The sequence below is a fragment of the Pseudochaenichthys georgianus genome, unplaced genomic scaffold, assembly GCF_902827115.2.
Source record: "Pseudochaenichthys georgianus unplaced genomic scaffold, fPseGeo1.2 scaffold_1021_arrow_ctg1, whole genome shotgun sequence".
NCBI lineage: Eukaryota > Metazoa > Chordata > Actinopteri > Perciformes > Channichthyidae > Pseudochaenichthys > Pseudochaenichthys georgianus.
Window position 1 is genome coordinate 1 of NW_027261995.1, and position 50,769 is coordinate 50,769.

At 41.5% G+C, this 50,769-nt stretch overlaps 1 protein-coding gene and 1 non-coding gene across 2 annotated transcripts; both read left to right on the forward strand.

Moving 5' to 3' along the window:
- Positions 1–19,672: 19,672 nt before the first annotated feature.
- Positions 19,673–34,510, forward strand: LOC117440522 (ELKS/Rab6-interacting/CAST family member 1-like; the record flags this gene model as incomplete). The annotated part of the gene is made up of 3 exons (XM_034076760.1): positions 19,673–19,820; positions 27,908–28,015; positions 34,327–34,510. Coding segments are annotated over 3 exons (397 nt in total), but the record flags the coding sequence as incomplete, so codon positions are not given.
- Positions 29,900–29,972, forward strand: trnak-cuu (transfer RNA lysine (anticodon CUU)). Its single transcript has one exon. It is a non-coding gene; the product is annotated as a tRNA-Lys (tRNA).
- Positions 34,511–50,769: the final 16,259 nt, after the last annotated feature.

Below are 50,769 nucleotides of genomic sequence, written 5' to 3' on the forward strand. Positions count from 1 at the left end.
TCCGACTGGAAGTAAACAGAGCTAGCTCAGGCTAAGAAGCTAAGCGAACATGAAATACATGCATACCAAGTTACTGCTAACAGTGTAGTTCTCCTATATAAACGTTACATTCATAATCAAATGAGACAATCTGCAAGAGAATTAGCTATATTTTGTTATTCTTAATGCTTGTCATTCACACGTTAAGAAAAGAAGTACCGATACATAGCAGAACAATTGTGGCGATGTTCAGGCTTAATAAGCCTTGTTCAACATAATTTATTTAGCTAATACTACAGCAGGCGAACCAAGTCTGCGTTTCGCTGCATTCCTTGATCTCCAGTTATAACGACGGACTCCCACCGCCCGGACCTAACGGAGCCGCAGGGGGCTAGCTCCGGGATGCCGGCTGGAGCTAGCCCCCTGCGGCTCCGTTAGGTCCGCTGGGATAATTGGGTCCCCTTTTAACATTTGCTCCCGTTTAGCATTATGGGCGTCATAGCCATAGACTATAAAAGTCTTACCCAAGGCTGAATCATAAACTAAAATGTATATGTATGTATAAAGGGTTACGTCCTTAGCTGGCTAATAAGTAGCAAGCTAAGCTACCAAGCACACAAACACCTGCGAACGGGGTTAACAAGTATAATATTATCATTTTAGACTTCTTGGAAGTTCTGTTAGTACATTCAAGCGCACAGCACGACATTTTAATTGTCTGGTATTTGTAACAATATTCCCTAAAAGGCACAATCACCACGAACACGGCTAAAGCTAAAGGGTCAAGTACAGTACTATGACTAACTAACGTCGTAGCCTCTATGGTTGTAGCCTAGCAGAGTGGACAAGTTGCTGTTAGCTGACAGTGAGGCACGTACGTGTCCATCAAAGTGACCACGCCCTAATTTATGCAAACACTTTAAGACCTAATATAAATAAAAGGGTCGTGTTAGAAAATCATGAAGGTGGAATCTATCTCGATAATAATATTTATTGCATCCATGGGTAGAAACATGTTTTTTTCTTCTGTAAAGTTGGGCATTTTAACATGGGGGTCTATGGAAAACTGCTCCTTTCTGCAAGCCAGTCCCTAGCGGCCCATGTATGAACTGCAGTGTGTGGCACTTTCGTATTGGCGTCCCGGCTGTTAGAGAGCTGTTAAGGAGCAGAATAGGGCCCCTTTAAGATCAAGACTCACCCTTTAACACTTCCCCTGAGTTTAGCAGCCCTTATGATATCTCCAGTAGTTTCCCATGTTGCCTCAGTGTTCCAAGAAGGTGGGCACTGGTCACCCTGACTTGATCATCACCTGACACCTCGTCAACTCCCGCTTTCCTCTTCCTGTCCTTACCTCTCCCTCTCCTTTCTACTTTTATCTCCCCCCTCTTTCGCTCAGCACTTTAAAGCCATAGAAGTAAGAAGTGTGTTAATGGAATAACCATGTACCGCTGTCCAGCTCTTCATATGATTGATTTCCTCCACAGACACCCACCCGCACACACTCATGCATATGCTGTAACTCAGCTGCAGTCGAATGTGATTTTAATGGATGGGTTTGCATTTTAAGTGCAGCCAAGAGGAGTCCAGCAGTCCGATGACTCCCTGTATTTTCTATTTTTCTGCCGTTTCACATCCTCACTGAGACCTTACAACGAGGCCTAATTTAGTGGAACTCTGTTTCGGGCAGAAATGAAAGCATATCCCGCCTGTTTATACGCGCTGTGGGACTATCTTTTACTGTGGCATGAAAATGAAGGCATGGGCTCTGATTTAGTTTTCCTGCACTCTGCCGTTTTCTACCGTATGTAGCAACTTCTTTGTTTTGAGGGAGAGACAGAGAGTGTGTGTGTGTCCAGCGGCATGTCCATTCACAGGCCAGGTGAGCAAGTTATTGGCCATTTTATCACCGTGGTAACAAACCCGTGCAATTACTATAAGCATCAGCGCTTTAGAATGCGCAGCCTTGTTTTGGTACGTGCACTGGCATGTGTGAGTGTGCACGTGTGCAAGCAGGCTATGATTGATTTATTGCCCATTTCCAAAAATACAGGCCCAATGATGAACAGGCATCATGTACATATAAACACAAATGCAATAGCAACATACTAACACACACACTGACACACATGCATGACTACATTTAACAGATTCCAGTGGGATGTTTAAATCTAGCTATATTTACTTCTCTACTTTGCTCATGTATACTTCCATAGTGGTTACCATCATCAGTCAGACACCCCTTTGTCCTAACTCTGAACTGTGAGGTGAAAAACATAATACCTATTGTCCACTGACCAAATATGTACTTAGGCACTTTTGACGTGGCTCGATGAAATAGGAAAGGCCGTTTTGATACTTATGTATCTACGCAAGTCAGCGTTTCAAGGCACGTTTTGCCCCTTTGATGTTATTCTAATTTGGGTGTGTTGGTGCCTTTCGGGGCAGGTTATAATTACCTGTGAAATAATACATTTGTATCACATAATGGTTTATTAGTTACGTAAACACATTGTCCTCCTTCAGTTTGAATCATAAAGTCAGTTAGTTGGTCTCACCAATATTGATTGTTTTTTAAGATATTATTTATTTATTGTTGCCCAGCAGTTTGTTTGTGTTTTGAGTCCTACCAACACTTCCACACCACTTACTTTTTCTTAAGTTTCAATCTGCGTAGGGGCTGTTTTCTGATCAAAAGTAGCTCCAGCTCTCACCCCGAACACATTAGATATTCTTCTTTACAGTAAAGCCTCCGTGTCTGCAGATGCTTATGAGAATGGTTGCATGCGTATGTGATTATTTGACAACGCACTGGAAGGAACACAGCCCCTTTCATGCTCTGCCTTTGCATAATACATGATCTTTCCCAGTCTGCAGTAATATATTCTCCTCACATATTTGGGATACTGTGTAGTTTTGGGTCAGGTAGCTGCACGATGTCTTGCTGTGAGTTATGCACGTGATGCCACCGCTCGTATTTTTCACAAGACATAAGCGTTTGGTCAGCAAATACGTCATTTGCTTCTGGCTTCCTCCCACATGTAAAACACGAGATGTTTGAGGTGGCTGCGTCCTGTGCGTCCATATATCTCTGTGTAGCGCACATCAAACTGTCTCTGCACACACACACTGCCGTAACTCTTCGGGGTTTGATGTCAGACCCGCTGCCCAGGTTTCACATTGGTGTAAGGTTTAATGTTTCAGAGCTCTGTTGGACAGGCATGGAATATAATAACACACACTCTCACTCCCATGCAGACATATATACCAAACACAGCTGGAATACGACACTCTTTTTGCCTTCTCTGTTTCCTCCGTTTAGTTCTCCTATTGCTTTGCACACACACATGCACTTTTTCTACTCCAACATTATGCTAACCTTCAGTCCCATATGTGTATTGTTAATGTGTGCGTGTGTGTGTGTGTTTGTTAGCCAGCCAAGGGAGAACACATTATAGTGTTTATATATAATAAAGAATAAACATTCCCACGTTAAATATCTACATAAAACCACATGCAACATCCACAAGACCGCAAATACAAACTAATAACATTTAACACTCACACACACACACACACACCATGTATACATCACTTCAGGGGACATTACATTGACTTGCATGCATTTCCTGGAGACTTATCCTAACCTTAACCATAACCAACACATGCCTAACCCTAACCCTTAACCTTAATGATTCCCCTCATGGGGACCTCCATTCTGTCCCCATAAGGGAGGCGAGTCCCCACACGTGACTATGTAAACAGATTTAGGTCCCCACAAGTATTGTAATGCTAGGCCACACACACACGCATGCACACACACCAAATCCCATTAAATGGAGACACAGGGATTACACAAACAGAGCTACACACCTCTGCCCTGCAGGGCTCCATCATGCATCTTTCCCACTGATAAATCATCTGCAGCGACCTTCACACACACTCGTAAAACACACAGGGAGACATATTTTCTTCGTGATATACATTAAATATGCACATGCTCATTCTCTTAGCAGCCTCATGTGTGCTTGTGGTCATGTGTGTTGTCATGTGTTTGGAGTATGCTGGTGTGTGTGTGTGTGTGTGTGTGTGTGTGGTGTGTGTGGTGTGTGTGTGTGTGTGTGTGTGTGTGTGTGTGTGTGTGTGCGTGCGTGCGTGCGTGCGCTGCGTGCGTGCGCGCGCGCAGCGCGCGCGGTGCGTGCGTGCGTGCGTGCCGTGTGTGTGGTGTGTGGTGTGTGTGTGTGTGTGTGTGTGTGTGTGTGCAGCAGCCAGCTGGAGGAATGTGCTGACAGTGTGTGTGTAACAGCGGGGGCGTCACGTCTGAAATCCCAATCTGGGTGAATTAAAGCCCGTTTTACTCTGCGCTGTTCTGCTCTGCTGAATACTGAACACACATTACTTCTTCACTTTGCTGCTCCACAGTTTTTAACATCCAACGCAATACTCCATAAACCAGAGGTGGAGGAAGTACTCAGGAAGTACTCAGATCTTGTACTTGATTAAAGTACCAGAATGTAGGAATACTCTGCTACAAGTAAAGTCCTACATTCAAGTAAAGGTAGAAAAGTATTCTCATCAAATATAGTTAAAGACAGTAAAAGTAGTCGTTGTGCAGATTGGTCCCTTTCAGAATAATATATATGATATGTTTTATAATGATTGATCATTAAAGTGTTCTCAAAGCTGGTGAAGGTGCAGCTAGTTTGAATGGCTTTGTAGACTGCAGGGTAGCTTGTGGATTTACTCCAGGTGGAACTAAAGTCTGATTTAACACTTGATTATATTTCATATCATTCATCCACATCTGTAAAGTAACTAAAGGGATTAAATACATGTAGTGGAGGAAAAGTACACCATTTACCTCTGAAATTGTTTGGGGTAGAAGTACAAAGTAGCAAAACATTGAAATACTCAGGTAAAGTCCCTCAAAACCGTACTTAAGTATAGTACTTGAGTAAATGTACTTAGTTACTTTACACCACTGTCTAAAAACAGACTTCATCACACACATACAGAAGATTTAGTTTGGCTTTTGAATAGTGTTGCTACGATTGATTAAAATGCTTCAGAACCTATATCTCTGAACATGTATTGTAAGTATTACAAACAATAATGATTCCATTAGCTTTTGCAGTTTGCAACATTGTAATGCAGCTTTTCCTTAAAAACTAAAGATCCCTTTAGTTTCCAAAATATTCTGCAAAGGTCCATTCTGATACCATAACAATGTGCTGAGAGGAGAGGAGGTGCAGGAGGAAGGATGGGCAGGAAGACACCAAACAAGAAGTGAAGAGTGCAAAACAAGGAGAAGAAAGGAGAGTGGAAAGGTCAGGGCGAGAGGTGTAAATCTGTTTTTCGGCAAGGTGGGGGCAGGAGGCAGGATAATAAAATGAAAGAAAAGAAGCAGAAATGTTTTAATGGCGGGGAAAGCAAAGAGGAGAAGAGGAGAAAGACAGCTGTCCAACAACAACAACTGAGCCAGGCCAACGAAACTGTGATATCCAGAAAAATGATATTACCTCCTCTCCGTCTGCCTCGCTGCTTCCGCTCATCCATCAATCCTTCAGACTACAGTGTGTATTAAATCTATAACCACTTATGGTATGTCCAACTCCCCTGCTTCACCCAGCGGTCTTCTTATGCATTGATTCACTAGAGAAGAACAATGCATATAAGGTTTTATATGAGCCTTACACTCAGAATTCAGTTGTTGCATAAAACAGCGTGGAGATCTAGTTAATGGTGCTTAAAAAGTCTTATTATTACAAAAGAAAACCCCAAAGCATCACAATGAAAAGACCCTGCTGTTGATAATTCTTTTAGCAATTCAAATGGTCAAAGCTCACAGCAACTGGCTACCCAGCGATCCCTTTACTTCTGTTTGCTTCAGGGAAACTAAATATGCAGTTTGGGTTGTTTTCCCTGTGAGGGGGAGGCTGCCTGCGGCTGTGACAAGTCAGCAGTTCATTTCAAATCACAAAATGTATTTGGATTTACTGTGACAGGATCTTCTGTTTGCCTTAAAGAATATGAAAAGGAAGCTTTTAGTGTTTTTAGCATCTACAATAAGCAGAATTTGAGTGTGTGTACACACAAACGCTGCTGTGTGCACCACATGTACAATTAGACTGTAAAGAGTCTGCTGAAGCTCCAGGTTTCTTCAGCCTCCTGCAGAGAGCTCAGCTGATGCCTCAAGGTGAACACTATAAATTCAATGTATCTCTCCTTTGCTGCTCTGTTCTGTGTTTTATCTCTCACCAGCCTCCCTATATCCCTCTTCCTCCATCCCTTCTCCCCTCTCTACTTCAACCCCTCTTCTTCTCTCTCTTATTTTTTACATCCTTGCTGCCTCTCTCCATCTCTCCTCTCTGAGCCTACATCTATCTGGAATCATCATTACCGTGAAAACAGAAAAAAGAGAATGTCGAAAAGCTGAACGCAGGTGGCGAAAAACAAATCTCCAGGTTCACTTTGACATTTATAAAAAGAGACTTGGCCTTTATAATTTGGAATTGAAAAACGCACGACAATCGTTCTTCTCTGACATCATTACCAAAAAACAACGCACGTGCCTTGTTTGCTACCATCGACAGACTAACTAACCCCCCAGTGTCAGTAGCCTCTGAATTTCTATCCTCCAGGGCGTGCAATGATTTTGCCTCCTTCTTCACTGACAACATTCAGAAAATCAGACAAGCAGTCAGTGCCTCTGCATCAGGAACAGCAAATGTGTTGTCTCTGTGTCCACTTAACATCAATTCAGACATCATGACACAATTCCATCAGATTAATGATAAAAACCTAGAGGACATTATACAACTTCTGAAATCCTCCTCCTGCTGCCTTGATATTATTCCAACAGGATTGTTCAAAGATGTTTTGCCTTGCATGGCCTCAGATCTACTTCATATAGTAAACAAATCTCTTCACTCAGGTATTTTTCCACAGGCCCTGAAAACTGCAGTCATTAAACCGCTCTTAAAAAAGAATAATTTAGATGCTTCAGAAATGAACAATTACAGGCCCATATCAAACCTCCCATTTCTAGGTAAAATCATTGAAAAAGTTGTTTTTCAACAGTTGAGTAATTTCTTGCATTTAAATAACTGTTTCGATGTGTTCCAGTCAGGCTTTCGTCCAAACCACCGCACTGAGACTGCTCTTGTAAAGGTCTTTAATGACATCCACTTAAACACAGACAGTGGCAGAACTTCAGTGTTAGTATTATTAGATCTCAGTGCTGCGTTTGACACTGTTGACCACAGCATATTACTAGACCGACTGGAAAACTGGGTGGGACTTTCGGAAACAGTTCTAAATTGGTTTGAATCCTACTTAAAGGACAGAAACAACTTTGTTTCTATAGGTAAATACACATCTGAGTTGACAAATATGACATGTGGGGTTCCTCAAGGCTCCATCTTGGGGCCTCTTCTCTTTAACATCTACATGCGCCTGGCTCAGATAATGAAGAACAACAAAATAAGTTACCATTTACGTAACAATTTCACCAGGAGACTATGCTCCAATTCAAACACTGAGTAAGTGCATTGAACAAATCAATGACTGGATGTGTTAGAACTTTCTCCAATTAAACAAAGATAAAACTGAGGTAATGGTTTTTGGAGCCAAGGCAGAACGTATAAAAGTTAGCGCTGAGCTTCAGTCTGCAATGTTCAAACCAACAGATACAGCCAGAAATCTAGGTGTAGTCATGGACTCTGACCTGAGTTTCAACAGTCACATTAAAACAGCTACTAAATCAGCCTACTATCACCTAAAGAATATATCTAGGATTGAAGACTTTATCTTCAGTAGACTCGACTACTGCAATGGTGTCTTCACAGGTCTCACTAAAAAATCTATTAGAAAGCTGCAGCTGATTCAGAACGCCGCTGCTCGAGTCCTCACTAACACTAAGAAAGTGGATCACATCACTCCAGTTCTGAAGTCTTTACACTGGCTTCCTGTGTGTCAAAGAATAGATTTCTAAATAATGTTGCTGTTGGTTTATAAAGCACTGAATGGTTTAGGCCCAAAATACATTACTGACCTGCTAAATGATGAACCATCCAGATCTCTCAGGTCTTCAGGGACTGGTCAGCTTTCTGTCCCCAGAGTCAGAACTAAACATGGAGAAGCAGCGTTCAGTTATTATGCTCCAAATATCTGGAACAAACTCCCAGATACCTGCAGGTCCGCTGCAACTTGTCGCTGCTTTTAATTGAACTATTCACATCTTACACTGCACTGTAACTTTTATCCATGTATTTTTCCTTTTAATGTTTATTTTATTAGCTTTTCTTTTTTAATGTTTAATGTCTTTCATTTTTTGTAAAGCACTTTGAATTGCCTTGTGTTGAAAAGTGCTATATAAATAAACTTGCCTTGCCATGCCTTGCCTGATTTCAGTCCGGCAGCCCGGACTGACACACACACACATACACACACACACACACACACACACACACACACACACACACACACACACACACACACACACACACACACACACACATGCGCACGGACACACGCTGGACAAACTGTATTAGGTTAGTTGACAGCAATAATATTAAAATATTAAGGTGAACCTAATATTTTGTACTTTAACTTAATATTTGTGCTTTCAACTAACCTAATACAGTTATGTGAAATCTGTTGACATATACATAATACATTAAGTTAAAGTAAACGTTTCAGTTGATTCAGTGCACAGCACACACAGACACACAATAACACTAATGTAAGAACTGCATGATGCCTTCGGATATAAAACACACACACATTCACACAGAGTCCCTTATAAACCATATAAGACAGCATGACTGCTTAGCTTTAACTCTGAGAGGAACGCTTGGAGGTACACACAAACACACACACAAAAACACACATGCTTGCATGAAAATAAATCCTCCTACACAAATGCATGTACTCATTCTTATGGCAGCACACCAAACAGGTGCCGGAGACAGGCTCTTTGATCCCCCAGCAATGACATTAATCCACAATGTGTCAAAGTCTATGTGTGTGTTTTTGTGTGTGTGACAGAAATGTTGAGGGCTTAGCATGACAACAAGGGGCACGCCGTTTGACACTTAGTCTTACAAGCTCCAAATCAGGGCGCCTCGCTCCCCGGCGTGTTTTTTTCTTCTTGCGCTCTCTGTACTTGACTTTTTTCCCCTTTTCTCTCAGAGTCTGGCTGTCCTCCTCTTTCCTTTTAGATGTGTCCTTCTCCCTTGAGAGAGACTGAGGGAGAGATTGAATCGGGGGAAATTGAAGCAATAAAAGCCGTGCTCCGGTTAGAAGTCGTATTCAAATACCAGCTGAATATAAGATAAAGTCTCCTTCTTATTGTCCTGACTCTACTCTTACTGCCATTTGCAACCCTCACACCAATGAAGCACTCTGAATTCAGCTGAATAAAAAGAGGGGATTTAAAACAAGCACAAAGAGCCTAGAACAAGAGAGGACATGTTCTGAAGGATGAAAGAGAACCAAACACATCAGAACAAAAGGAAACAAGTGGAGAGAAAGAGCAGATAAAGGAGAAAATGATGCGGCAAACCTCAACTGGCCAGTTTTCCTCAGACGATTACAGGTTGCGAGTGCCAGGCCGGGAACACATCGTTTAACAGCAATTAAAGAGGGAAACTAATAGTCGGAAACAAAACATGTTTTTCTTTTCTCCAAAGCTTCTGATTGTACATTATAGGTGCCAAACAATGACATTATGTATTCTGGAAGTAATACACTTAAGTAAACAGACAGGAGGACATGCTACTGACAGACTGGCTTGTTTAACATACTCTGAAGAGAAAGTAAGACATTAGCTGGAGAGAGAAATAAACAGATTTAAACCTGACGCTCTGACATCAACAGTATAATCATGGTTATAAATGACTGCACAACTATAACTGTTTCCATTTGAAAACTTTCCTGGCTCACAGTGAGGCATTTAAGTATTGAAAATAAGTGATGAACAAAGAAACTCAGCACATAAACGTACCAGATGAAATGAATCACAGTGGATTTTGTCGCAGTAAAACTATGATAGTGAAGTCATTAATTTGAATTATATTAAGCTCTTAAAATTACAAAAAGATAATGCAAATCATTGTCACCAGTAGGTTACTTTTCAATTTAGAGACTTCCCAAAACACTTTTAAACCTGATGTAGGAAAGTATTTATTGATAAAGTCAAAATGCATAAAATGAAATTGTTACTTGTGTAACCCAGTGACATCACTACATCACTTCTATTAGCTAGCGCTTCAAAACATTGTACGTGATAGTCCGGTTGACCAATCACAGCAGAGCCGGCCAGCTAACCAATCAGCAGACTGGGCTCTGGTTTCAGACAGAGGGTGAAAAGAGGTGCTGCAGCACAGGCAGTATGAGAACAATAAAGCATGGAGACATGTCCCAGTAGAGACACTACGTACTGATATGGACCTGAATATGAGCATGATAGGACCCCATTGTGTCTCCATTCACTCTTCAGAGCAGCATCACGCAGTGGAAGATAGCCGTAACACAGGTAGCCTCTCTAAATACAGCACATTGACAGAAACACGTTTGTCACTCTCACATTGTCAAATAAAGCAAAACTGGTTTCAGAAATCCTCTCCCAAAGACATGTGGGCGTCGCAGGTGTCCCATCCTGTGACGGGAGTGATTGTTAGCAGATGTCTTTCTGCAGACATTGATTTACTGTAAAGAACCACAGTGAAGAGAAAATCTGCATCTTTAGTCACACTTCTCCGTGTGTGTGGTCCGATGGAAAGAGCAAACCCTGTCGACCATGGATAATGCATTTGTACACCTTTCTTATTAGTCACAGTGTGTGTTTTAAATGTGTGTGAGACAGAGAAAGAGAGACAGAGTGTGTGTGTGTCAAGAACAGATCCTCATGCTGTCATGCAGTCCCACCTGCCCTCCTCTCTTTCTCCCCCCTCTGTCTCTCTGCCTCCCCATCCCGCTACTCTTTCTCCCCCTTCATGTCTCTTTGATTTGTTTTCCCTCCAAATCCTCCAGTTATTTTATTCCCTTCCCTGTCAGTGCTGTTTCTTTCTGTGTGTGTGTGTAAGCTCTCTCGCTGTCTTTCTTTAAGCCTCTCTGATGTACAACAGCTCCTTGAGGGGAGCTTTTCTCTCCCTTTCTCACACACACACACACACACACACGCACGCACACACTTATCCTATGCACCAGCTTTAACCTATTTTCCTAACACTCTCTCACATTTTCCCATTCTCTCTGATGCTCTCTCATCCCGTCTTCTCCTTTCACACTAAATCATTCATATCCAGTGTGTCTGACCCACTTCCACTATAGTTTAAGACACACACACACACACACACACACACACACACACACACACACACACACACACGCTCACACACAGCTTTCAAAAAAGATCTCCAAAAATCCTGCTGTTCTCAGTGTGTTTTCGTACATTATACAGTATACTACTTTAATCGAAGTAGTCAAAGAGTTTAAAAAAACAAACAGTTTCTATCACATCAGGACCTGGCTGCTGTCCTGACAATATGATGATCACTTTCAGTCTTAATAGTACAAGAATTCTTTCCAAACAAAGTTTGATTTTTGGATAAAAGCCTCATCTTGACTGTAATTCCCAAAAATCATTTTATCATTATTCTGCATGTTCACCCTGCTATCATCCCTTTCATGTGTCTGGCTTAATGTAGCCGTGGAGAGCAGTTTCAAACTTAACGACTGCGGTAGGTGTCGATCATTCTCTCTAATGACTTCTGTTATGATCTAGTAATGTGGAACTTTGTGTTGGTGCTTTTGCAGCAGAGAGGGAGGGAGCAGCAGAACATGCTCTACTATAAACCAAGGCTTTATTGGCTGTCTCTGCTTTGATGCTGTGTGTGTGTGTGTGTGTGTGTGTGTGTGTGTGTGTGTGTGTGTGTGTGTGTGTGTGTGTGTGTGTGTGTGTGTGTGTGTGTGTGTGTGTGTGTGTGTGTGTGTGTGTGTGTGTGTGTGTGTGTGTGTGTGTGTGTGTGTGTGTGTGTGTGTGTGTGTGTGTGTGTGTGTGTGTGTGTCCTCGCATATCTTCCTCTCCTTTTCTTTTAGACTTTCAGAACAGTAAGTCTTCAGGCCTACCGTTTTTCATATCAGTTAGAATAAAATAAAATCAAACTTTATTTAGCACTTCATACACAGAAGGTAACACAAAGTGCTTCACAAACCAAATAGAAAACCCCCCACTTCCCAGCTTATACGTAAATAACAAGAAACACATCACTTTAAAAAAAGGAATTCACTTAAAGGTTAATATACACATAAAACAAGAATACAAAAATAATTACAATTTCATGCATACAGTTCTATTTAAAGTCAAATGTAAAAGGAGGGTCTTCAGAATGAATGCTCTCTGCTGCCCCTCAGGTCCTCTGGGAGGCTGTTGCACAATTGTGGGCCGTGATGATAACATGACGCCTCACGTGGTTCTTTGCTTTCCCTTGAATACAAGCTTCCAGAAGACTTGATGGTTCCACAGTGTGCATTGGTTTAAAGCAAATCTGATACAACCTTTAAGAGGAACCTGTGACCCAAGATGTTCATTGCACAACTACACTGCAGCTGAAGAATAAAACCTTTGAACCTTTGAAAAAACAAATACATTATTTGAAAATCAATTGTGAGGCTCAAAGATAGCCAGTGCAGAGACTTTGATATGGGGAGATGTGAGGTTCTGTGAAGTAGAACATGTGGAGGGAAACGTCCTTACACAGAGATGAGGTGGAGTTTGACACACAGCATGTCCTCCAGTTCTAAAGAGAAAACGGTGAGTCTACACGCAGCCTCCTGTGCACCAGAGCAGACTGTCACGGAGACAACGAGAGCTGCTTTGTTCACTCGGAAACACAGAGCAGAGAGAGGGGATTATTTCTAAAATAGCTCTGTGTTTGTCTTAGACAGGGACTGGCCTATGTCATACTGGACTGAATCTACTTCACACACACAGGGACACACACACTCTTCACTCTTACACATACATGCACTGTGGATGACTTTCAATACACACAGACAACTTGTTAACATTCACACACACCGAAATACATACGGTACATCCTTATGAGCACATGGACAAACAGAAGGACATGCTGTCATAAACACAGACATGCATCTGTCACACACACACACACACTGTAGATTGCAGTAGATGGTGACAGCATGAAAGAGATAATGCAACATACACAGGAAGCTGTTTGGAGTGTGTGTTTGAGTATGTGTATGTGTGTGTAGAAATATGTGAGTGATCTAAGACCAGGCATTAGTGTTTCTGATAATGTGAGGGGCCTTAAGTGGTTTTAGGAAGGAGAGAGCCCCCATGTATGCGTGTGTGTGTGTGTGTGTGTGGTGTGTGTGTGTGTGTGTGTGTGTGTGTGTGTGTGTGTGTGTGTGTGTGTGTGTGTGTGGTGTGTGTGTGTGTGTGTGTGTGTGTGTGTGTGTGTGTGTGTGTGTGTCTTAGTGTTGGGGTTGGGGTCAGGTGCCTGGTGCGTCTGCATGTATCTGCTTACTGTCTGCCTTGTCGCCGCGGTGATGACATCATGGCACACGACCGCCGAACGACGGAAAGAATGCCTCTCCTTAACAGACGGAGGAGGTGAGGAGATAAAGGAGGACGGGAGGAGAGGTGAAGAGAAAGAGATATGGGGGTGGGGGGCTAGGATAGAGAATATGTGAGAGAGTCTAAAAGGAAGTGGGAAGTGAATATAACCTAAATGGAAACTAGACTACCTTTAGTTTATCAAAAAGTATTTGCAATTGTTGTAGATGCGTCTTTTACAAACACATAGGAAAGTCACAGTTTCCGGGTACCCTTATAAGGCATTTTATATCTTCAAAACCAGTAAAGGAGGTTTGTTTGAAAGACTTCCCGGGAATTATTGGAATGTTTTGCACACATGCACCTCGTAATTAAAGTCCAACGCCAATGTTTAGTGAGAGCTAAAGTAAGGGTTGGAGTGGCTGAAATGTGCATCTCCTACCACAAGTACAATAACACTTACCAATTTGTTTTGTTCCCTAACTTTAACCATATCTCAACAACTGTATTTCCGTCATAACCGCGATCTGACTGACCTAAAGCATACTGTAGCTGTCATGCACAGATATTGTGGAATTTATCTTTATTTAAATGAGTGTATTGAATGTGATTAGGGTATTTTTCTCAATTGTTCAGTATTAAAGTTCTCCTTCTCATCTTGAGCCACCTTTATATTTTCCCGCGCACAATCCAGTACTTTTTTTTATTGAGCCTAGCTGAAAGCAGATCTGAACAGTGAAAGAATAAAGTGACGGGTCACAAACAATTGACAAATCTCTAGAGTGTCTAGTGCAGGGGTCTGCAACCTTTTTGACCAAAAGAGCCATTTTGCTCCTTTTTCCAAAACATTTTTTTGTCTGGAGCCGCAAAACATATTTCATAGTTTTTTATTGTTATATCAGACAAAAACTACAGTTTTTTTGCATTTATTAGGCTATGTATTACATGATATAAAACTGTTAACCGCTAATAAGAAACAAAGAACTCTTATAAGGAGAATTAAAAATAATACACAGGCCTACTTTAAAATAAATTAAACACAGCACTTGGGGAGTCCTCTGCACATTTGAAGGGAAAAAAAACATTATTAAAATGGGCCCACTTTGAAATAAATAAAACATATAGCTGCACCCTAAAAAGAGTTAAAGGTAGGGTAGGTAAGAATGGAGAAACCAGCTCGAGTGCGCTAGAATTTGAAAATACACAACCGGAAAAAATATGCCTCTTCCTTCAGACTTTCTTACAGAGTCCCTCCTCCAACACACACGAATGCGCACATGACCAATGAGGGCACGAGATAAGTTTGTGCCCAGATGGAAGGCTGACAGGCAGGTAGGCCATCCAGTTATTTTAGCCGGGCCGGCTCAGATGATTGGTCGTGCTTTTTACAGCGCTACGGCTTCCAGAGATTAATTTCTGTATGTATTTATTGTCAAAGCATTTAATATATTCATTGCTATCGGGACGTTAAGAGCATTCCATGGAATATAACAAAAAGTGTTTTCTGAAATAAATTATTTTAGTTTGACCTAATTAAAACCGTTTTGTTTTTTATTTATGTGTCACAGTATCACCTCAAAATTCAAGATACGAAACATTTTCAACCATGCAACAAATTATAAATAGTCCTACAAATACTTTTATTTTATTTCCTTCTTATTTTTGTCTAAGCTCAAGAGAGCCAGAGCAGAGGGCTTAAAGGGCTGCATGGGTTGCCGACCCCTGGTCTAGTGCAACAAAGTGCGAAGAATACCAAAGTTGTTGTCAAAATATGAAACCATGAAGCTATAACATATTTTTAACTAGAGAATGCAACTCCTGGAGAAATTGCTAGTGGGAATGCTTTATGCTGAAAAGCTGACGCTAAACTGCTATGCTGAAATGTAATGTGTAAGAAGAAAGTGAAGAATTTAGATTGAAATGATACATGAACACTGGGGGCTTGAATGTGTGATGAGAGAAGAAAAGAACGTAAAAAGGCTTGGAAAAGCAGCAGAATATTTGAACTGCAAACTCTTGAACTAACTTGATGGTGAATGATCTGTCGCCATGCCAACGGCATTTAATGACATCCCAAAATACGCTTAGATGCGTTGATGGCTGCATCCTTACCAAACCTGTGAAGTTTTGGGCCATTGGAGCATTTTCACTGAAGTTATGAGAAAACCGTGTTTCATGGCGGGCATTGTGTTGCCATGGCAACGGCATGTCCCGTACATGTTAATTTGAATCAGATGTACTGATAATATCCGCAATATAAATCTTTAAACTTCTTCTTACCTTTAAAAGTCCGTCACGAACGGTCTATTATGCTGCAACTCTACAGCTCTGCCAGCCTTGGCGCTAACTTCCGGGGAACGATTGAGAGGCTCCACGATCCGCCATTGCTGTAAAAAAGTGGTCCATTGGAGTGAACGGAGATGTCGTAACTCTTCTATTATATGGCTCTGGGGTTGGGTACCGAGAACCGGTTCCGGTTCGGAACCGGTTCCAACATTTCGATTCCAACGGCATCATTTAGAAATGTGAATTTCGGTTCCGCTTTTCGATGCCTGAGGAAATGTAGCGTTGTACCTACACTTCCTACCGCGTAACCTGAGACCAGGGCTGTAGTCGAATAGTCCAAAGATCAGCTCCTAAGTTCTAACCCTATCGTCTATTCCTTGACCTCTGAGTGAAACGTCACGGGGTTAAGGGATAGTGGACAGGAGAATTCAAAAGGACTTTACTTTTCAAACGATACCCAACCCTAGTTATGACTTCATCGTGTTCTATGACACAGGTGTTTCTATTTGAACTAACGACGTGTCCAGAGATCAAAGGTTTACATGGTGATCAAATAAATGTGGCAAAGGCTCAAATTTGTTGAACAACACATTTGTAACAGGTTTGTTAATTGACCAAAAAATATGAACAGTTGGAAGATTGAAAATGGGATTATTATTAGGATTATTTGTAATCATTTAGAAAGATGTGAACATTGACGTTTCTATTTTAGAAAAGCTGACACTGTAGTGCATCGCTGGTTTTAAAAGTGATTTATAAGAGTCATGTTTAAAGATGTGCAATACTTAAAACATTTATAAAGGTCCTCTGAGTGTGTGTCATTAGTTAGCTGATAAAATGTTAGGGACATATTGACTACAAGAGCTTGAATCAAACAAGCAACCTTGTATTTGAAAGATTAACTCACATAGTTATCATCGTGTTCCATGACACAGGTGTTTGTATTTGAGCTAACAACGTGTCCAGAGATCAAAGGTTTCCATGGTGATCAGTGAGAGGAAAGCATTTTCATTGTTCTGAATGAGAGATAAACCTCTTACTTGTGAACGTTTTGTTGAAGAACCGTAACAGATATCGGCGAAATTTCAAAGCGTGAAGCATGTCAAGGAACTTGAGCATCTGAAGTGTACTTTTTGTGTACTTTCGGGTTAATAATGTGGCCTTTTTGGCAGATTAACTAAAGGTTAAAGGCTGCTGTGGTGGGGGAAAATGAGGCTGAACTTACAATGGAGTTTAATGGAGACATGTTGAAAGTTTTTGTCACTTCATGCCCTCAAAAGGCATTTTGTTTCATTATTTTTGCTTAATTATTTGTTATCTTTCAAGCTACGAGATGTTTTCCTACGTTTGTCATGAAAAAGTATGTCTCAGGGATATAGGGTTTGGGAATTATGGCAGGTTTAAAAGAAAATATGAAAGCAAAATTAAATCTGTCCTCCACTAGCAGTGACATCACACACTCTAAAATCTGAAGAAGGCCTCTTTACCAAGGTCTGAACAATGTTTAATATCTCTAAATGTAAGAATCAGATTTAAAAGTTGTGTTACACAAATAATGTCAGAAAGATGTGTAACATTTTAAAGTTGGAAGTATGAAGGAGCAGTTAGCAGTTGAAGGAGCAGTTAGCAATTGAAGTTGCATGAAGATTGTTGAAGTCTGAAGAGTTTCTCCATTGACTTCCATGTTAAAAATGTGATGAATTATGAGATGTATCTCTGGAATTATGAAAGATATAAATGATAAAAGTAATAGCCATCGATTCCCGACCGAGCTGAACGTTTTGATGTTTGAACAGAGTTTCTGCGATGTTCAATGTGGGAGGAGAAGAGGCGCAAAATAACCCGGCGGAATAATAAAGAATTTCGTGCGTAGCATAACAGATAGTGGGAATGCTGTGTCAGCATTCCCACTAAATAAGCTTTTACTTTGAAGACCTTCCTTTATCCTACTGTGCCCTCCATAAAGTAAAGTAACAGATCTGAGGCTGTGTGTCCGCTGGGAGCCTTTCCTCTGCACACTGCTGGCTGCATTGTCTTTGTTATTTTCAGTTAAGAAAGGGTACGGACACATTGCCAGCCGACTGAGAGCATACTGTGTTTTTAAGTGCCCTCTGACGGCAGAATTATATAAAGATTTGGCAAAAGAGAGCTACACTTGAAACAGATTTTAATGTTTATATCGTAACAGCAGTAGCCACAACTAGCACTTGTCATAAGCATGTGTTTAGCTCTGGCCAAGCAGAGATTATTTTAAGTGCGTGTGTGTGTTGAAGAGATGTAGGGAGAGCCCTAGAGAGGCCCAGAATGAGACGAGTGCATCTGGAATAAATATCATTTTATCACCGGGGTTTATAAGCACTGTGTGCTGGCAGGTTACTCTCAGATATGATATAAAACTAGACGCACTGTTAGCTTTACAAGACTAATGTTCCATTAGCCTTCCTGTGTTTGGGTGTGTACGTGTGTGTGTGAACCAATGACAGTTTGTGTGCAAAAAGAAAGGGAAAATCTGTGAAAGTGTTTCAGGGTTTCAGAATCTGTAAGAAAGAAAATGATTCCCGGATTATATTTAGTCCGAGCGCTAGTTCAAAGTGTTTCATTTTTCAACACTGTAATGAAGAGAAGGAGCATTTTGGATGACTATGGGCGTGTTGAAACATAATATTATAAATTCATAAACATATTGGTAAAAAATATCTCAAAACTGTGCTTCCATATTCACATGTCCGAAAAGTATTTTAGCAGACTGGCCCGGGAAATCACTCTACCCAGTCTCCACTCCCTCAGCCTCGGCTCCTGACAGGAATGCTGTGTCCAGATGCATGATGGGACATTTGTACACTGACAGTTTGGTCAGTGAAGTTGACCAAAGAATCTGTGGGTCTTCACAGAGTCCAAACGTGCAATCTGTCTTGATTTAGACGCTCTCATCACTGCATTCCTCTCTGCATCGCTGTATCTGTTCGTGTGACAGGCCGAAAGAGAAACCGTGTATTTGTCTGCAATGCCAGACCATTGACATGCACAGAAACCCATATAACACATATAACATATAACATATAACACACTACAGCAAAGGGAAATCCCCAAAAAGCTCAATAAACATATTTTTAAATCACTCCAGGATCGTGCTCTAGAAACAGCAGCTTGATATTTTCTAAAGACAGACAAGGACGAGAGAGTAATACCTGTATGCAAACAGAGTGAGAGACATTTATATGTGTGTATAAAACTGTTGTAAAATGAATCAGTTAAAGACAATATGAAGGAGGGTTTATCATGAGGATCTATATGGCATATAGACAATGTGGAAACATCTTGATTGCATCGTACTTGACCACAGGGAGCTCCATATTTTTGTAACCATGTTATCGTTCTAAATCACAAAGTAGCGCCCAATAAAGAGGATATTGCTCCACTTGTTGACACACCATGGGTTCACCATGACATTAAAGTATACCCAAATTAGTATTGGTTTTCTTTTGTCCGGATTTAGACACATCTATCTCCGGGATTCCTTTCTCCACGCCAATACCAGTGAAGTGATTGGAATTGTGCTCATAAAGTTTCCATTTAGAAATGTAATGGGAACACCCTCTGGATAACTTACACAAAACAGATTTGGAAAAAAAGGTGTCTTGTAATTTTCGGCAATATATTTTTGCGAAAAATGTCTAAAACGGCATTGAAACCATAATGTGTGTCCTATTGCAACTATTTCATATTGCAATTATTGCTCAACGTGTGCATTATCACCACGTGTGGCTTTAATTAAATAAAATAAAAAGGTGTGTAGTCTTGCTAACCAAACGATTGTTCTCTGTGCAGGCAAGAGGCGCTGCTGGCAGCCATCAGTGAGAAAGACGCCAACATCGCCCTGCTGGAGCTCTCCTCCTCCAAGAAGAAGAAAACCCAGGACGAGGTGGCAGCTCTGAAGCGGGAGAAGGATGGTCTGGTTCATCAGCTCAAACAGCAGGTAGGATTACTATGCGCACACACACACACACACACACACACACACACACACACACACACACACACACACACACACACACACACACACACACACTCCAACATCTAAGTGGACACCAGGAAAGATTTTCGTCAGTTATTTTAGAGGAAGAGGGGCAGAGATGGAGGGGGAAAAGTGTGAGAGGGGTAAAAGGGAACAGGTGAAGTGGCACTGGTGAGGGGAGCAAAAGAAAACAGGAGAAACTGAGTCCAGATGTGACCACAGTCCTCCCACCACCACGGCTACATTTAGGATTAGCCTACCCCTCCCACACACACCGCACACAAACACACACCAGGTTCAAATGTTCCATAAAATCTAGGGTCACAACACTTTCATGTAATGAGTTTTTATTGAAATGTTCTGTCCTCCGATACGCACACTGAATCCTAGCAACACTTCCCTGGTATGGCTACACCTTCACGAGCACAGACATACCGATGTGTACACACTCACCCAGGCCAAAAACAAGGATATAAACATGACCAACTGCCTCTGTGGTTCCACACAGAGGTCTATTCACACACTCAGAGACACGCTCACACACAGTTAAAGTTCTCGTGGGTCTAGTGAATTAACCAACCCCTGAGTGGACGAGCCTGCTGGGAGTTTGGTGGATTTCTTCTTCGCTGGTCTCCTGTTTGTACTCACTTTCTGTCCACATCTGTCACTCCTTGTTTTTGACTTGGTGTTTTTATTTGATGCACAAATTCACTAAAGTTGTGCAACAGTACACAAATTATAAATAATTTGATGCAGAATAAGAAGGTCAAAAGTCAGAGCTTCAGTGCTTATCGTCCCTTCTGCTGGCTGTAGTGTACACCAATGATATTTATCACATTCATTACATTTATAACGTTACCATAGCCGCTTCAACATGATCTTACAGGATGGTTGGGCTACACACATTTTCTGCAAACATGGGACCAGTCAATAGTGGAAGAAGTACTCGGATGATGTACTTAAGTAAAAGTATCATACTAAATTGTAAAAATACAAAAAAAAAGTCCTGCATTCAAAATCTTACTCAAGTCAAAGTATCCAAAAGTATTGGCCTCACATTAAGTACCAAAAGTAAAAGTATTTGTTAAATGTAAACATTTCAGAATTATATACAGTACATTTTATATATTAAATCACTGGAATATAATGAATGATGCATTAATGTATTCATCACAGCTGGTAAAGGTGAAGCTACTTTTAATGACGTTATATACTGCTGCCTGATATCATATCCTATAATTATATGTCAATGTTTATTTATTAGGTCATTTAAATGGTTACTAATGTAGTGGAGTGAAAAGTACAAGTCAAAGTCAACTTTATTGTCAATCTCAAAATATGTTTGTACCATAGACGGTTTGTCCACACAGAAAGATCGAAATACTGTTTCCCACAGTCCCGAGGTATAAAAAACCCACATTAAAGTACAAGAACACTCAATAATTACAAAACAACACAAAATAACTGTTTACTACAAGTGAATCAATATTGCCTTCTAAAATGTAGTAGATTAGAAGTATAAAGAATCAAAAAAGGAAAGTACTTTTTTAAAGTACCTCAAAATTGTTCGTAAATGTACTTCATTACATTCCACCACTACCAACAGTCACTTAGTCATCGCACCAACTACCAGACACACAGACACAATAATGGCAAATAATATATATATATATCAAACATCACTGAGATTTAAGAGCTTTGTGTTTACTTGTATGTACTAGGGATGGGAATTTGAAAGCAAATGTATATTCGACCCCCCAAAAAACGGTTAACCGGTTAACCGAAATATACATATCCTATAAAAAAAAATTTGGGTAAACATTTTTTTTTTACAAATGTTGGTAAAACAAAATTTCTGAATTTTTTTTACCCAATTTTTTTTCAAGAATTTTTGGAAATGCATACATGTTCAAATAAGTGTAGAAACCAAGTTGAACAGCTTGACAGCATAGGCCTACAACTTTCATGTGCGGAGGTGATTCACAATCAGCAGCTGTAGAGAAGACCCTCTCAGCTGGAACGGAGGTTGCGGGTATAGCAAAGTATAGCATGTATATATAAATGTATCTCTTCTTAGAGTGTAAATAATTACCGGACTATGACTGGTAAAATATGTTGAATACCGGCAAAACTAAATCTCTCCAGTCAAAATGTCTAGTACTTTGCCGCCACACACGGTTGCCAAGCAGTGCTTACGGAGCGTCCACACTACGGACCGGTGAGCGGAGCAAAACACACCTTTAGACGTGAGCGGAGCAAAACACACCTTTAGACGTCACCTAACATAGTTAGCTATGGCACTGTCGTATATATATATACACATTGAATTATTCAATTTGATAATCAACTTACACTCCCAAAAAAAAAAAAAAGATTATAAAAATATTCATAACTCATATTCGAATACATGAATAATTATTCGAATACCTGAATCATTTCGAATATTCGAATATTCGAATATTCGATTAATCGTTCCCATCCCTAGTATGTACCTTGATTCACAAAATGTGAAATATAATACTTACTGAGATGTGACCATCAAAATAGATAAGTTAATCATGTATTTTAATTTATTTGCATAATGTTCGCATTATTGGACATTGCCAAATATTCACTTAATGGATTGAATGAGTTCTAACGGATCTAATAAGATGGATGCACAAGAGAGAGGAAAGTTGTGTGTAAAAGAGTGTTTGAATTGGTGTTTAAGAGAAGTGTTGGAGAGTGGCTGTGTCAAATGAAGTCATTATAACATACATCGCTCTCCTCTCTCTTCCTCCCTCATCTCTCCGTCCTTTTTGAAGTCGTTCATGACACCTCAGGGTCTCCGAGGAGGGTACTGACAACACAGAGACTCTACTGTCTGGGTGTCAAGGGTGTGGGCTTTTTTTTCTCCCCTCATGCTGTGTGTCTCTCTCTTTCTTTCTATCTGTGGTGTCATAATGTTCCGTCCCTCAATGATGGATCGCAGCCGAGACTTCCTCAATATTCCCGCGTGTGTGTTCACGGGTGGTTGTGTTTGCAGTACAACCATCAAGTGAGTTAGCTGAGGATAGTATTTTTAGCTCGCTCCCATCAGAGTGACATACGCACACACGTTGCTACTGATAACCTGCCTGACAGCCGGGCAGGCAGAGTTGCGGTATGGAATTGTATGTGATTATAAATCAGAGAGCTTTGGTTGCCATGAGGCAGGTGTAAACAGAAAGCAGTGTTTAGCTCCGTAAAGTCAAACTAAGTGGTTCACTTGTGTGATGGATGATCCCCATGCTATTTTTTACAGTTTCTACAGAGTGTTTTTTGACGGCCATCACTCTTCAGTAGATCATAGGTCAGAGTGTTTTAGTAGCGCGTAAACGCCGCTGACATCTCACGTCTGGTCTGAGTTTGTGTTTGAAACACTGCTTCACCTGTGTTTCCTTGGAGCAGGTTACATTTACAGAATCAGATCAATGTTTGAAATCAGCAACTTCAAAATATTTGAATGAACAGACAAAGTTCTGTATGGCTGCTTGCAACGAGCTGTAGCAGCAACACAACATGAAGATGTGCTTTGCTGACTTTGTCTTTTTTTATAATTATCTGAGATTAACAAAATATTTGTTTTTTTAAACTTTATTGAAAGACTTCAATGTATGCAGCGAAAAATGGTGTTAAAGAGGACATATTCTGCTGATGTTCAGGTGTATATCAGTATGTAGTGTCTCTACTGGGACATGTCTCCATGCTTTAATGTTCAAAAAGCTCTTTATTGTTCTCATACTGCCTGTGCTGCAGCACCTCTTTTCACCCTCTGTCTGAAACCAGAGCCCAGTCTGCGCTGATTTGTTCGCTGGCCGGCTCTTTTCTGATTGGTTAACCAATTAGAGATGTCCCGCGCCTTAGCCTATCTTGTTCAATGTGTTTGAATACTAGCCAATAGAAGTGCCAGTGGTACGTAGTGATCTCACTATGCTCTCTAAGTAATCAAAGGCAGTAATCAATGGCAGCGTTTCAGGCAGGGGGGGGGGGGGGGGGGAGTGTGTGAGTGTCCCTCTGGAGTTAACACAGGGAGTTGAGCCTTTGAAGACCATTGACATGCACAAAAACCTACATAACACATCATAGGAAAGGGAACACCCCAACAAGCACAATAGGAATCTTTATTATAAAATGTATGCTAAATGTTCACTTACACTCACATTCATACAACACATCTGTGTGTGTTTAAGAATATACAGTGTGTGTGTGTGTGTGTGTGTGTGTGTGTGTGTGTGTGTGTGTGTGTGTGTGTGTGTGTGTGTGTGTGTGTGTGTGTGTGTGTGTGTGTGTGTGTGTGTGTGTGTGTGTGTGTGTGTGTGTGTGTGTGTGTGTGTGTGTGTGTGTGTGTGTGTGTGTGTGTGTGTGTGTGTGTGTGTGTGTGTGTGTGTCTTCCCCTTTGACCCCCAGCTGCATTATAGACAGGCGGCTGTAGATCAAGGCGATCTCAGCTATCTTCACTCTTCTTCTCCTCAAATCTTTCTCACAGACTCTTTCCTCTTCATTTATTTTATGAGTTTTTTTTTTTCTTCAGCAAAAACCATGACACGATGAGAGAGAGGGGAATGTTTCTCGGAAGATTATGTGAAAGACGAGTGTAGAAGGAGTGGGTGAAGTATTTTATGGAATGAAACAAGAGGAAGAAATGGGGGAGGTGAGCAGTATCCCACCATCTGCCCCTGCAAGAGACACACGTAGTTAACATGTACAGGCGGTCTATGTGCGGCTGTGGCCTTCACCATTGTTCTGCACCTGTGTGGCTAAAGCTTGGCTCTACAATTGTATTTTCTTAAGTTCCTGGTTGTGTCACCTCATTTACAATGGTGTTAAATGATATTGCAGTTACACATAAAATCCATGGAACCCTAAGCTTGTGGGAAATCACAGATCAAAAACAATTCTTTAAACAATAAAATATAATCAGAATTTGTGAAGACTACAACTTCGGACACTTTAAACCTCTGAAATTGTAATCCCGTAAACCAGGGGTGGGGAACCTTTTTCCTCTCAAGGGCCATTTCAATGTTTTCAACATCCTCCGAGGGCCGTACAAATGATTGACCTCTGCTTAAAAATACTAAAATCACAGCCCATTCATTTGGCCTTTCTTTCATGCTGTGCAAAGAAAAAGCAACCTCTTAATCCAGATATCTCACCATGACTCGCGCATGCATGCACGTGCACGGTTGTGGCATGACCACCCAAACAGAAAGATAGGGACACAAGATGTGTGCAAATGTATTTAGTTTCATATCCATGTGAACATGATTTAGTCGGGGGGGGGGTCAAAGATTATTTTTTTAAAATGTTGAAGTTAAAAGCATCAATCTGGTGCACTTTGAGAGCAACATTAAGAGATCTGGATACATCTCTCAACACCCAGATGAAACAGAACTGTAAGCAGATTTTCTTTTTCTTTATGGATATTTTAAAAATCACTCTCCTTTCAAACTGTATTCTTGTTTATTAATAACAACTCTTTTTCACTGTCATATAGTATGTTATACCGGTTTACTTTATTCTCTTGTTTTTTTATAACTATAATGATCATATAAAGATGTGCCTTTACCTCACTGGTTGTAGAAAAAGCTTCTTATATTCGTTAGCATAGCTAGCTAACCAGATGCTAATAACAACAAAGTTATTGACTGTATGATCTGTATGACAGATGAACAGATCGCCACTGGGCTTTCAACTAAAGACACAGCCACGCAGAAACTGCGGCATGTGTACGGCTCCTTATGGGTACTGCAATTTGTGAAGTAGCAATGTGCTGGTGCTCTCCGTCAGAACTGGGTCAGACGAGACATATACCACGTGATGACACGTTAGGCTCGTGTTGTGTTCAAGGACCCTGACTCGTGTCAGGAAAAAGAGGCACTCGCTTGTTTAATTTTGCGGTCTAGATTTCTTGTGTTCAAATCCCACTCTTGACATAGTGTTTTACCTGGGCTTTAGCCCCCCCGTTGGGCGGTCGCATTTTAGGGTGTATTAATCCTAGATCATTCAGACCAGTTGTTTCAAAACCTAGAACCTTTCACCTCCAGGTTGGGTTTGTTGGGTCAATTTGTACACGGCAGAACTAGGGCAAAATGAGAATGGTGTTTTGGATTGCCCTTCAATCAAACTCTGTAGCCCTTTTTTTTCAATCGGAATGCAATCGGGCCGATTGAATTTCCATCTGAAATTCAAAATGTTGGCCTATTTTAGCATTGTTGCTAGCCCGGCTAGCTCAGTCGGTAGAGCATGAGACTCTTAATCTCAGTGTCGTGGGTTTGGGTTTTAGTCCGGATGCTGCGGTACCGCCTACCAGACGGCAGCAGATAGAACAGTTTGTGGCTGTAGTGATGGGGGTCTTTTATAATCCTGATGGCTCTCTTCCTGAGCTGCTGGGTGTAGAGGTCCTCCATGGATGGCAGCTCTGTCTTCTTGATGTGCTGTGCAGTTTTCACCACCCTCTGTAGAGTTTTACGTTTGAGGGCAAAGAGTGACTCCTTCCTGAGTAAAAGGGCTTTCTGGTCTTCAAATAGAGGCATGGGTTCAAATCCCACTCCTGACCAGAGTGTTTTATCTGCTGGTGACATCTATGTTGTTAAGCGATACAGCTACCCCTTCTTTTGTTTATGTGCGTAACATGTCTTTGTTTGATGTTGAAAATCACCTGTTGACACCAAGCAGAGTGCTGCAGCTTTTCTGTGTTGAAATGCTGTAATCCGGACATATTTTAAAAGCATTTTCAAAAGTACTTACTTACTTTAATTACCGTATTTTAGTACTTTATTTTTGTGTATGTTGTGTAATTTGTTGTTTTTGTTAATCAATTGTTCTAAATTGATTGATTGGAATCAATCAACACATCAAATGGTGGCAGATTATATCCTTGAGAACATTGTGGAGAGGCAAACATAGATAGAGACAAATAAAGGTCACTCCACAGCTGTGTGTGTGTGTGTGTGTGTGTGTGTGTGTGTGTGTGTGTGTGTGTGTGTGTGTGTGTGTGTGTGTGTGTGTGTGTGTGTGTGTGTGTGTGTGTGTGTGTGTGTGTGTGTGTGTGTGTGTGTGTGTGTGTGTGTGTACACATACAGCAGTGACTCTAGATTATGTACTATTTCCAAGATGAACTTTTCATGTTTGTTTTAAATGCATGTCTGTGTTTATTTTAAAGTTGTCTTTAGAAAAAGAGGAAATTAATAATGTGTTTGGGGAGGCTTTCTTCAACTTGACCTAAGTACATAGAAACAAACACACACACACACACACACACACACACACACACACACACACACTTGTATGGTGTATGGTCCTCACAGACACACACAGCACCCCTTATTAACTCTTTCTCTTGCCCACACACACACTCTTAAAAATCCTGTCTTTGAGGCAAATACAAATGAAAGTTGTCATTCACATGTGTATGTCAGTCTTATTCACACACACACACACACACACACACACACACACACACACACACGCACGCACGCACACACACAACCTCAGTCTGGCCTGCTTAAACCCCTGGGGCTTGCAGGGGTCAGTTAAAAGCTAAAGGGATTTAGATTGTACAAGACTGACAGATTAAGACGCCCTCTTTCTTTCTCTTTTACTCCATAGCTATTTCCAGACATACTGTAAAGCTTAAAGTATAGCTGTAACATGTGAAACAGAACAAGGATACAAACTTGACAGATGTGTAGTTGGGATCAAAACAAAGGCAGAGTCTGAAGAGGACTGTAGTCTAACTAAGGTTGCCCAAAACAGAGGCAAGATTTGACGTCGCAATTGGTGTGATTCCACCATAAGATGGTCTCTCGTTCTCTTTAAATCCAAGCTGAACCCACCATCCCATTTGAAACTCAATCCCCATCAAACATCTCTTTCTCTTTGTCTCTGTGTGTTAGAAAAGTAACATGTTACCAACATTCTCCTCTCTGCAAATGAACCCCGAGATGGCTACCCTCGTATCACACTCATACACTGCTTTTTGTTTTCTCTAGAGATCTAATTGTTTGAAACTTTCTCTCTCTCTGTAGACTCAAAACCGGATGAAGCTTATGTCTGACAATTATGAAGATGAGCACCTGAAAGTCTCCTCTCCAAGCTCAGAGCAGCCCAACAATCACAAGCCCTCCCCAGATCAGGTAAGATTTCTCCAAAGGATATTGAGCTCTAAATATTGTTTCCTGCCACACCAGAGGCATCATTGACACTGGGGATGCTGGGTATTTGTCCCCAACCACTTTGTAAATGGACTATTTTGTCTCCACTACTCTGCATTAAGATAATTTGTAAAAATGTTTCTGACATTAGCGTGCACAATGAATTGTACACTTTATATTCACCAGAGAACAATCTTGAGGACTGTTCACACTGTTTGGGTGTATTTCTGGTTAGCAAGTGGTGCAATTTGGAACTGCAACATATTTGATATAAGTGATAATTTAATAGAGAATTGTAAAGCAATTGTTTCACACGCTTTGCCACAGCGTAGCAAAGTTACAGCACTAGTTGTCAAAAAAGTTATTGTAAGCATATGTATGTCTTGTTTAAGGGGGGGAGGGCGCTTAATGCAGTCGTGTATTTTAAATCTGAAAAAGTGTCCCCACCACTTATTTTTAACAAAGTGCCCAACACTTGAAAGCATGCTCTCAAGTAATATTTCTAAATATTCCTATTAACGATAACTCTTCTTAACTTCAAAAGACAGACTATCATATGTGTGAACTTTGAACCTTTACATTAACTTCTTCTTCTTCTTCACTTATCCACACTAACTTTGTTATTCTACAGTTTCCTGCTTCAGCAAACTAACTTACTGCTCTCTCCACACTCACGCTGCGTTGGGCCAAACTAACCAATAGGACGATGAGGAAGGCATTTGGGCCTAGCGAATCACATGCCTTCTTTCTCTCTCTCGGTCTGCCAATTTGTACAGAAGGGTGAGCGTCTTCTTTGTCTGGATCCGATCACGTGTGCTCATCGTTCGTCTTCCGTCTTTTCTTTTCTTTCACCTTTGACTTTGTGATCAGGTGTTGGTGTTGTGATTATTGTCCTTTCACCCCTTTTGTCATAATTATCCATTCGTCATGTTGATTTTTTATTTCATCAATTCCTTTCATTTACTCCACTATTGACACTTTTTGTTTCATTGAGATGTTCCTCTTCTCTTAGTCATTCGGGTTGAATATAGAAATGTCAAATGTTCTCATGTGTTTGATGATTTCTCTGGACATGTGGTGTTTCTTTTACGAGATCTCCCTTCCTGTAATATGCTCCATGTACCTCTTTGTTACTTATTCTCCAGTTCTATGGCCGTATGCATTATGTGTTAGTCTTGTTTTTATGGCGAGTCATCTCTCAGCTGAACCTACGCTTTGTGTGGGATCTAGTAGAAGGTTTAAGGAAGCTGTTGCTTTTGCCAAAATATACAGTAAAACGTTTTTTTAGGAATGTTGAAAGGAAAATGTCTCCGTTGACCCCTGTGCTATTATTTAATTACTCAATTGGGGTTAGTAGTGTTTTTGGAGCCCGAAGGTCATTAATCGTACATGCATGAGAGCCTTCACATAAACCAAGAACAAAAACACCACCTAACACATCTAACGTACCCTGGCTTAAGTCTTTCTTAAGCCATTTTCTAATCCAAATCATGGATCATAGTTTTTCAGATTTATTTGAGTGGGTTTGAGCCCCTAGTTTGCCAAAAGTCTTTTGGCCTGCAAGATCTGTCCACTCATCAAATTATTATTTTTCTGGACTGGATGAACACAATCAAGCTCAATACACTATGTCCACCGTCACATAAACCAACAGCTTGTGTGGTTGTTACTGCATCCCAGCATCAGCCAGTACAGTTGGACACACATCAGCAGATCCACTATGTTGTTAGTAGAGGGCATACATAGTCGTGTAGTTGTGTGGGGTTTGAGGAAAGTGGACCCCAACATTCCACACACCACCCCGAAGTACCCAGCCCTTAGGGTTAAGGCAGCACTGAAATCTGATCCATTTGCGTGGCATATGTAGCCCGGCTAGCTCAGTCGGTAGAGCATGAGACTCTTAATCTCAGGGTCGTGGGTTCGAGCCCCACGTTGGGCGCAGATATTTTGAATTGTAGACTTAGAGGACGGCAGCGACTTAAGAATGACCAGGAAGCATTATATATAGACTTGCGTGAAAGGTGTCCACTCATCAAAAAAATGTCACTTGCATGTCTAATACACACACACAGAGTGTATGTTCTCTATGCAGTGTCTTCTCTATATATGAACCAAGGACTGTGTTTATTGTAGTGTACGCAACAAAATAAATCTTTAAGTTGCCTGAAACGCCCTCCATTGGACGCCTTTGTTTACTTCAGGAACATAGAACTGTTGTGTTCATCATCTACATCCTCCCAATTGGACCAATCCTCCGTCGACACCAACTCCAGTTCCACTGTTACGCTGATGACACACAGCTCTCCCTCTCAACACACACTCCCAGCTCAGCGCCTGCCTCACTGACGTTAACATTTGGATGCAAAACAATTTTCTAAAACGTAACTGTGACAAATCGGAACTTATAATCATTGGCCCAAACTCACTTACCCGCTCAACCCAAGATGTTTCTCTTACTATCGATGGCTCCATTGTCACCCCCTCCACTCACATCCGTAACCTTGGCATCATCCTCGACCCCACCCTCACTTTCCTCCCTCACGTCAACCAGGTCACACAAAACGCTTTCTTCCATTTATAGGACATTGCCCGCAACAGACCCTCCCTCTCATCGCCCGCTGCTGGAACTCTGACCCGTGCCTTTATAACATCCGACTGGATTACTGCAACAGCATACCTTTTGGATCACCTGCATTCACACTAACACAACTTCAATATGTCCAAAGATCAGCTGCCTGCCTGCTCACCTCCACCCGACGCTCCGACCACATCACCCCTATCCTCCAGGACCCCCACTGGCTCCCCATCAAACACCGCATTGACTTTTCACTTTCAAAGCCCTCAACAACCTTGCCCCCCCCCCCCTACCTCTGTGACCTCATCCAACGACACACCCCCACCCGTCGCATCAGGTCTGCTGAAGCTAATCTACTGCAGCCCATCAGGACAAAGCTCCGGACCTGGGGTGACAGGGCCTTCGCAGCCCCCCCCCCCCCCCCACACTCTGGAGCTCCCTCCCCAGCCACGTCAGATCCGCCAACACTCTCACATCATTCAAACAACCCCTCAAAACTCACCTTTACTCACCTTTACACACCTTCAACTCATAATCAACTAACCCCTTGCCCTGATTCCACCTAGCTTAGCACTTTTTACTTTTGTTGTTATTTAGTTTTACTTGCTTGTAAGTGCTTTGAGCACCAGGAAAAGCACTTTATAAATGTAATGTATTATTATTATTATAGTGACATCACTATGAAACACTCTTCTATTGGCTAGCGCTCCATTTCTAAGCGGTTGACCAATCAGTACAGAGCCGGCCAGCTAACCAATCAGAGCAGACTGGGCTCTGGTCTCAGACAGAGAGTGAAAAGAGGTGCTGCAGCACAGGCAGCATGAGAACAATAAAGAGCTGTTTGAACACTAAAGCATGGAGACGTGTCCCAGGAGAGACACTACATACTGATATACACCTGAAAATGAACAGATGATGTCCTCTTTAAGTTTGGTCTCACTTTATTCAAAGAGTAGTATTCGGTCTGATGTACTGACAGGCCAGTGAAGGCAACACCACATGAGTAGCACATGCTGCTTTTAGCACAGCTCAGTCCCTTTGGGGGGCTTAGAGCCCACAGGTTCACCAGCGGGTCTAACTTTGACCCTGGTTATTAATTAGCGGTAGCACCTCGCTGCTGAGACGGGCAGACCAGCCTCTCTTTTTCTTCATGGGTAGTTGTACACACACATACAGCGCAGACACACTTTCCCTTGGTGTGTAAGGCGGGTCAGTTGCCAAAGCGCATTACAACAGAACAGTGAGTGGTTGTGTCTTGTTCAATGAGGGAATTCTGTGCTACAGCTAAAGAAAGAAATGCTTCACGCACAACCGGAACACAGGAGAGCACTCCTAAAACACGCTAAGCATTGTTCATGGTATTCGCCGTGGTTAATGGTCTGCAGTGGTATTCGATGCACCAGTGACAAAAGACAGGGAAGAGGTGTGAATGTTTCTCAATGAGGAATTCTGTGTTTTGGAACGACACGTTTTTCAATATTTTAGAAAGATGATTAATGACCCTGTGTGTGTGTGTGTGTGTGTGTGTGTGTGTGTGTGTGTGTGTGTGTGTGTGTGTGTGTGTGTGTGTGTGTGTGTGTGTGTGTGTGTGTGTGTGTGTGTGTGTGTGTGTGTGTGTGTGTGTGTGTGTGTGTGTGTGTGTGTGTCTTTTGAGTTGTTTCATAGCTCAGTAACAGACTGGTAGGCAAGTATGGGAGGCTTATTAAGACTGAGGCCTTAGTACAGTAAGAGATTTTAAAACACTGCATACGTTGACCATTGCTGGTTGTGTAATACATAAAAACATGTAGGAGCATAGATACTGTACAGTGTCCACCTTAAAAGAAGACTTTTATATTTCACTTTGTTGTTATTACTGGAGTAAATTCAGGCTTCTCTGTTAGTCATTACATATTTCTTGAAACAGGGAAAGAGAACTATTTATTTATGTCTCTTTAAACGCTATCCTTATATTGCCATTCCTTCCATTCTTTCTGTCTGTTTCTCATCTGTCGTGTTTCTGATCCACAGAGCTTTGCTGCGGGTCTGAAAAGTGTGGCGCAATTTTTTGTAAAGCTTTTTTACAGCATAGTCAGGATTAGAAAGTGTTAGAGAACAGCTGGTGCACATGTGTTGAGAGTGTTTTTAAAGCATTAAAGCCAGATTCCTTTTCTAGAGGGGTTCACATATTGGCATATAACGTGACTGAGCGAGTGCGTCCTTGTTGCATAAAGCCGTCAGCATACATCATAGCAGACAGCAGTGTTATGAAATGCAGAGGGTGTAGCAACCCTGCAGCCTTAGTTTAACTCCATCACTTCCCCTCTGCCTCCTTTGCTTCTCCCTCTGGAAGAAAATGTTCAGTAATGCAGATTTCGTAATGGACTGGAACCTACTAGCAGGTCCTCACCGGAAGAAACCTGTACTTGAGCCATTGACTTCCTTAAAAACGACCCTTTATGACTGTTTGTGTAGAGGCGTGTGTTGTGTGTGCAGTAAATAAGGACTCAGAAGTGACAGTTACTTTGAATTACCGTCAGCTTTCATTGTTGTAGCGAAGAGTGAGCGATATTTGTAAAGCGATTTGAGCACCTGTAAAAGCGCTCTAATAAAATGTTGTACTGCATTATTATTATTAATATGATTTTATTTCTCCAACAATAACTACCCACATCTATTTCCATCATGCATCTGCAAGGATGTTCAAACATATGAAGTTACTGAGTGATATATTGGTTTATATGTTGAGATATATCTTCTTCTTTTTTTGCTTTGTTATATCGGTAAATTATCAACCAGCTTTGTGTTTTTTCACAGGTTTAGAAAAACATGATAAAGTTGTGTGTCTGGGATAGATGCTTTAGTAGGAACTATATAGGAACTCCAGTGACTGTTTAACAGGTATACTGGCGATGGATTTCAGCCAATCATAAATAAAGAGAAGCAGGTGTTCTGCATTAGGCTTGATTAGTGGAACGTCTATGAAACTGAGTGTTGTTTGACTCTCTCTGCAGTGAAGACCTGTGATCATAAGGCCATAGTGTGCACAGATTTACAAATCATAGGCAGTATTGACCTTTCATCATTATATTTTGTGCGCAGTCAAATGAATCCATCAGGGGGGTATACTACGAAGCAGGATGTTCGCTTAGCCGGCTAACTTCAGGGAAAACTCGGGGTTTCCGGTCCTACGACGCTGGTTCTCTTTTTAGCAGGCTAGATCTCCATGGTAACTTATGCTGTGCAGGCTAAGAGATCAACTCAGTGAAAGCACCGCCTGCTGACCAATCAGAGCTCAGTGTGCGGAGTTTAAAGCGATCAAGTCATATTACAGGAGAAAATAAATACAGAAAAGCTGACGTCGCAGGAAAGACGGTCGGCAAAAAATCACCGACTGTGTGAACGTGAACATGAATAGAATATCACCTCCATCTTCAGAGCAATCTGACTATTATAACATTAGCGTTAAGAAAGCTTACTTAAAAATCTGCCACAACATAAGTAACCGGATCAGAGTACATTAAGTACAGTCCGCGGCATATCACTTCATAATGTATCATATATCTCCTTATCTGAGTCAGCTGAGCCGTATCTGGCCGTGCAACACTCACAGTGTCACAGACTGTATGCAGAAGTATTATTATAAGCAACACATTAAGTTGACGAAACACTCGAGACAAATGTAATTAAAGTCAGCTTCGTAGTACAGGCCTCTGACGTTTGTCCCTTCCTCCTTCAGATTCTCTCTCCTCTCCTGGATCTCAATCAGAATCGCAGCAAGCTGAAGCTGTACATCAGTCACCTGACCTCGCTGTGTCAGGAGCGAGACCCCAATCATACTGCAGGACTTCGCCCCGCCCCCCGCCTATCACCGCTCTGACTCCGCCTCCTGGCATACGCAGCTGCAAAGCATGACGCGGGAGCAGGTGAGTTTGTGTGTGTGTACCAGTCTATGGTGTGTACTGAAAGACAAGGAGGACAACAATACAAATAGTCATTTATCTGTGTGTGTGTGTGGTGTGTGTGTGTGTGTGTGTGTGTGTGTGTGTGTGTGTGTGTGTTGTGTGTGTGTGTGTGTGTGTGTGTGTGTGTGTGTGTGTGTGTTTGTGTGTGTGTGTGTGGTGTGTGTGTGTGTGTGTGTGTGTGTGTGTGTGTGTGTGAAAGAGAGGGTGAATATGGAATACATCTTGGTCACTCCCATTTGCTCATTCCCTATCAGCTTCTGATTGTGTGTCTGTGTGCTTTCCTCGTTAGATCTGATGCCGGTCTGAGTGTGGGTTATTGTTCTCGCAGTGTGTGTGTCTCTGTAACTGTGCGGATGTGTGTGTAGGAGTAGGGCACACACTTGCAGATTGGTTGGCGCTGCCTTTGACATTATTGAAAAGATTTATCCAGCAGGGCACCTGTCGACACGCTGCTGGCTGACGAAACCACAATACTGTGTCCAGACGTTTTATTTACAAGGAGTAAACTCTGCTCCGAGCTCTTGGCAGCAGCAGCAGCAGGAGGGTTAGTTCATAAGATATTTATTATTTAACTGTCGAAAGAGTTGTCATATGAGAGAGGGAGGGGAGTGAAGAAAAGGGAAATGAGGATGCAGAAAGGTGAGGCTTAGGGAAAGTTATAGAGAGCTTTGGCTTGCCCGTTCGCCTCAATGTAGTCATAGTTACCAGTTGTATTTTTAGATACTGATTATACACAGCATATTATTGAGTTTGAAATGTTGAGACTGTCTATGGTTTCCCCATGTCTCTCTTTCGGTCTTGTCTTTTTCCTCCATGTTGAAAACGTATCAGACGATACACGGTTGCTACATGTGGTATACATTGAAAAATCATAACTCAAGCCACACACACACACACACACACACACACACACACACACACACACACACACGCAAAGCAAGGTGACAGAGTGTGTGGTGGTTGGGGTACAGAAGAACTCGTTTCCTCCAGTCCTCATGAAAGCCCTATTGTGTGTCTTAATGTTGGGAAATGTCTCTGTTTAGTACGAGTGCTTCAGATATGGCACGGCCTGGTTTGGTGTCACTTTAAATGATGTACTGAATGTAGTTGTTGTTTAATCACGTGTACATTTAAAGGACAGGAAATACGGTATGGGGTGACTTTAATAGACAGATAATTACTGTATGGATTTGTCATCCTCCGGCTGAACGCAGACAGTCATTTGTGGTCCGGAGCCAGGTCCCATATTTCTAAAGAAAACGTGCTCTGTATTAAAAGTAATCGTGTGGGCTGCTGTGAAAGCTTATCTAACAAGATTGAATGCTTTTAGACAGCCAACCGACTACCCTCAGCTATTTCATTCCTACCTCATATTTATCAAGATATTTTAGACTTAGACAAAAGTGTCCTTGTGACCACATCCATGCCAACTTTGAGGTAAACTAAAGAAACTGTTATTTTAAAAGCGCATTCTAACCAACTTACCACACATGAACAGGTCTTTGAGAAAGAGAAAACTGTTGCAAACATCTTCCCTGATGAACATCACAGCTTGATTGAGTCCTTTCTTTAATGGAATGTGTGCTTTAAAGTGACTCATACTCATACGCAATATATTGCAATCTATGGTTAAGGGCTGTTGGAGTTCTACTTGTTGAGATGATGGAATTTGAACTGAATAATATATATCAATCAATATATTTATTATATATCATTATATACAAATAAAAAGTGTGCTTGAAAGGGAGTGAGAAGTAGAGAGAAGACATTACACATTAGAATGTAAATGTTGCTACTTTGATTGTTACTGCCCTTTTGATTAACTTCAATGTCTTTTAAAGGTATCTCACTTACTGCATGCCTGTCGCTGTGAGAGACAGTTATTCAGTCATTTCAAGTAGTTCTTTTTTTCCTCCCTGTTTTGGGAGATATTACCCTTGAAGAGGCCCTATTATGGTTTTTCAAAGTTTCCTTTTCTTCACCCCTCTCCCCCATCCTTTGTTTACTTCTGGAACATAGTGACATCACTATCTTACACTTCAGTGTTAATTTTGGCAGCTATTTTGATTTAGCCTTAGTCTTAGTCTTTAGACGAAATGATTATTAGTTTTAGTCACATTTTAGTCCTCTTTTATCCTTCATAGTTTTAGTCTAGTTTTAGTCGACGAAAACTCAAAACGTTTTAGTCCAGTTTTAGCCGATGAAAAATCATTACATTTTAGTCCACTTTGAGTCAAAATGCTTTCTCTCTTTAACCTAATTCAGTTAGGCAAATACAACTGAAAGTGGAATCAATGTGACGGCATCAAGTGTTGACATTCGTAAAGCAACATTTCACTCTCTTAACACTTCACTTGTGTACTATCTAGGGATGGGTATCGTTAAGGCTTTTAACTGTACTACTACTCTTATCAATACTGCTTATCGATCCGGTACTTTAACGGTATTCTTAAAGGTACTTTTAGTTATTTTTTAAAGGGAAAAACTAAACAAATTGTTAACCGAGTTAACATTGCTTTATTTAAATATGAAATAAATCATATATAATTATGTTATTATATTGTACTGTACTTGAGTAAAATGTTGAGGTACTTGTACTTTACTGGAGTATTTAAATGTTTTGCTACTTAGTACTTCTACTCCATTACAGTTCAGAGGTAAATGATGTACTTTTACTCCACTACGTTTATTGAATACCTTTAGGTACTTTATAGATCTGGATTAATGATGTGACAAATAATCAACTCTTAAATCAGACTTTAGTTCCACCTGGAGTAAATCCACAAGCTACCCTGCAGTCTACAAAGAGATTAAAACTAGCTGCACCTTCACCAGCTTTGATAACACTTTAATATGGAAGCCTGTTTGCGCCACAGGAAAAAAAAAAATCCTGTAAGTCAATATATTGACTTACTATCTCAATATATTGACTTACTATCTCAATATATTGACTTACTATCTCAATATATTGACTTGCTATCTCAATATATTGACTTGCTATCTCAATATATTGACTTGCTATCTCAATATATTGACTTGCTATCTCAATATATTGACTTGCTATCTCAATATATTGACTTGCTAATTTTGAGTTATTTAGACATATTGAGGAGAGCATTCCAAAAGTCTCTGCAGGAACTGAATTGTGATGAATTGTGATTGAAGCTTTGGGAGTTACACCATGGATGTATAATAAGAACTGGAGACAGCGTGGGAGGCGGGGCCTCGTTCTTTCCTATGAGAGCTGCTCATTGGCGCAGGAAGTCAAAATGGCCCAACTTTTGAGAGAGCGAAACTTCACAGATTACCCATCATGCCTGGCTGTCAGAGCAGAAGAACCTGTATGTGCGCTCACAGAGCATGCGCGCCTTAAGCCCGCCCCCCGAGCTCCCACTCTCGGCTCACTAGAATGAATGGAGACAGAAAATAAATCCAGATTCGGCTTTTAGTGCATTTTACAACTTTAAGGACCTAATGATTCTAATAAGGGCTATACAATAGTTCATACTGGGTAGTTTATTTAGTTTTTTTAAAAATATCCACCGATTTATAGACGTCTCTTTCCCGATGTTAGTCAATGGGAAAAAGTTGTTTTGGGCCGGGTGACGTCACGGACTGATACGGAAGTTGCAGTACCGCCGTTTGGACACAACGAATGTTGGACACAGAGTCTGGCGCACTTCCTGGGGGCTTGAGTTACACACGCCTCTGCTCTGTAGAGTTGCTCAGGACTGACTGAGGAAGATGCTCTGAGGCTGGCCTTTTATATGTCCACATTACCATGACACATGGGAATCGCTTGAGCTACTCAAATGTGGCTGTCTTCGCCGACACCGTGGTCCCATCTCGATGTCATCATACTATAATACGATGGCTACACGACGGCATTGCGAGGGCTTCATGTAGTCGTGTTGCCTTCCTAAAATAATCCCGCAGCTTCTTGTTTCCTTCGCGAGGCGAAAAATGCCCGATGGCACCGGTGATCACACGAAGTAAAGACGAAGGTGACACGATTTGACAATATGCCCTCACGAAGGGCAAAATAGACACAAATTAAACACGAAAATGAACCTTCGCATGGTCTTTCGTCAATTTTTTGGCATGCCAAAGATTTTGCCACGAAGTTGCTGCCGGAGCCTGAGAAACTCTACCGGCGGTCATACGATGGCTTAAGATGCCCTCACCAATGGCCCGATGTTGCTACGATCAGAGACGAATTTGAACATTTCCTTTATCGTGTGTCCATCTGGTGTCAATTTCGGGACAGTGTGACGCGGCTTATACACTGATATGAACCTGAATATGAACATTATATGTCTCTTTGAACAACATCGCAGTTTGAATGGTTTTGCCTCTCTGTCCAAACCCAGCGTACCCGGGCAGTGCCACACGGCGCCATGTGTCTGCTTCAGACCCCAAACCTGCCTACACACAATCGCAGACAGACACTGCCTGTCTTTCATTCAGGGCCCGCGTTTCTCCTTTTCCTTCATCATGTGTCACCATCACCCTGGCTGACCCTCTTAATGCACACACACACACTCACACACACACACACTCCAGACTGCCATGTTCCACCAAGCCAGCCTCTCTCCTCTGTCTTGTGGTGAGTGTGTGTGTTTCACAAGCCTCTCCCTGGCTCTTATAAAATGCCTGGCACTGTAAAGCCATTAGAATCATACTAACAGAGCATGTAACACACACATGGACAGACACACACACACACACACATGGAAACGTACACATCCCATGCCCACATGTGCCCGGTCCTCAGCAGTGAATTCAGGCTGCATAGTGGATTGTCTGAATTAACTGATCAGCTGCTGTGGGTTTAACATCCCTGTCAAACTTGTTTTAGTTTTTAACAAACAAAATGAAGAATAGACCGAAATGTATCCACATTCTATATTGTTAAGGATGAAATGTAAGTGGTTTCATCCACTGACATACTTTGAACACAGCCACAGTAAGAAATAAGTAGCTGTAAATTATTTGACATGTTTCGTGATATAATATGCAGACAATGAAATGAACAACCCAAGCAGTAACAGTCAGTTGTCGTGGCAACAATATAAGATATAATGGCAGCACAATAATCACAGCACAGCATCGGTCAGCAGATTTTTAACAAAAGGCATGTTTGAATCTGTCATGTGATCTAAATCAAGAGCATTGTATTGAACAATGCAACATCTTGTTACGATCCTCCTCAGTTGGTGCAGATTGTTGTTGATTTAAACTTATGATCTGGGTTTAACTTTGGATTGGCATGTTGTGGTTTGGTTTTTCATTTCTTCACCCCTCCTATGTCACTGAAATATTTTGGTAGCTACTTTCTTTAAACAGAGCTGATGAACGACTTATTAGTGAAGATAAAGTGTGTCTCTTTTGACCGCAGTGAGGCGGCTCTGCTCTGTCAGAGCATCAGGCTATTCAGATGTAAATGTAATCTACTGACGTTTGCTTAAACTAGACGAATGCAGCGGGTCCTTCGACGGCACGCCTTTGATCACAACTAAAGCACCAAAGAAAAGTATAGAGTGGTATGCTTTCAAATGATGGATTTGCTGACAATATTTTTTAGGCCGCCTGTTCTTTTGTATTTGTTTCCATGTCTCTCTTTAACCTCAGATGAACTACAGAAGTCAAACCCATTCCAAAAGTGAGGTTTTGGTAAAATAGCTGTTTTGTGTGCCATAGTCATAATAATAAGCTTTTGGCTGAATGACGCAGCATCATATTCCACACACACACACACACACACACACACAGGAAGTCTTCCTCTCTCCCTTTGTTGCCCGTATTAAGGTGATTAAGCTATAACAAAATGCCTGTTAGTGTGTGTATGTGAAAAGCCATCAAAACAGCCGTAGACATTGTGCGTTAGTATGCATGAACATATGTGACTGAGTCTATACACAAAGACATCTGCGTGCGTTAGGTATTGTAGAAAGCATATAAGTGTTATTGGCTGAGTGGGACGTTATATCGCTGCTCTTATGAATCCAGTTGTGTCGAGCCATGTCCCTCTCTCTGCTCACTTTCTGGGACGAGGCAAGCCGGAGAAACCTCAGTGAAGACGTGGGACATGTATGTCCAACTCATGATGGAAAATGCCAAACCATTACATTTTGTATAACAAACCTCTGATGCAGGAGTGCAACACCACTACGCTGCTGCTGCTGCTGCAGTGACTTTGAGCTCTGCTCTGGGAACCCTTGCTAATATCAAAACCCGATGGAACAGATTCAACGTCATAAATATCTCAGAGCAATTATTAATTATTATTTTAGTTTGAAGAGAAAACCAGTGCAGACTGTGAGGACGTTGTGTGGGACATGCAGAGACACTGAAACAGAGATAATACTGGTTATTTGCACGGGGACATGTAACTAAATATTTGACATAATGACAAAGTGAAAACTACAAACATGTCTGTGTTGTATAAATAAAGCTCGCCCTGCGTATAATACAAAAGAACACAATCAGTGTTGTTTCAGCTCTGCAGCCTGATGCCCTCTGCACAGACTGGCAGACTGCAGAGGATCTGTGTGTGTGTGTGTGTGTGTGTGTGTGTGTGTGTGTGTGTGTGTGTGTGTGTGTGTGTGTGTGTGTGTGTGTGTGTGTGTGTGTGTGTGTGTGTGTGTGTGTGTGTGTGTGTGTGTGTGCGTGTGCGTGTGTGTGTGTGGGTAGGTGGGTGTGTGGTGACCCTTCACAGCTTCAAGGTCACTGATTGGTACATTTTGAGTGACAGAAGATACAAAAACAGGAAGGGGTGGAGCTGGAATTTCAACATACAGCTGATAGTGAGAGGGCGACTACAGTACTACAACTCTGTGTGTGTGTGTGTGTGTGTGTGTGTGTGTGTGTGTGTGTGTGTGTGTGTGTGTGTGTGTGTGTGTGTGTGTGTGTGTGTGTGTGTGTGTGGTGTGTGTGTGTGTGTGTGTGTGTGTGTGTGTGTGTGTGTGTGTGTGTGTGTGTGTGTGTGTGTGTGTGTGTGTGTGTGTGTGTGAACATGGTAGTGGGGGGGGGGGGGGATCATAGTGGGGTTTTTATGCAGATGTATTGAATCCAGGTTTAATGGCTTTACTAGTGGAACTTGTTTTACATGCATTTGTCTTTCTTCCCTGGTCTCTCCCTCTGTCTCAGGTTATCACCCCCCTCCCCTTCTTGGTCTCTCCCTCTGTCTCAGGTTATCACCCCCCTCCCCTTCTTGGTCTCTCCCTCTCTCTCAGGTTATCACCCCCCCTCCCCTTCTTGGTCTCTCCCTCTGTCTCAGGTTATCACCCCCCTCCCCTTCTTGGTCTCTCCCTCTCTCTCAGGTTATCACCCCCCTCCCCTTCTTGGTCTCTCCCTCTGTCTCAGGTTATCACCCCCCTCCCCTTCTTGGTCTCTCCCTCTGTCTCAGGTTATCACCCCCCTCCCCTTCTTGATTTCTCTCCTCTTTCACTCATCTCTGTTCCCTTTCTCTTTCTTATAAATCTTTCTGTCTGTCCCCCTCTCCACCTCCTCGTAGCTGTTGTCACTCACTCTTGATCATTGTGCTTCCACTTCCTCTCCGACTGTCTGTCACACTCTCTGTCGCCCCCCCCCTCCCCCTGTTGTCTGTAATGGAAAGACAAGCTGCTGAGGGTGACAGGTGAAGGCCATAGCTTTAAGTGAACTCACAGAGGAGAAGCCCGCAGAAGACTGCTCCCCACTCTCACACGTCGCTGCTCTGAATCTGCAGTCTGTAAATCGTTGTTCACTGTGGCAGCCATTGTGGAAGTCCAGCTTTACATGTCTCTCCCTCGATATAGCTGCAGAGGTTTCCCTTGACTAGTTTAAGTTCCTTGTACTGGAAGGCCGTTCATTTATTATAGATGTTACAACCAGAAGCAGAGAGAAACTCCCACAGGGGTATTAGCCTTTGTAGACCAGCTTGCAAAACACTACAGGGAAGGAAAACGCACGATAGCCTCTTTAAATGCGTCCTCTTGTTTATTGTGTCTACTATTCCATAGTAATGTGTTCAAAGATGAGGTTTGATGACCATGTTGGAGACTTTAACACTGAATCAGTTTCTCTACTGACTGGGAGGTTCCCCTCTACACGGAGCATGCTGCAGTCTGTCTGCAGTCATCAGTGTGTGAGTCCAGCCTCGTGTGGGTTTTAAGGTTTAAGTCTTTTTCAAACGCTGTATAATCCTCTGTTCTCTGTGAAGGTGTTCCACTATAGTGACTACACTTACATTTAACAGCCCACCTCTATCTGGAGCTTACATTTAATCAATATGTGCTAAAGTGAATGTTAGTGAATTAAACTATTAGATTGAACATCCTAGACTTTTATCAAATGCTGACGGACGAGCTACACATCTCCCCATTCTCAATAATTACATGTTCTCTGTTCCTACAGTCAATTTGGCTGAATGACCTGTTATAATAAAATGGTCATTTGCCCGTGCACGACACACACTTCCCTTGTGTGTTTCTTCTTAGTGCTAAAGCAGAGCAGTGTTTTTCAGTCCTCCAGGAGCAGTTTGATTCCTCAGACTTTATTCCCACTGCAGCTCGTTAGCGAGCATTTTGCCTGGACTACCACTTTGCATGACCGCGACAGAGCACACACACATTCATTCACACACATTCGGTCACAGGGCTCAGGCACTTTTGGACTTGGTGCAGTACAGGCGGCCAACTTATAAAGCAGTCTACATACGCTGTAAGCCTGTATAAGAACCTAATGGTTTAAATAGAGACAGGAAGAGAGACAGGGATTATGAAAGCCAATATAGGCCTATTATACTTTATCCCTTTGCTCTTACCCATAATGCTGTTTCTATGGCAGCGCTCCGGGCTGCTGTCGAGGAGTCTGGAGCCTTTTTAAACCTCCTGATCGTATCTTTACTCATGGTGTGCTGTTACTGAGGAATATTAGGTCAAGCTTTGCCCTCCAGACTTGTTCTGTGTTCAGACCCTATGTCTTCCTGCTGCTTTTGTTTAAATAAGAGTCTGTCTTAACGGTTTTTCTTTTTTCAGAAACATTCAACTTGTTCACCTTAGACTTTAATTGTTGTACCCTCCACATTGTTCACGAGGCACTGCTGCTTGCACTCTGTTCTTTAAGCTTCTACGTGCTTATTTTCCGTCAGTCATTGGAAAACTGTTAGGACTATGTGAAAGGCTAGTGAACACTTTTTATTCTCAGACAAATATTTGATGTACCAAAGTTGTTTAAGAGTGGATGACAGTTGTTGACATATTTAGTTTAATGCACCCTCTGGATAGGATAGGAATGGAGGGGGGAAAAGTGCTTCTTTGATTCATTGTCCATGACGTAAAGCGTATTTCTTTAAAAAATAAATGCTCACATGGTGGCTCTTACTAAAGCCAACATTATTCCTTGCTCCATGAGCTAATTTTTCAATATATGAAATAGTTTTGTCATATTAAAGTAAAAAGGTGAATGTCAACCATTTCATCCAATTATAACATTTATGATCCAACTCTCTTTTGGCTCTCAAACGTATGTGTTTCATAATTGGCATTCCATACTTTAATACCCCATATTAATCATCAGTATTTTTCTCACAGTTACCTGTTTTCTGTCCAAGTAAAACAACATCAGAATCTGGAGTGAGTGCATTATGTGTGCATCTGTTGAGAAATGGGCCTGACCTCATGAGTCACAGAACATCATTCCCCGTAAACCAATCAATACCAAGTGAAGTTAACTATTTAAAATGCACATCCATAAAGTGAACAGAGACAGTTGTCTGATAAAAAGAGACCTCTGGCCTCAGAACAATCTGTAAATGGAGAAGCTGTAAATAACAGTGTGAGATGTGTGTGTGTGTGTGTGTGTGTGTGTGTGTGTGTGTGTGTGTGTGTGTGTGTGTGTGTGTGTGTGTGTGTGTGTGTGTGTGTGTGTGTGTGTGTGTGTGTGTGTGTGTGTGTGTGTGTGTGTGTGTGTGTGTGTGTGTGTGTGTGTGTGTGTGTGTGTGTGTGCACCCGGCAGTTGACTTTCACGAGAGCAGGATAATGCACCTCGGTTAAATCATGTATTTATACTCTGGTACCCCGGCACTGTACCACCACCTCCACCCGGCTGCCCCCCCTCTCTGGTAATCTGTGCGCCTCTATCTCTCTCTACTAACTTATGGTTTCTTTAGAAAACATTAGCATTCCTCTGCAAAGAGGGTCAGCGTGTACACACACACACACACACACACACACACACACACATTAACCTCATCCTCATTCTGAAGCTGATAACCTGTGTGTGCATGTACATGTGTGTGTGTGTGTGTGTGTGTGTGTGTGTGTGTGTGTGTGTGTGTGTGTGTGTGTGTGTGTCGTGTGTGTGTGTGTGTGTGTGTGTGTGGTGTGTGTGTGTGTGTGTGTGTGTGTGTGTGTGTGTGTGTGTGTGTGTGGTGTGTGTGTGTGTGTGTGTGTGTGTGTGTGTGTGTGTGTGTGTGTGTGTGTGTGTGTGTGTGTGTGTGTGTCCAGGCTCCTGATACGGCAGATAATGATCCATCACGATAATGGAGCTTTAATGGCTGCAGTAAAAATCATCTTCTACAAACCCTCTCTTACTCTGACAAACAAACACACACAAACACACACACACACACACACACACACACACACACACACACACACACACACACACACATGTTATCCATTCCCTCTGTCTATCTCTCCGTTTCCCACGATCCTCTCTGTCACTCACTAAATCAGAACTTGAGTTTGCAACATACTCTTTAGCGCCAGGACGTGCACTCACACACACTTGTCATACACCCAAACCACTGTATCACACACACACACACACACACACACACACACACACACACGCACACACACACACACATTCGCCACACAAATACTACCAATCAAATATACACACTTTTACAGAAGTCCTGAATCTGGCAATGCTAATCCCACATTTCTCTACGCCCACCCACACTGTGAATAAATGAGACATGCTCCATTGGAACCATCCAAACGTATACCTCATAACTGGGAACTGGATAATGCAACATTGTTTATATTTCATTTCTTCAGGCCATAAATGAGCCGTGAAGTGAGTGTAGCGAGAGGGGGAGTTTATTGCCCAGCAACGTGGGGACGGAGGATTAAATTATGATTACTTTCTCAGGAAAATCAGGTCTTATTCTTCTTGTTTTGGCTATAATTCATATCAGTTATGAGATCGTGTTTCCCTCCAGGTTAATTGTAGTGATTTACGGATGTAGCGACTCTGTTCGACACAGCTTCGCAATAAAGTCCATTAGCGTAAGCAGTCGGCCAAGTGTTTAACATGTCCTCACTTTAACTACATGATCTGAAAGAAAACAACCTTTCCAGAGCTTTGTGCAGGACTGCTCTGTGGTCCAGGCCAGGGGCATGTTCAGTGGGGTGGCCAGGGTGGAACCAGTGATCATGTTGGGGTGGCATTGAAATCAATATTATATGAACATAAAAAGACTTCTCATTAGACAATAAGGGGTTATTTAAGGCACCTACAACACAACTCTACATTATTTGGGATTAAGCTAGTGGTGGAATAGATCAAATAATATCCAGTATATATAACTATTTGTTTCGTATTCCCACAAAGTATCAACGAAGCTTACATGATACAAAGGTAGTGCAATATACAGACTGTTTGGCTTCTGGTGATCAGCAGCCCTATGAGCTCATTCTCTCAGTGTATCATCAGGAATACAGACACACACACACATCATTTAAATAAGAGTTTTTAAATTCAATTATTGGTTAAGAATAAACATCTTAAAGTAAATAACAATAAAACAATAGCCCTTAACCCTGTAAGGCCCCCGGTTGTAGTTTTACAACATTACTTTAAGCTATCCAAAAAAGTCAGTAAATGTTTTGTTTTTTTAAAAGACTACATTTACATCGTCAAAAGGTCTTTTTGTTCAGCCTCACAATGCTATTGGGTAGTAAATGTGTTTATAGGTCCTGACCTCTGGAGCACACACTCACACAACCAGGGGTCGCCGCCATTTTGGGCCCCATGAAAAGATATCACATTGGGCCCCACCACCAGGCCCAGGCCACGCCAACCAAGCACAATGCTGTAACCACACCTGCAGAACCCAACCCACTCATTGATGCTTTAAATAACTACCTGTACAGGCTTGCATCCATCTTGTAGTCCAATACTAACCGCACAATATGTACTGACACTGAGCGGTGAACATATAACACTGTGCAGACGTGCAACAATCTGCTGCAGTAGAATTCACTATTTGATATAAGACTAACATTCCTGACAATAAATCTCAATAGCCATCTTTTATGGTGTAAACGCCTTTTTAATAATAACGTTTTTGAATGGAACATTCTCAACATGAATGCATGAATCCAAATAAATATAACTTAAATATGTGGAAAAATACTGTGTTTGAAAAGTATAATTGAAATTAGATGTTAGCTTTTTGTTTTGATATATATATATATATTTTTTTTTTGTATTCCAGTCTCCCTTCGTTAAGTGGCATGTCATTCAACACAATGCTGCTCACCTCCTTCAGTTGGGAGAAAAGCTGGTTCAGGTTCAGCATTATGGGGGGACAGGGCTGCTGAGCCTAGAGATGGATCTGTTGGTCCTGGCACCAGGGGGAGGGGCAACTGATTTAGTACGAATAGCTGCTAAAAATGTACCTGCATTTGTTAAATGTCAGCTAAAAGAGCAGTGAAATTAAAAACCTCTGCATTTTCTTTATAGATATTAACAGTACTTAATGTCAGCTTAGTAAAAAAAAACACAACAATTATTATTTAAAATGGACTACGTTTAGCTAACAGACTAATTTCCACCACTCATGGACCACACCCACCTTTTCTTTGAAAAACTGGGTGACATACTGTCGCCCTTTAGTCCCTCTCTCTTGTCTTTCTCTCCTTTCTCTTCTCTTTTGAAAGCCTGACTTTGTGAGTCGTTGAGACAACATGGTTCACACGTAAGTACTAGCATCCCTGCTCCTCACATGCTCTCACTCTCTGCTGGAAAGTGCCATTTGGAGGCGGAGGCGGGACCAAACCATTACATGTAAATAGAAGGGGGTGTACAGAGGCCTGCACAAACACTTTTGTAACCCTTCATTAAATCATTAGGGTTTAAAAGTTGTAAAATGTGCTAAAATCCACAGTTTTTTTCACTTAATTCATCTGACTGAGCGGGAGATTGGAGGTGGGGCTTAAGGAAAACTAAAGTGTGCATGCTCTATGGCAGGGGTGTCAAACTCAAGGCCCGTGGGCCAAATCTGGCCCGCGACCTCATTTCATGTGGCCCGCAAGAGCTTGCAAAGAATATTATATACAATATGTGTAATTGTTGAATATTTGCTTTAAATTATTTGCCCTAGACTTTTGCTTTCAGACATACTTAATTATGAAGTTATTACAGGAACTGTTAGTAATCCAATGCAGAGCCAATAATGTAATATATAATACATTATTTAATATATGTATATTTATATAGAGGCGAAGTCCCGCCCTTCTACTTCCGCCCCATGGGACCTTATTTTGGAAAAATAATGTATTGAAGTCAATGGGGAGAGAAAGATTATCTTTCGATCCCGTTTGAATTGTGCCATGAATTACACATATGATGTTTGTCAATCTTAAAAAATAGTTTCCATGTCAAAAAAGTCACAGTTTGTCGTAAAACTGTTGAAATATAAGACTATGAAAAATACGCAACTAGAAAGACTACAAATCCCAGTGATGTCACAATTGTTTTCCTCCACTAAGAGATAGCTAAGATCATATAGATATAATCTATCTATATGGCGCTGGCTAAGATAAGATAACTTTAACAAGATGCCTGTGGGCTTAGTACCAGGTTGTTATCATACCAGCAATGGGTCTTGCTCGTTCTTTCGCTTCCCGTCTGATGAAAGGACCAGGAGTGGCTGGATCAAGTTAGCTACCTAGCTAGTAGCTAGCACGTTAGTTAGCATTACAGCAGGGGTGGGGAACCTTTTTCCTCTCAAGGGCCATTTCAATTTTTCCAACATCCTCCGAGGGCCGTACAAATGATTGACCTCTGCTTAAAAATACTAAAATCACAGCCCATTCATTTGGCCTTTCTTTCATGCTGTGCAAAGAAAAAGCAACCTCTTAATCCAGATATCTCACCATGACTCGTGCATGCAATGCACGGTTGTGGCATGACCACCAAAACAGAAAGATAGGGACACAAGATGTGTACAAATGTATTTAGTTTCCTATCCATGTGAACTAGATTTAAGTGTGGGGGGGGGGCTAACCTCCTCTAGGGGGGTGTTCTCCCCCGGGAAGATTATTTTTTAAATGTTGAAGTTAAAAGCATCGATCTGGTGCACTCTGAGAGCAACATTAAGAGATCTAAGGATACATCTCTCAACACCCAGATGAAACAGAACTGTAAACAGATTTTCTTTTTCTTTATGGATATTTTAAAAATCACTCCTTTCAAACTGTATTCTTAATAACAACTTTTTTTTACTGTCATATAGTATTGTATACCTGTTTACTTTATTCTCTTATTTTTTCTAACTATAATGATCATATAAAGATGTGCCTTTACCTCACTGGTTGTAGAAAAAGCTTCTTATATTCGTTAGCATAGCTAGCTAACCAGGTGCTAATAACAACAAAGTTATTGACTGTATGATCTGTATGACAGATGAGCAGATCGCCACTGGGCTTTCAACTAAAGACACAGCCACGCAGAAACTGCGGCATGTGTACGGCTCCTTATCGGTACTGCAATTTGTGGAAGTGGCGGAGCGGCGTTCTGGTGCTCTCCGTCAGAACTGCATCCCTGTCAGACGAGACATATACCACGTGATGACACGTTAGGCTCGTGATGTGTTCAAGGACCCTGACCTTGGTCAGGAAAAACAGTCACTCGCTTGTTTATTTTTTTTGCGGTCTAGATTTCTTTAATTTGTTTCTTTTTTGCGTGTGTTTATAAATTACCTCGAAGGCTGTAGCAAATGGTCTTGCGGGCCGGAGGTTCCCTACCCCTGCATTACAGCCTTGTCATTTTTATTAGCCTTAATCTGAAGTAACATTAAGTAACCCAAAATGTTAAACAGTAAGAGTAGTAGTCATATTTCGTGAACCCTTTGAAGAGTAGGCTACTGTCACACCAGTGTGATCATTCTATAATACACAATTTAAGCCCGGGGGAGAAATGCTAACGCTAGCATCGGCGATCGCCGATCTGTTCTACTTCATGCTATCTGCACAAATGGTTGACATTAAACATTAAAAAGACCAGGCCGTTCAGAGAGAATCAAAGGAAGGCAGGCAGGCAGCTTTGCATGACATTCTTCTGGACGTGTTTCATTGTGTTGATAGTGAGGGTAGACAATCACTTTTTTGACAAGACAGTAGTGACGGCCATCTTGGTGATGTGTGTTGTTGTGAGAGTCTGCGAGACAAGAGATGTAGTTCCTTCAGCGTTTCACACAAACAAATGTGTTACTTCACAGTTTTATGACACATTTTTATTTTTTTACTTGTAAAATTATCTTTTAAATTGACTAACATCATATGTGTAATTCGTGGCACAATTCAAACGGGATCGAAAGATAATCTTTCTCTCTCCATTGACTTCAATACATCATTTTTTCGAAATAAGGTCCCATGGAGCTCCCCCGGAAGAGGAGGGACTTCGCCACTCTATAGAGAAGCCAAGAATGTGCAAAGCTGCCATCAAGGCAAAAGGGGGCTAATTTGAAGAATCTAAAATATAAATAATACTCTGGATTTTTAACACTTTTTTGTTAACTAGATAATTCCATGTGTTCTTTTATAGTTTTGATGTCTTTAGTATTAATCTACAATGTAGAAAATTATTAAAATAAATAAAAACCTTCGAATGAGAAGGTGTGTCCAAACTTTTGACTGTACTGTATATTTATAAAGATACAACCGGCCCTTTGAGTGTAACAATAATGCTGACGTGGCCCGCGGTGAAATTGAGTTTGACAGCCCTGCTCTATGGGCATAAGTTACTGGATGGTGCGGGCACCTTTTGTACCTCCAATCGCTTCATTGTTTGCTTCATGCGCCACTCAGCCACTTTTCATAGGAATAAACGACCCTCCAACGCTGTATCCAGTTCTCTTTATAGATCCATGGGCAGCACCACGACTGTGACCAGAAATGTAGAAATAGATATTTTTACATTTAATTTCGCAAAGAAATAAG